At 41.2% G+C, this 60,948-nt stretch overlaps 1 protein-coding gene across 1 annotated transcript; it reads right to left on the bottom strand.

Annotated features, from left to right (window-relative positions):
* Positions 1-863: 863 nt before the first annotated feature.
* Positions 864-37,440, bottom strand: LOC131242861 (uncharacterized). The gene is made up of 7 exons (XM_058241788.1): positions 36,981-37,440; positions 28,159-28,397; positions 26,313-26,997; positions 25,865-26,225; positions 23,769-23,863; positions 4,340-4,534; positions 864-1,799 (listed from the first exon to the last, which is right to left on the bottom strand). Exons 1-7 carry the CDS (start codon positions 37,161-37,163, stop codon positions 1,170-1,172), a joined length of 2,388 nt encoding a protein of 795 aa, XP_058097771.1. The 5' UTR covers positions 37,164-37,440; the 3' UTR covers positions 864-1,169.
* Between the last annotated feature and the right edge of the window lie 23,508 nt (positions 37,441-60,948).

Raw genomic sequence — 60,948 nt, 5'->3', positions numbered from 1 at the left:
CCAGTCTTTCGTTTCATTTCCCATTGTCAACGATTTCTCTGGGAAATATCATGTTGTCGATATTTTGAAATATCGATAAATGGTTGGACTGATAGACTGGATGGTTGGACTGATTCTTATAATAGCACATGCTTTTATGCACCCATTAAAAAAAAGAAAGAAAAAAAAAAAACCTTATAATTTATTCATTCTCTTTGTAAATTTTTTTTAATTTCTAAATAGATAAATATGTATATTTTAGCATCTCCTGAAATTTCACTGGAAAAATCCATCATTTTCTCCATATTTCTTGGCATTTCAAGTGATCAACAGTATCGATATTGTTTTTGTATCCTTAGCCAGTGAAACTTGTAATACTATTGATGCTTCGAACACTAGCTAGGATACTATATTCCACCCATGTTAGGACCCAAACGGAGAGTCCATATGCACTGACTGCGTGATGTTGGGAGGAAATGAATCATGATTCATGACAAGCTTCATCAGGACGAAATGGAAAGCTCCTCTAACAACTTACAAAGTAGATTCCAATGTTTGAATCCATGTAAATGCTACTACAGAATCCAAGCCATAGGAGGACAATAGAAAGACCATAAATCAATCCTGCATAAATCTCCCGCAAGATAAGACCCCAGTCCAAATTAGTGTACATAAGCATGTAGATTTGTAATTCCTAAGAATATTCAATTTAATCCCATCACTCCAAAATTAAAGGCTAGGTAGATTTTAGACTAACCTGATGTTCGGGCCACAGAGCATACACGTTCGGCCCACCAGATGAACGGCCCAGACAAGTGGACGTCCAACACCAGCAATAGTGGAACTACTCTAGCAAGCAGGCAATGTATCCACGCTCAGCTATAAGATCATAGTAAAAATCAAATCACCCCTTTGAATCATCAGTACATGCTTTTAAACCCTGTATGGCCTCTATACAATATCTCATCTCGCCAGACCACACTCAGAAGTCTAAGTCTATATATATATCACAATCTATCCTTCTCAAAAATAGAGAGAGAGAGGAAAGAGAGAGAGAGAGAGGATGAACAGTGATGGTACCCATCAAGACAAGCTCGCCGAACTAATCAAAACCACAAATTTTCAAATCATGGGATTGCTCGTGGCTAGACAGGAAACAGGATGGACCTCTAAGTGTTCGCAGGCTGCCCTCAGATATCATGTCCTCGCATTTTCTCGACAATAGTCCTGCTCTTTTCTTCAATGTTGCGCCTCTTCTCCTCGAGTTTCTCCCCCATCTTCTTCCCTAAATCCAACATCCTCGCTCTCCTCCCTACTCTCTTTGGCTGAACTTGTTCATCTCCCGTTATAGCAATTGCTCCTAATGTGCTCATTGGACTCTCAGGTCTGCTCTGGCCACAGCTCTCTTGCGTTTGGTTGCTTTGTAAGAGCGGTATTGTCAAATCTTCCAAAGATCTTTCACGGATGGATTGATCATTAGCAACCACCATGGAAGGACCGGGTTGAGAGGAAGAGGTTGGCTCTGGAGCAGGCTCGGCACTTGGCGGTTTTGTGCATACCACGCTCTTTGATTTTTCATGATCATCGTCTAGATTATCACCTGGGCCTCCACGTTTACTTCCCTTGTTAGTGTTAAGTTTGGTTTTAGCTTCCGCAGGCTGGCAGTTGGGTGGATCACGTCCTGTTGAGTCACTGGCTTCTTGATGAGCCCAGATGAAGGGGGCATCCTTTCGTGGGACCCAGTCCTCTTTTTCCCCTATCATCCATGGAACGCATATGTTTTCGCAATTTGGAAGTACTAGAGTTTCCCGTATTGCTGCCTGCAAAACAAGTACAAGAGCATCATTCTCTCTCACAACAAAGCTTGGCATCTCTGTGGGTCTGTCAACGGGCCGGGTTGAGGTCTATCCAGCCTTGGCCCCTGATGAGCTAAAAAAATAACCCGGCCCATGATGATTATGCATGGCCCGAGCTCGAACCCTGCCACCCAGTTTTGTGTAAGATGGGCTGTTCATTAGTTGTGCCCCATCATGCATGATCTATGGCAAAAATGCCCTTTAAACCTAAAAAGGGTCGGGCCAAGCATCCCAACATTAAGGATATTACAGTCAAACACCTATATTTAATGCTAAAATTATGATTATCCATCCATGTATCATCTAATTATAGTTATACCCTAAAAATGTTATAATACTATCTTTAATATACTTGGTCCAAGAGTCAACAGAGAGATATGTTTAAATGACAAGATACCCCCATGATAAAACCTACACTTGTTACATTTGAATCTAACCCGCAAAGCAACGGTATTAGTAGTGGCCATTCATCCGTAGGGCCCACCATCAACAAATCCTGGTCCACTCATTAGGAGCACCACATCTATATGGGAAAGGTGACCAGTTAAAAGAAAAAAGACACCAAGTGCTGCACTTGATGTCCTAGTTTTAGTCCACAGCAGGCGGATCCACCTGATGAATTCTCCACTTGTTACACATGTTTCAGATAATTCATCCCAATGGTCCAACCATAGATGGGCCATAGCCCAAATAATGACACATCTATCAAGGTTTTCTCATTGTGTATGCACCAATGTCCATGTCCCGGGTCTCCTGGCTGATTATTTTCTGTTTGCAGGCTACCAATCATATGGTTTTCATTCAATCTATGTGATTTAGGATATGGCCCATAGTGTAAATGGTCTGTATAGATGTAATCATAGATGGCCATGTGTATGGTGGAGATGCGGACAGCTTGTTATCCACCAAAGTTCAACGGAAAACAGAGATGTTATTGGATGCACCATATTATTTAAGAGGTTTCGTCTACCCACCCATGTGTATGACTCAGCCTGCTAGCCCATCTATCCACACGTCAGTAAGCATGGAAAGCTGGCATCCGTTTGCAAGATCATATCTACCCATCAGTCGCAAATCAGGTTCCTTGGCCCAAAATTCCGGCCATTCTGCTAATCGGGTTGGTCACTGTGTCCAAAACAAATGCAACCAAAAAAGACATCGTGCAGTCGTCCATTTAGCCATCCCTTGGTCGAATTAGTCGTTCTTGTTTTAGCCATCCATTTGTTTCATACACAGCAACCACATGATCGAGGGGACAGGAATGCCATTTGGCCAATGTATCTAACAGGAGGCAATCACCCAGGGAAATCATGCAAAAATAGCACCAATGGAATGATCCAATCTATCCTTTACTTGGCCTTATTTCCTATGGCCATCTGCTTTTCAAGGAATGGATGGGCTGGTTAAGATTGCCTAACCAATGTCATTCTTTAGGAACACAAGCAATCCATGATGGGCCCTAACAAGGAGATGGATAATATGGTTAATTGGACTAATATTTGGGTAAACAGTATTGGCTGTCCACATTAAAGGCCATGGATCAAATGGCTAATATGTGTCAAATTGGTGCAACATTGTATGGTAGCCCATGAAATGTGTGTTGGACCCCAAAACAGTTTGGATCAATGTTCTCATGAAGTCTTGTCCCATAGAAGCGGTAGGCATGCCCCTATTTGCCTGCACGTAGTCGCCAGTGTCTTCAATAAACCAAAAAAAAAAAAAAAAAATTATAACATTTTTAAGGTATAACTATATATATATATATATATATATATATATATATATATATATATATATATATATATATGTGGATAACTGTAATAATACCATAAATACATGTTTGACTGTAATTTTCCCTCAATATTAAGCAGGCAGGGTTTAAATTTTAAGACTGGGCCCAGCCCACAAGCCTAGTATTCCAGCCCAAGCCCGGGCCAATGCAGACCAGGCATGAAAGCCAGACGGGCCAGCCCAGCCCATTGACAGCCCTAGATCTACCCATCAACGTATAAAGAAGCAATAATTCTACTAGTTCTCCCAAGCACAAAATATTATTTGATCATGATGCATCAGGAGGTAAACTGTTGCACCTATTACGTACAAGTGGGACCCATGGTTTAGTGATCCAAACTGCTGATCTGGTTGACCTCACAATGTACGGGCGACATGCCAAAAATCTTGCAGATCAGAACATCCTAGAAAACCCAATTTTTGGCCTTTTTACTAGACCGCTTTGTGTGCGTGCACATGTATTTCTTAACTGCCAATTTGTAGGCCACCATCAGAAGTGTACTACTATCTTGCGAGTTGGGAGATTTCTGAGGCATCCTCCTGATCAACAGTAGGGTCCATTAGATCAGCAGTCTGGATCAATGAACCATGGTCCTGCTTGTGAAGACTGTGCGCGTCAAGACACCACACATTCTGATGTCAGGGAATGGCATGTAAAACCGAACCAAAAGTGCCCAAATCAAATACAAGCATGTAGAAACTCATTTTCTGACCTTAAACCGACTGCCGATGAGTGTAGCAACATGTGCATTGGTAATTTTATGCTCTCCCACAGAAGAATCCAGGTTCAAATCAATGTCGGGCATTGCAGTGAAACTAAACCATATCTGATCTGAAGGGGGTGGCTTTATATGTAATCTTATCGTCCCTCGAAACGACGTAACCCTTATTGCCAAAGCGAGAGGTACCTGTTGGATGAAAAAACAGCATTTGCAGTAGCATCAGCTTTGACTGCCAGCAAAATATATCACATCAATTCACATCACAAACATGAAGAGACCAGCCTGCAAATTTTACGAAGGGACGGCCATCATGTGATACCATTTTTCAGAAGTATCAGGAAAGAAAATCACAAGATCAAAGGGAATTGAGATTGACATCTTGAAAAATCAATCAAGAATTCAAAAAACTCAATGACTTGATCCAACTCGATTGAGACTTCAGTTGAGTTTCAGGTGCAATCCAGTTGTAAAAGGAAAAACTAGGAAGTCAACCCTCGACCCTCATCAAATGTTTTTCTTTCTTTCTCTTTAGGGTTTAACAAGCTTACATTCAGTGAACCAAATATTAGTGATATTATTGATAATATCATTGATATTATTGGAATCATCATGTCAGCCATACCGAAACTTCTGGCAATTTAAAATTTTCCAAATATTGCCGATGTTTTCGATATTTGGCGATATTATCAATATTTTGAGAAGAATCCCTTGTAAAAGTTCCTGGTATCGACGAGATACCTGCGATAACATCCCCGTTACCTGCGATAACATCCCCGATACGAGGAAAATATCCGTAACTAGGCAAATATTAAGTGGAAATTGGAAATTTTCCAAAAACCCAAAAGCTCCATTTATTTATTTATTTGAAATTTTATTCCTTGGGTGATTTCAATCACTCTTGAATTTTATTGAATCAAAGTTTGGATTTGAGAAGATCTCTCGACTTGAAACAAAGACGGGTTGGCATTCAAAGGTGACAAAAAATCCTTAGAAACTTCATTTTTGTTTTCAAATGTTAGCATGGATTGCAATGGAAATCCATGTCTATACATGATTCTCATGTATTGATATAGATTTGTGGAGAAAAAATTAACATTTAAGTGAAATTTTGGGAAATTTGGTGACATCCTAAATTTTCCATTTTTTATATTGGAAAATGTGTTTTTCACTGTTAATTAATGTAGAAATTTATATATTAACATGTTGGTTGATCTAGTGATTAGCTACAAATTTTATATTTATTTTCTATTAATTTTTCGACAATACATGGTTAGGCCCAAAATGGAAACTTATCACGTATAGTTGTTTTTTGCAATATTTCGATTCCTACATGTGTAAACATGTGTCTTTTAACATCTACAATTTCACTGAAAACTTCCACACTTTTCCCAATGTTTCCCTCAGCAATATTTTTCCGAGTATCACCAATGCCGTTACATGTTTCCGTATGATCAGTTATCAATACATGTAACAATACCGATATTCTGAATACTACTCTTTTTTTAACAAAAGATGAAGCAATTTATTAGGCAAAAGCCGAAAAAGACAAACAGCAAAGGAAGAAAACAAAACTACATACAAAAAAAAATATAAAAAAAAAAACACACACACACAGCAGCCCATCGGTTGGGAGAACTCGCTACAACTCAAACCCCTAGGGCACCCAATCCCTACTGAACATCCTAACCCAGTTTAGAACCTCGATAGAGGAGACTCTCTAATTAAATAAACAGTTGTTGTTTCTTTCACCCTAAACAGCCCAGAGAATGACTAGAAGAGCTATCCTCCATCTCTTTCTACCAAGCGTCCCCCTATTGCCTATGTGCCAAGAGCAAAACAGGCCCTCAATAAAAGGGGGCATCACCCATGGAACTTCCGCAAGAGCGAGAATACACGACCAAATATCCCTCGAGAATGAACAATGCATAAACATATGATAGACAGGTTCCGCTCCTTTGAGGCACAACAGACAAACATTAGGCAGATCAAACACCTTTTTTGGATATTATCTATCGTCGAGACACAATTTCTTCCTACTAACCACGCGAAGGTTGTATTCTTTTCTTCTTCTTTTCTTTTTTGGAGAGGGGGGGGGGGGGGGGAGACCAGATCGAACCCATATGACAATTGCTACTGGAGCTCACTAACTAGGATAGAATACTGGAGAGGACATGAACCCTTACAAATGAAACAGAAGACTAGTAAGATCATCTATTTCAAAGTCTAATAAAGCTCGCCTGAACGAGGGAAGCCAAACCCCTGCCTCACCTTGGGCAAAGAAACATTTAGCAACATAGATGTCTGCCTCAGGGCAAAGAATGACCAGATCCGGGAAAGAAGATCTAAGGGAGGATTTTCCACACCAAATGTCCTCCCAGAATCTGATTATAAGCCCATCACCTACCAAGAAACCCATGCCTTGGAAAATCATAATAGCCACTTGTGAAATCGCCTTCCAAGGAAGGAGGAACGATAAAGAGAAGACTTTTTAGTCCAACCCATCAGAATAAAACCATATTTAACATCTACGATGGACCTCCATAAGTTAGGTCCCTTCGAACTGAAGCACCAAGCCCATTTGCCCAAAATGGCCGCATTAACAAGATGCAAGTGTTAGGATCTATGGAGTTTGATCATCAGAGGTGTATTGTTCATCTAGCCAACACTTTTCACAAGTTGAGCTCCATGCTAAGCTCGTTGGGGATCACCCGGGGAGGGGGTCCAGGGGCGTGCCCCCGGTCCAGAGGGCAATTTTGTAATTTCACATGGAGTTTAATGCGAACCCTAATTCATTTGGGGTAATATATTCCGTCGTGAGAGAAGAGAGCCGTCATTGTATTGAGAGTTGCTTCTTCATTTTTGGCCTTTGAGCATAGTGGATTGATGTGAATCTGTGGACATACCGAAAGGGAACCACGTAAATCTTTATGTTGTGGTTTGTCTCTTTTTTTCCTGCTTTCTTTTGCTTCCGATATTGTCATGCAAATGGTTGAGAAGGGATATCTTCTCCCAACAACAAGCGTTTAATCCCCACCCTCCCCTCCGAATAAGGGGTACATACCTCCAACAATAGGAATTTTCCCCCGCTAGAGAAACTCCTTCCAAAGTTTGTCAATTCGAAGGAGGGACATAATAAAGATTCCTATAAGAGAAGGAGGCCTTAATTAAGGTGATTCTGCCTCCAAGAGAGAGGAGATTGCTTTTCCAAGGGAAAGTTTCCCCTCCGCCATCTCAATAATTTTATACCACGGGTGCAAGGCTAGTTTCCCTACACACAGAGGAAGGCCAAGATAAGTTGTAGGGAGGTAGCCGACTGGGCAACTAAAAGACTCCGCCAGATGAGAGACTTCCTCCCTAGCCAAATGAATCCCAAAAAAAATAAAAAGTCGCTTTCAGATTTATTAACCTTCAGGCTAAAAACCACTTCAAACCAGCAAACAACCATACCCAAGAAATCCATCATAAATTCATCAGCCATGCAAAAGAGCAAAGTATCATCTGCAAATTGCAAATGATTTATGCATTGAGGGTAGTTCTCAACCAAGAAACCACGGAAAGGGCCAATTTCTTAGCCTCTGGATAGAATCCTAGTCAAAGCTTCCGAGATTAAGACAAATAGGAACGAGGACAAGGGATCATCCTGATAGAGGCCCAGAGAGGCTCTGAATAACCCAAAAGGGGATCCATTAACAAGCACAAAAAATATAGTAGAAAAAACACAAGAATGGACCAGGCTCTCCACTAATCCTCGAAACCCATCCAAACAAGCATATAGTCCAGAAAGGCGTAGTTCACGAAGTCATAGGCTTTCTCGAGGTCAAGTTTAAAAACAACATGTGGCCTTCCCATCCTATGGCAGAAATCAAGACACTTGTGGGCTATCAATGCAGTGTCGAGAATTTGCCTCACGAAGATGAAAGCACTCTAGAAAGGGGAAATGATCTTTAGGAGAACCATCCCCAACCCTTAGATGAGCAACTTAGCCACAATTTTATAAGGACTCCAAATCAAACTGACAGACCGAAAATCCTTCAGACTATCCACACCCCCCAACTTAGGAATAAGGGCAATTAAGGAGCACCATATTTCAAAGGGCAGGCGATCAGATTGAAAGAATTCCTGGATGAAAGCTAGAAGGTCCAACTGAACTAGATCCTAGAAAGACTAAAAAAGGCCAAGGGGAAACCGCCAGGCCCTCGAGATTTGTCCCTCTCAAAATCCATTACGGTTGCCTTGATCTCATCCAAAAGGATCGGCTTCTTAACGGAAGTCGCCTCCTCCTAGGATATGCAATAAAAAACAAGATCATCTAATCTCGGATACTCCTCACCCTTGTCCGAAAAGAGTAGAAACTAACAATGAACTTGTAGATGCGATCTTTATCAATCACCCTCTAGCCATCTACCTTGAAGTAGGAGATACAATTAGCTCACGCTCTAGCATTAACAATCCCATGAAAATATTTAGTATTTCTATCTCCCTCCTTAAGCTAGATCCCCCAAGAGCACTCCCGCCATTTTATCTCTGCCCCGAGGCGAGAACCGTAATCGGAGGATAACTCATCTCTTTATCTTCTTCGAAGAGCCAGCCTCCTTCCTTGATGTCCAATGCTCGGATCACAATAAGTAGAGACGTCATCTCGATTTCCCTTTGGTCAAAGACCTCCCAGTCCCACGTTCTGAGTTTGGATTTTAACATCTGCAAGTTTTTAAATAGTTTGAAACTAGGGTGCCATTTGGTAAACTAAAAAATAAGGTATGAAAATTAATTTAAATGTTGAAAACTTAAAGTGTTGAATTTAAGTACTCACAAGTACTGGAAAATCTGTTTGGTAATTTGTTTAAAAAAAAAAAAAAAAAAATCATGATATCTGAAAATAAGCAATTTTTTTCACAAAAACCTGTTTGACAAAAACAAACCACAAATGTCTGAAAATTGGCAATTTGTCATATTTGCCCCTGTTGTCTCAATTTCTACCTTTTGTAAAATATGAAACGAAACATGTTATTGTCATGCACCAAATTTGGTACACCTGTCTCATCCACATACATCTCTCAAACATAACCCTTCAATCAATGGACCATGTGCTATACTCTTCTTGATAGAATAATCATAATCCTTTTATTGGTGGACCACGACATCTCACACTAGCACGATATTAGGCCATTTATCCATAGGGCCCCACCTACAACATGCTTTTGGCCTGATGACCTTGCATAAAAAATAATAATTTGGCTAAAAAAATTTCATGTCCCGTCGAATAAATGGGCTGCACATGTAAAAAAAAAAAAAAAAAATTATAGGTGTGCATGCCACCAAATATTTATCATCCATCATTCAACAAACAAAATAGTTTCAATTGTATATCCGCGCCGTCCATCTATTTTTCCAGCCTATTTTAGGGCATGGCCCCAAAAATGAAACAGATACAAATTTCAGGTGGACCACGCCATAGGAAACAGTGGTCATCAAATGCCCACCATTTTATTAACCATCCAACCTGTTGATAAGGTCACAAAGACCTGGATGAAAGGAAAAGACAAATATCGGATTGATCCAAAACTTTTGTTGCCCCCAAAAGGTTTTTAATGGTCAATAATCATTGTTTCCTCTTAGTGTGATCCGCCTGAAATTTACATCTACTTCATTTTTAGGGCCATGCCTTAAAATAATCTGGAAAAACAATGGATGGCATGGATATACAATGTATACATTGAGGTGGGCCCTACAGTCAGGGTCCCACCCACATCATTGGTTCTGGGGTCACAAGCAAGTCGTGCTCCCTGGTGGGGGTCATGGTGTTCCTTATCCGTTACAATACGCCCATAAACGCCGATACGTATAGGTAACGGCCATGACCAACGGGGCAGTTGGTTTTTTTGGACCATATCGGCCGTTACAGTGACCATAAGGCCGTTACGGGGCATAACAACCGTTACCCCCATAACGGTCGAAAAACGATACTTTTTTTTCTATTTAATTTCATTTTTCTCCTCATTTTTTTACTTTTCTCATTCCAAAAACTATCTTAGATCATTTTACAACAGATTTCGACCACTCTTACTATAGTTTTTAATATTAAAACCATAGATTGAAGTGCTTTGAGCAAATAGAAGCTCTGAGGGCCATCTTTCAAAAAATTGAAAAATTAGTATTTATGCCTTTTTTTCTAATTTTTCTAATGCTTGATTGTGATTTGTAAACATTAGAGACATAATCATGTTCACAAATCCACTAGACGGCCCGATACAACACTCTCACCAAAGAGTGGACCGTTACACTACCATAACCATGTTCAAAACAAAAAATGAATACATATTTGGAATATTTACATTATTCTATATTTTCTAAATATTTTTTCACAATTTTTCGGGCAAAAGAAAATTTTCAAGCATTATGGGGTTCGTAACGTTCATCACAGCCCCGTATTGGCCGTTATGGCCGATACTCGTATCGGTAATGGTGGTGACCGTTATGGTCACCGTTACCGATACGAAATACCTTGGTGGGGGTAGTCCCCAATGGACACAGATTTCCTATGAAACTGGATGGGGCCCACTATGATGTTTGTGAGAAATCTGCCCCGACCATCCGTTTTTCTAGATCTCATTAAGACGTGGGACCAAAAATGAGGTAGAACCAAAACTCAAGTGGACCACACGACACGAAACGGTGGGTAGGGAAATGCCTACCATTGAAACCTCCATGGGGTGCACCATGATGTTTATATTTTATTCATACTGCTCATAAGGTCATTCCTACTGGGATGAACTGAAAACACAAATATTAGCCTGATCCAAAACATCTATGGTCACATGAACATTTCAACGATGGACTAAAATCCTCATTGTTTTTGGTCATGGGGCCCACTTGAGTTTTGAATCTACCTCATTTTGGGTTCCATGATCTAATGTGATCTAAAAAAACGGATGGACGGGGTGGATTTCTCACAAAGATCATAGTGGGCCCCACCTAGTTTCCCTAAGGCTTTCACAAGCAATATGCACTCCAGTGTGGCTTTCACAGGCAATCTACAATCCATTGATGCACCACCAACCTCCGTTTTGGGTTAATGTCACCAAGTTTTGTGGGCCCTACCATGATTTATGTGTTATATCGAAACCGCCCATCGATTTGGCAAGATCATTTTAGGGCATGTGATGGAGACATCACGCGCGCATGCCGCCCCCCCTACGCACGTACGCAAGGAGGGCCCCACCGTCGATTTGGATTGATGACGATGTCTAGAGAGGGCCTCCTAGCTAGAAGACAGAGTTTTGGTTCGCTGGAGTGGGCCTGATAGTCAAGTAAAGCCCATCATGGGATCTCATGATCGTGGCCCACTAGTCTGATTAATCTCATATTTTAGGTTTTGCTTATTAATGTTATTTAAAATATCATGGACGGTTTAAATTTCTTTGATTAATTTTTATTTTTGTTTACTTCATCGCCAAGTAATAAGTTGCGAACATGGCGCGAGTTTTGGGGTATAGGGTTTTCCTATAAATAGGCATCCCTTGGTAGGTTTTTTTTCTCATTGAAGCGTAATAAAAATTCTGCGTTTTTCTACTTCTCTGAGTTCGCGAGTTGTGGAAATCCAATTGGGTGCGAAGCCCTCCCTTTATCGAAGGGCTAACTACTGTGGAGCGAAGCCACGTCGACCCCAATTCGCCCCCATCCTCTACCATCTCTATTTCTCATCTCCTACCACCATCTGCGCTTCAAATATATCCTTTATTGCAACAGTTTTCCTCTTTACAACAGAATTCCAAATTCTGGTCCCACAGGGGAGCTGAAACTTCGGCGGAGCACCACGCACAGACCGTGCATCCGATCGACACGCAACTTGGGGGTTTTGAAGCCCTCCTTTGACCAACCAGAGCCAAGAGGCGCTTTCTGCGTTCGTCATCCCCTCGCACGTGCGGCCAGACCCCTACACACGTGCGACAGGCCTGGCCTGCTGTCCGCGCGTGGGGACTATCTCCAGGTTCAGATTTTCGTCTATTTTACTCCTCTCATACTCCCTAATCCTAGCCCTAGATTGCATTACTTTCAATTTATTTGCCCCTTTTCTTACCCTAGGGTTCTCTAAATTGGAATTAGTGAATCTCTTGGATTAGGGACTGATTGTTGTGCATGTGTGGATGATTTTTATTTCCCTTTGAGTATCATTTGGTCCATAATTTTACTGATCCAGCCCTAGCCTGTGTAGGCCTGGACCCGCACACATTCCCCTGGCTTGAATGTTTGAACTTTTGTGTGGGATGTGGAATTTTATGTGATTGTTTCTGAATTAGTATAATCTAAAGCCTGAGATCTTGCATATCATATTTAATTTTCATGTCCTGTACCAAATTTGGTATCAGAGCCTAGGGTTCTTATAGGGGAATGCATTACATGTTTAGGGTAGTTTGTTTAAGTCCATCATGCATCCAGTCTGTTTAGAAGTCCGTAGTTACTGATATTAGTTGCTGAAATTTCTGTTATCAGGAAGCTAGCAATTCACATTGCTGTAACTTTCTGTTATTCCCTTATTTTAACAACTATATTGTTCGATTTTAGTAGCACTGCGTAGTTTCCCTTATATAGAATCTCATAGGATCATTTAGTCTCATTTAGTTGCATATAGTCGTAGTAGAAAGTCCTTAGGTGGAGTTAACAGTTGTATGTCCACATGTACAGGTCGTGGTTTTGGTTTGCACCCTACACTAAACATGGAGCAACTGCAAGAATCAATGAACAAGTTAACCCAGCAGGTTGATTCTTTGAGTAAGCGCTTGGAAAAACGCATAGATCAACGCCTTGACCAATTTAATGATCGCGTTACCCAACTAGAGGCCTCCCTCGGGGCAAATCCCACCATTGGGGAAGATGTCCAATCTCAAGCAGGTGATTGCGAGGTTAGTCCAAGGAATGGAGGCGGCCAAGGAGTTAGCCATGGGCGCGCGCCTGTGCACCCACCCCGCGAGGGACATCATGACCAATATGACCCAAACACGCAACTCCTCAAGGGAGTTAGAGTAGATGCCCCTACGTTTAATGGTCACTTAGACCCTAAAGCTTTTTTAGATTAGTTAGTGGATATGGACCACTATTTTGAGTGGTATGACATGTTGGATGCTCGACGAGTCTGGTTCGCCGAGATGAAGCTTGTGGGCCAAGCAAAGAGGTTTTGGTCGACGTTAGAGCGAAAGAAAAAAAGAGCGAGGGAACTCCAAATAGTCCATTGGGGGAAGTAATGAAAGAAACACTTAAAGAGAAGTACCTCCCTTTCTCTTATCACTTGCGGTTGGTTGAGGAGTGGCATTCTCTTTGACAGGGTTCAATGAGTATTGCTGACTACATTGAGAAGTTCGAAGAGTACTTGACCCGCTGCGAGGTTGATGAGGACCCCATACTCAACCTTGCTCGTTTTAAAACAGGCCTCCGTCCTGACATTAAGAGAGAATTGCTCGCTAAAGATATAGACACTATTGAGCAGTTGTATCAAGTAGTGTTAGACGTCGAGCAATACCTCAAGGCATCTATGGGAAGGCGATTTGACTTTCGCGATTCTAGTGCTAAGGCCAACCCCTCTGGGGCTAAACCTAACACTGGGTACCAGAACAAACCTTCCAACAGTTTTCAACCCTAGGCATGCCAAGTGGGTTCAATTCCTTTAAGAGTACACTTTTGTTCATAAGCACAAGGCCAGCGTAGAGAATAAGTCTGTCAACACGTTGAGTCATCGAGTCGCATTACTCAACTCCACAAGCATCGAACTTACGGGCCTCGAACGCATTAAAGAAGATTATTTTGAGTGTCCAGATTTTGGAGTTGTGTACGCGTCGTTATTAGAGTCCGTCAAGAGCTAGCAGTGAGTATTTGATTTTAGACGGATATTTGTTTAGGAGTGACTGCTTGTGCATACCACGCACATCCCTCCGCGATTTTCTTGTCTGGGAGTTACATTCAGGAGGAGTCGCGGGCCATTTCGGTCGAGACAAGACCATTGCCCTAGTGGAGGATAGGTTTCATTGGCCAAGCCTCAAGCGAGACGTGGCCAAAATTATATGGCAATGTCGTACTTGTCAACTGGCAAAGCAAAAGAAACAAAATACAAGATTATACACATCTTTGTCAGTCTCATTCATCCCTTGGCAAGACATCAGTATAGACTTTGTGCTTGGACTTCCCAAGACTATTCGGAAACACGATTCCATATTTGTTGTCGTGAACCGTTTTTCTAAAATGGCCTACTTCATTCCTTGTTCTAAGACCTCCGATGCATATCATGTTGCCAAATTATTCTTTAGTGAGGTCGTTAAACTGCATGGGTTACCAAAAACTGTAGTGTCTAACCGTGACGTGCGATTCATGAGTTATTTTTGAAAGACACTATGGCACATGATGAATACTAGGCTCCAATTTTCTTCTGCCTACCACCTTCAGACCGATGGTCAGACTGAAGTGGTTAATAGGAGCCTAAGTAGTTTGCTTAGATGTTTAGTGGGGGAGCATACCAGGACATGGGACGCCGTACTACCTATAGCTGAGTTTACATTCAATAGTTTTGTCAATAGGTCCACAGGTCTAAGTCCTTTTAAAGTCGTTACTGGTTACAAGCCTAGGAAGCCTATTAATCTTGTCCCTATGTCATTGTCCCATAGGCCATTAGAGTCTGCGGAGTCTTTTGTGCGTCACATCCATTCATTGCATCAAAAAATCAGGCGAAAGATCACTACTAGTAATGAACGTTACAAATTTTCTGCAGACCAACATAAACGTTTCAAGGAATTCAATGTAATGGACTCTGTGATGGTCCGCATTAGGCCCGAGCGGTATCCCCGAGAGGGCCGTTCGTAAATTACACGCGGGAAGCATTAGACCCTTCAAAATTATAAAACGAAACGGTCTCAATGCGTATGTGGTAGATCTTCCACCTTCCATGGGAATTAGTTTCACATTCAATGTGGAGGATCTAGTTGTTTTTCAGGGGACCGCTGATACTTTGTCAGCCCTTCGCCTACCCATCCTGATTCCCCGGATCTGTCCCTTGATACATGGCCTCTTTCCGGCATTTCTTCCCAACCTCTACCTCCCATACCTAACCTTCACACACCCAAAGAAGAAATAGAAGATATTCTGGACCATCAGATGGTTTCAAGGTCGGACGGCGGGTTTCAGAAGTACCTGGTTAAAAAGAAGTCACGTCCAGCTTCAGACAGCACGTGGTTCACTGAAGAGGAGCTTAAGAGACTTGATCCTGATATCTTGGAGCGGTTCAGGAGTTTCGTTTCGCCAGTAGCGAAATCTTCGCAGTCAGGAAGAGTTGATGGGGACATCACACCCACACGCACGCCTCCCCCCTTACGCACGTACGCAAGGAGGGCCCTATCGTCGATCTAAATTGATGACGATGTCCAGGGAGGGCCTCCTAGCTAGAAGACGGAGTTTTGATTTGTTGGAGTGGGCCCGATAGTCAAGTAAAGCCCATCATGGGATCTCATGATCGTGGCCCACTAGTTTGATTAATCTCATATTTTAGGTTTTACTTATTAATGTTATTTAGAGTATCATGGACGGTTTAGATTTATTTGATTAGTTTTTATTTTTGTTTACTTCATCGCTAAGTAATAGGTTGCGCACATGGCGCAGGTTTTGGGGTATAGAGTTTTCCTATAAATAGGTACCCCTTGTAGGTTTTTTTCCTCATTAAACCTTAATAAAAATTCTACGTTTTTCTACTCCTCTAAGTTCTCGAGTTGTGGAAATCCAATTGGGTGCGAAGCCCTCCCTTCATTGAAGGGCTAACTACCGTGGTGCGAAGTCACATCAACCCCGATTCACCTCCATCTTCTACCATCTCTATTTCTCATCTCCTACCACCATCCGCGCTTCAAATTTGTCCTTCATTGAAACAGTTTTCCTCTTTACAGCAGAATTCCATATTCTAGCCCTATAGGAGGGCTGAAACTTCGGTAGAGTACACCACGCACAGACCGCACATCCGATTAACACAAAACTTGGGAGTTTTGAAGCCCTCCCCTGGCCGACCAGAGGTCCAGAGCCAAGGAGGTGCTTTCCGCATTCAGCGCCCCCTTGCACGTGCGGCCAGACCCCTGCGCACGTATGACAGGCCTAGCCCGCTGTCCGCGCGTGGGGACTATCTCCAGATTCAGATTTTCATCTATTTTACTCATCTCATACCTATTCTCCCTAACCTTAACCCTAGATTACACTACTTTCAATTTATTTGCCCATTTGCTTACCCTAGGGTTCTCTGAATTGGAATTGGTGAATCCCTTGGATTAGGGACTGATTGTTGTGCATGCGTGAATGATTTTTATTTCCCTTTGAGTATCGTTTGGTCCATAATTTTACTAATCCAGCCCTAGCCTATGTAGGCCTGGACCCGCACTGATTCCCCTAGCTTGAATGTTTGAACTTTTGTGTGGGATGTGGAATTTTATGTGATTGTTTCTGAATTAGTATATTCTAAAGCCGGAGATCTTGCATATCATATTTAATTTTCATGTCCTACATCAGCATGAGCCTAAAAATGAGGCAGATCCAAAGCTCAAGTGGACCACACTACAGAAAGAAATGGGGATTAAACGTCTACTCTAGAAAACTTTTTAAGGGCCACGGAAGTTTTGGATCAAGCTAATATTTGTGTTTGCCCTTCATCTAGGTCTATGCAACCTTATGAACAGGTTGGATGGCAAATAAACATCCTGGTGGACCCTAAGAAGGTTTCAATGGTGGGCATCATTGTCCCCATCGCTTTCTGTGGTGTGGTCCGCATGAGCTTTGGATCTGCCTCATTTTTTTGCTCATGCCATAAAATGATCTCGCCGAATGGATGGACAGTGTGGATATAACACATACATTATGGTGGGCCCCAAGGAACTTGGTGACGTCAGGTTCTTGCAGGAGAAGACGGAACAGATGGGGAGAGAATGAATAAGGTTTTGAAACTCTCGAAGGATAATCTTGTCATTTTTAAATGTTGGTAGGGATATTTCGTCAACATTTGTGTTAAGTGTAAAGTGAAGTGGCAAACGCTGAAAAAAAAAACACAATTTAAGTGATTTAAAATTAAGTACTTAATTTTATCCATTTACCAAACAGCCTGAATTACGAAAATCACTGAAAATGGCATTTTTTTAGTAATAAAGCCATCAAATTAAGTTTTACTAAATACATCCTAGGTCTACCCTTGACCTCAAACGAGGACCACCAACCAATTCTCAGAGAATGAAATCCCTTCACTTTGAGCAGGCCAGCTCAAACCTAAAGGGTTTCGGGCCCTAATTAATTTCATCCACTTCCAGCAAAACAAGGCAATCGTCTAACACTAGTTCAGGGAGACCTCGCTAACGAGTTATCCAGCCAGGGGATGCTAGGAATCTATCCAGCATAAACATAATAAGGGAGGAACAACCTTTACACCAGGTGAATCTCACGTCTCCCATGGGCAAGTCCAACAGAATGTGCTTCCCAACCCATTCAGAGAAACTATGCATACTGGAAATCACACGATCCCTCGATGACTTCTCAAACGCAAAACGGAACACATTGAAATCACCTCTCCAACACACTAAGGCAAATGCCATTTGTCCTAGACAGAAGAAGATTCTTCCCAAAAAGCACTACGAAGAGACGGACAAAACATACCATAAACTCCAAGGAAAAACCCATTTAAACCCAGAAGACAATATCCATGGAGAAGAGACCCAACTAGCTATCCTATTTACACCACAAGGTGGAGTCCCACATCACAAGGATAGCACCTGCAGACTCCACGACATCAAAAGCCACCCACTTTATACCTTTTCGACCCCAAACAGAACACACCAAGCCCCTATCAACTGCTTAGTTTGGATGACAATCAGATGAGCTTTAGACTGAGAACAAATTTCCTTAACTTGGGACCGCTTATGGGGGCATCCCAATCCTTGAACATTCCAGGATAGAATCTTCATTGGGGAATTCTCTTCCTCTCACTATGAGGAATGGCTTCAATCTAACCATCCAAAGCCACCCCTAGATTTTTCAGTTCTTGATGCCCTTAATTGATCTAGGGGAGAGTATAGGGGAAACTAGGGTAAAAGATTGAAGACCCCTCTCAGCAACCAGTTGAAATAAAGCAATGTAATCTTCGTCTCGGTTCCCAAACACTACCCCCAATAACCTACCCACATGGTAAATGGTAGGGGAAGAACACTTTCTAAAAGGGTTCCAAAATTCTTCCAAAAAAAAAAGAGGATAAACGTCCAAGGCATCCACCAAGATACCCTGATCGAGACAACCTGAGAACACCTTCGATCCTTCCTCTTCTAAGAAAGGGACCGAAGGAGAAACATCAAGTGAAAAAGCAACCATTGTCGAAGGGTCAATGTCCTTCAGAAACCAACCACTAATAAACTCGATGTGGCCAACTCAAGACCGAAGGTAATCTAAAAAAGCAGCAAAAGAGGGAAGACTTTGAAAATTTTCTGAACAAGGACGAGGGGAAGGACCAAGATTGAGAGAGAGAAAAGAACACCCCCAGAGGGAGGGAGACCCAAGGCACTCACCTGAACAAAAGAGCCAGAGCAAAGGTCTTTCTTAAAAGAGGGGGAGAGGTCAGAAGACAAGTCTCCCTTAGAGCTCTCGTCGAAAGATACGTCCATCAAACGGTGAGAACACGTGTCCAAATCCAAGATCAAACATATGTATCTCTCTTGATATGAAAAGCCAACATCGACAGGGCTTTTAGATGTGATGATGTCATCCATCTCCCACATGTTGTTGTCGACAAAAGACAGGCCCTTACATGGAAAACTGTCGCAATCCTCTACCCTGAGAAGAGGACACATGTCCTCTCTAATTAAATAAGATTGGTCCACTGGCATTGAAGAAACGTCGAGAAGAGCGACACAAAGTACTAAGATGTCGAGGCTATTAATAGAGCTAACGTCATCCACCTTTGAAGCGCCAGTCATATCAGAGCAAAGGACGACACCAAGTTGTCTCTAGACTCTTGCAGACCACTACCCTGGAAAGCGGGCACCTGTCCTCAGAAATTAAATAAAACCAACCCACCACCTCAAGCAAAACATCAAGAGGATTGCACATAGAAAAAATTAGACACGTCTCTTACCAAGCAGGCACAAGAGCTATCTCCCCCCTACACATGGCCATAGCAGTTAGCATTGCACAAAGTGGGCCTTAAGAGATACGGCCCACTGAGAACAATTGATGGCAAGACAAACGGAGATGGCAAGATGTAGGGATGAGAAATTGGAATGGCCTCGCTCGCCTTAATCAAGGACCCTACAACCTCCAGCCCCACTTGTTGGGGGGGGGGATTTCCACCATCCATGTTGACTTATTGATGCCTAAGGACGGAGAATCACGAGGACAAAGACGAAAGTCAGTATCAACGGGTAGGACAAGTAGCTACTGAGATGGTGAGGTATCGGGATGAGAGATCGGAATGGCCCTGCTAGCCTTAAACATGGACCATATAGCCCTCGGGCCCACCTGTGGGGGGATTTCCACCCTCCACGTTGACTCATCGATACCCAAGGATGGAGAACATGAGGTCGAGGACGAGAGTCTGTATTAGTAGGGAGGACAGGTGGCTACTGAGAGAAGGCCGACTAGCCCGTGTCCGAAACACATGTATGCACAGGCACCTCAGGGGATACTACACACGTCGGGATAGGAAGACTCACCTCGCATGTGGGACTCTCCCTGGAGGGAGGACCACAAGAGTATGGCTTTAGAGAACCGCCAACCACTGCACAAGAGGACGATGAGGGGGTCAGTTGAAGGCCGCCATTAACGCCAGCTACAAACTCCCCAAACTGAGCAGACACACCATGACCAGCTTCCTAGATCACCATAAGCGAAAGAGAATCATCACTGACTTTAACTGTAATGATTTCCAGCACCAACACCGTCTTCTTCACTTGGATGTAGAGCCTTACTGAGCTGAGCTCTTCCCACCTCTTAGTGACTTGGTCCACTATGACCGCTTCCCCTATACAAGAACCCAAAAGTTAGAAAGACTCCTCAAACCAGAGCTCTAATGGCAGATCCAGGAAAAGAAACCATACATCTGACGTACCAAACAACAATCACTCTACCCATTTGCAAATGGACCACACCGGACCAACATGTTGAATTTGGCTTGTAAAGACCACCTTATCGATGTTTTCCAATGAATGAAGGGAGGCCCAAACTAAGGACTAAGGTCACGAAGAAGAATATCACCTAGACCCAGACTACAGTAGAACTCAAACCATATTACAAGATCATGTAAAGAATAACCCGGACGTAGAGACACCACCAGACTCCATTAAAGAGCATCCCATGCCTTTGATAAGACACCTGAAGGAATGAGAATTAGAGGACAACCGTCTACCGACTTGGAGACTAAGATTGAGGGTGCTACCTGCGAGGAAGGAGAAGACTTAGGAATGGTCTCAAGATCTCCTAACGAAGAAGATGGAGGAATCCTAGAAGAGCCTCCATGTAAGAGACTGGATCACCCTTAAGAACCTATCCCCCCTCTACCACAATTAGCAAAGGCGGATTGGAGATAGGAGAATGTGAAGCCCTCGAAGAAGGCTCCTTCGTTGAGTGATATCCCCCTTCCACCTTCTATTCCTTATTTACTTGCTTAGGCCCAAAATAAGCAATCTAAACTCTAATTTATCTGTCGTTGAAGTTTTGGCTGTTAAGGCCTTGAATGGCCTTAGCGAGATCTTCTTCCTTGTCCATCCTCACAAAGGTGAAGCTCCTGATGGAAGCCAAGCCCTTAACCCTAGGGATAACTACTTCCCTAACTTTCCCAAATCTTCTAAAAACTCAGGAGAAATGCAACTCCATCCATTCTACTGGGAAGCGATCCACAAATAGAGTAGGAAGCCCCCTCAACGGATCAATCGCTTTCCTCCGATTATTCTTTCTTCCCCTCTTTCTACCTTTACCGGCTGGAATCCAAACTCTCGAATTGTCGTCTTGGTCGTACTCCGTGGCCACTTCCTAACGATGAAGTTCCAAGTCCTTCCCTTTTGATGGTCTTGTTCTAGTAGAAGCATCAAATTGGCATTGTCCACAACTCAAGTCTCCTCTGCTATTTGGATGATAGGATCTAGCCGCCTTAACTTCCCTAGAGAAAGAAGAGAAACCTCTCTACAAATCTCCCCCAACGCCCCTGAAAAGGATCGCGGCCCTTTCTGAATGATTCCTTCCTACGAAAAGCGTGATCTCTCTCTCTCCAACATTTATTCTACATCGTTTGCTTTCACCGAGAAACATCTTTTCTCAAATTCATTATTTACAAAATACTCTCTTAAATGCCAGCAATCATGAAGAAAGACAGCTTCTATTCGAAACACCTTTTGGGGCACTTCCTAACCTTCAAGTCCCCACATCAGATGATCTATGTTCTTCTTTCTTTTTTTTGTTGAGGGGTGGAAGGGGAAAAAATCCTTAAGGGTTACCTACCATTCCTTACATGGTGGTAAAGATTGTCATTGTTTTACTTATTTAAATTCAATGCATAATTTGTTAAATTTTGAACTGCAACTCATTGATAGAGTGATCATTTGTAAATTCTGATGAGTGATGATTAACACGAGTTATATGATAGTTCTAAGAGGACGCAAATGCTTCTAAAAATTGTGCCATGTTGCATGTTCGACACTATTGGATATGACTTAAATAAACAAAACTACTTTCTTTCCTTTTTTTCTTTTTTTCTTTTTTTTTTTGAGAGAGAGAGAGAGAGACAACAAAACTACTTTCTATGCTTAATTATGATTATCTTCCATTTTTTTGAACTGCTTCTTTACATTCAAAATTTTGATTTTAGGTTTACTATTATTAGTTTTTATTTATGGGTTGTTACATATAAAATAATTCTACTGAGGAAAGAATGCAGTAAAAACAGGGTTAGTTTCAGAATTATTATTTTTTAAAGTTCCTTAAACACCTATTGCCACAGTGAGGTCATCAAGCTCCCCTAAAATGAATTTACCCTTCCAGTCTATTTATGTTGTTTTTGAGATCCTAGGATCAGTGCCGAATAAATCAGAAATTATTCAAACAATTTACTCTTGGAAGGAAGAGAACAGCCACCAGCACCACTTAATCTAATGGGCAGGAGTGTAGAAAGAGAGAATACAAGGAGATGAGTGTTACTCACCTTGGGAAAGAGTTATGGGCATCTGGGTTGGAAGAACAAGTGCATCGTAGACAGTAAGTGCCGACACATATAGTCTGATGATAGGTGGATGACTCGCTATAGCAGTGTGTAGGTCCCTGACATAGGGGGTCAGGAATATGGAGGTCTATTTACAAAAGTTGCATATGAGTTTAGGAAAGGTATCAGTTTTAGTGCAGGATTAGCTGATAGAATTAGGTTATGGGAGGAACCTGTGTCCAGGCCTCTGTAAATTAGTTTAAATGGAGGTCTTGATACGAGTGTTATAAAAGAGTGGGGGTAGAATAGTATGGGAATGTATATGAGGAAGGTTTTGCACAAGTGTTATGAGCAAGTGGCTGCAGGATAATATGGGAACTTGTGCGTATAAGTGAAATCTTGAGGATACAGATTCATTATTAGAACTGAGGTATTTAATAGGCAGACATCTCTTAGTGCAGTTGGAACTGAAGAATATGGAACTGGGACCCTCAAGATCCCTTCTCAAGCAAGTCTTTCTTCAAGGATCTATCCTAGAGGGGACCTCCCATCGGTTTAGCGCAGAGGTTAGGTTGTTTCAGTTCATCTAAGGAGGCACTTTGTGAGGCAGCAAGGATTGACAAACCGTCCCACTCCAGAACACGGTAGTAGAAAGATTCAATTCACCTACATCAGCTCTTAGTATAGAGCGACTTTTTCCCTTAATTCCATCTCTATTTCTCCCCCAAAAAAAAAAGAAAAAAAGAAAAAAGCAACTCAATTATTTTTGTTTTATTACTCAAACCAATTTACTTATTAATGTACAAACATTCATTACAAGAATATAATGAATTATACTAAAGGAACTTTAGATTTTCAATAAAAGGAAGAACGCTGATCTATATAGAGATTTAATTTTTCAGATCAAACGACTGGATACTCTTCTAATCATCATATAAACTTCTTTTTTGAATGGTCTAATCCTTACATAAGCTAATACTTCATAAAAATAGAAAATTGGAAATTTTTAATGTTTCACATGGAAAAAGACGTTATAGTAGAGAACATTGCATAAACTAAGATATACTTACAAATTGCCAAAAGAGGCCAATTCATAGAACATAGTTGTATATAACATACATTGTATATAAACTGAGGAAAACGTTGTGCAACACATTGGATCATTAGTCCCATCACGACTGTCATTTTGTACTACAAATAAGTGATTCTACATCTACAATAGAATAAATAGGTACTGACCTGTGAAACTTGATCAGCAAGAGAATTTAGAATAGACTTCCACTTTGATACATATGTTGAGGTCCAACTAGTGCTCTTTGAGGTTTTCAACCCATCTGCAGGTAATGACATTGAATTCCCAAATTAGCATCTATAGCTATGGAATATTTGTGAACACCACTTGAGTGTACAATACTTAATTGTTTAAAAGCTACTAAACAAGTAACTCTGGCCCCTAGAGCTGAGATTCCAGAGAATAACCCATACCGGTTCATCAAATCACTGTTGGCTTTGTCAATACTATAAGTGGCAGAAAGCGGACCAGCAATGGAAGGTAATATATATAAGCTACTTTAAGACCCAAAAAGCTACTTTAATATATATCCCTAACATGTGGGCGATGTGATCCAGTCAGTGGATCATCTTTTCATGCATTGCCCATTTAAACACAAAGTGTGGAGTAGCCTCTTTAGGATGTTCAATATACCATGGATGATTTTGGAATCAATAGGTGACTTATTTCCGGCTTGGCAGGGAGCTGGACTTAGGAAGCATGAAAGAATTCATTAGAGGTTCTCTTTGGTGGCTAACCCTTGGGTGCTATGGGTGGAAAGAAATGGTAGATGTTTCTGCAATAGTAGCAATTCAGAGGAGGAGGTTTTTAGTAGGGTGAAGCTCCTTTTTGTGGAGTGGACCTCTTGTATTATTTCTCTTAAGGATTTTAAATGCTCCCTTTTGTTTGGGCTGTAGTTTTGTGCGCCATCTCGGCACCCTCTTTTAATAAAAGCATTGTTAATTCTCAAGAGAAAAAAATTGTGAGCCTCTTCCATGGCCGGTCCAGAAGAACCCAGGTAAAAGAGCAAGGTTGATGTCTAGTGAGCAGCCAATTGAGAGAGAGAGAGAGAGAGAGAGAGAGAGAGAGAGAGAGAGAGAGAACTTTTTTGATTGGTTACTCAAAAACCAAGCAAAAGATTAAAAAGAAAGTAAGAGGGGGAAGAGATGGGGATCATCCCTCAAACCTGCATCGAGGGGTCCGATTGCAAAACTTTTGCAAATTTACATCTAAAAAGCATACCCCCAACCCTGAATTGCTGGAAGAAGGCTACAATGATAGTTGTGATAGTGGTGGTGGTGGTGGTGATGGTGATAATGATTAGCTCTTCAAGGAAGTTTCTATCTGTATAGAGCTATTCCTATCCAAGCTTTAGCAGTTTTTCAGGATCTGGACAAGAGGGAATGCTCCAATGATACCAGTGCCACAGTAAGCTTATATCAGTACTGGGCATGTGGGGCCCACATAATGTATTCACACCATCCAACCCAGCTATCTGATGCATCAATTCAGAAAACTCCAAGCACCCAAAACTCATCCCGAGCCCAAAGTAATGTGGGCCCCAGGAAAGGGAACAAGCTAGGACGGAACGTCAACCCTTGGATTTCACAAGGGCCCACCTGAGTCGTAAAACAGCCTAACTCCTGTCCTCACCCTTCATCTGGACTGGATGAAGGGTATGGATGGCCTTGATTACATATACATAACATGGCGGGCCACCCACACTAATCAACAGCCTCTCAATATGTTACTTCTGCTGTGGCTCATCTGAGTTTTGGATTGGGCTGAATTTTTTGGGCTCTTGAGGTTTTCTCAGGTGATGCATCTTATGGACGGGTTAGATTCCATGAATACATCACAGGGTCTCACATCTTCCAAGTAGCATCATAAGCTTATAGTGGTACCGGTACCACTAGAGTGTGCCCCTTGGAAAAATACCTAAGAAATATTTTGTAATCATTTAAAGGGGAAGAAATGAGATCTGTCATCCAAATTGCAATCTGTAGTAAGGCCGCATTCACTCATTAATTTAGGACAATTCTGTATCGGCTTCATAAAGACAATCATAATGTAATCAGTGGACAAGAAAAGCAAATATTCAAACGTCCTAAATTAGTGCAAACTACAAATGCATGAATGGAAGGACATCAAGATCCATAGTGACTTGGACATATAGATTCAAACATAAACTGTTATTTGCAATCAAGCCTCATGAAACTAGTAGATATTATCTAATTTACCCCTTTAGAATGAAAATTATAAAGTATATGGCTTGCATTCAAACCTAATTTATCTCCCTGATCGCTCTTCTCCATTCTATTCACTGAATCTCTTGAGAGTTTCAATTGATCCTTATACCGTTCAATGCCCTCAAAAAGATCCGCAGCAGCTTCTCCAGCACCTTCGTCCATGCTCGTATTAGCTAAGCCCTTTTGGAAGTCAGGTTCACGTACTTCAAGCCTCATTTCGATATACATTATCGCAGCACCAGAATATTCGATGTCAGCTTCCATAGCCCACACCTCATTCATGTCCATGGGAAGAACCCTTATGTTATGAATATAAGGAGGAAGATTCCCAATATCCAGGTTGGTGCATGTGATTCCACCAACATAATTCGGGGTCCGCATATTAGACAGCATCCTCTGTCATATTGAAATAAAGCAAAATAAAGATTAAATTCCTCATACAAGTCTGAAAATGCAATAGAAAATCTCTGTCACATTGACAACCTGAATGTGTATGTGTAAGAAACTGTTGATCTCTGAACTTCTTTTGGCATCGAAAAAGAGCCGCGAAAACAACAAATTCCAACAAAGGGTCCCCTCATCATTACCAAACTTTTCATCAAAATCTGCCTCAGAAAGGACAGAGCCATGGCTATCTGAATGATCCAATGTCGATGGCAATGGTAGCACCACATCATCTTCTTCCAAGGCATTGTTTGCAGTTTTCTCTGACGAAGAAGACTTTACTGAGGCAGAGGGCGAGTATCTGTCCTGAGCAGAACGGAACTTGTCAATGATCTTTCTCTCTTCACGAGCCGTTGGTGACATTGTACTTGTTTTGCATTCAGCACCACCCTTAGAAGCCTTCTTGGCAAGCTTTTTCAGAAAAACGCGAACCTTTGAAGAAGACCCGTCAAGCCTAATCTCTCTTTCTGTTGGCTCACCAAGCCCTGCAGCAGGCTTCATAAATGAAGGGTATTCCACATTTAAGGCTTGCACATAATTGTGGAACTCCGCATTCAGCTTGACGTGCCAGTTTATTCTCTCCTTGTCTACACAGGAGGCAAGACGGAGGGCTTTGCACCAGGATTCCTTCTCCCAAGAAGTCTCGAGATATATGTAACAAGTGTTGCTTCCATTATAAACTACTGATTTACGGTTTTCGATTTTAAGAGGGTACTTTTTGGCCCTACAATACAAACCAGAAAGCAAAGCTTGATTGCTATAACAGAAGCAAGAAAAACAGCATATAATTGTATTACTTTCTACCAGCATGACTGAGATGCGGGAACACCTGATGTCGATGTCAGATGAGGAAGTGATGTGTACAAAATGGTGACCCAAGAAAACCCAGCATATGCTTATAATTCCACATAATTATATCACAATGTTGGAATGCATTGAAACGATGCATTTTATAATACTAATAACGCTGAAAACAAGAAAAAAGATGCACATCATGTGCCTGACATGCATGGTTCAGAAAATCAGTATCATATCAGCCGATGCAATTGTATCGAATCCATATCCGCCTGATACAATATGCGATACAGGAGCCGAATCAGCCGGCCTCAAAAAAAATGGCCTGTATCGAATCCATATCTGACTGATATAATATGAGATACAGGAGCCGAATCAGCCCGCTTCAAAAAAAAATTGGCCAGTATCAGCGGATACAGGCATATCGGTTCCAATACAGACTGAAACAGCCACAAAAGCCCAAACTTGAAGAAAAAAAATCACTCTCATTTTCTTTTCCTAATCTTTTTTTCATTTCAACAATGGAGGAAGCTTTGAAAGTCATTTTAGACTTAGATCAAGGCCTACTTTTGGGATCAAAACAAAATATTTGAGCAGGATTGGACATATGAAAGTTGAATGAACCATTATGGGAAAAAATGGGGAAAATGGTAAACCATTACTTTTCTTCATATCTTCATCTTCTTTTTATTGTATTTCAATGAAATGAACCTAATTCACCAAATCATGCTTGGTTAATGTTCAATTTGGGCCCACTTGGTTAACTTCCAGCAGGCCAAGTGAACACACAACATTCTTATCAAAGAATGGTCTGATAAAGCATTATACATGTTTCCAATATTTCCAATATAAAAATAAGGTTTGATAGTTGAACTTCTCCTTTTCACTTTTCTAATATTTTCACACTAATTTTTTTCTTTAAAAAAAAAAAAAAATGATCCTATACTTGCCGATACAGATATGATACACCCGTGTCATATCGGTTTTCAACCAAGCCAATACACCCCTGGATACCGATATTCAGAACCATGACAACATGTTCATCAGGCGCAATATTTTTTATAAACAGTGTCATTGTAACATAGATTACCACTTTCTTGAAGATAAGCTTGAGGCAGAAACAGCAACTATTACGCAACCCACAAGGTGGATTTTTGCTTGAGAACCACTGGAATCTGTCAGGATAAGCAATTGATCTTTAATCTTCGCATACTTTTTGACAGGGAAAACCTCCACAATTTCCTTCTTGCTATTCTGTTCCTTGGTTGCTTTCGTTGATGATTCTTTTGGTAACACTTTTGGGACCGAATCTAATACCCATATTGCTCCCTGATATTAACTTAGAGAAATTTCAATCAATCAAAGGAAAACCTTGGAAACAGGCAAAAGAAATCTTCAATTTTTTAACGTACATGTTGTGTGCATACAGTGAAGTAAAATAAGTGCAGGTCTGTCACGGCTGACATCTAGACCAGATTTTGGGAGAGGCTCAATCAAGCACCATTCTCATATAAAATAGACCAAGCATTAACAAATACAGCGGCGACTTTAAGGTTGAAGCAACCTGATTGTCTCACTGCATGGTAAGTCTATCAGAGTTCTTTTCAGTGGAAGAAACTGTTCAGAAAAGAGCTAAGATAATACATGTGAATAAGACCATATATAGACAAGCTTAATCAACAACCATTGAGAACATAAGCATGTGTATGTATCTTCAAGTGAAGTCCATAAATAATATTGAAATATGAAACCGTGTGGATTATAAACAAATTATCTGGGAAAGAATGGAAGTTAAATTTTCAAAGAACCTCCAAACTCATGCCCCTCTAGGATGTATAATAATAAAACTAAGCCAAAACCCATCAACCCAAAGCACATAGGAATAGGATTTGGGACTAATATGAAGATATCAACTACAAAACTCTAGAACTGCTTGCTCCCGAAGAGAATATGGCTGTGATATTCCTATTTCCAGAGCTGGATAGCCCCAGTGATCGGGCTAAAATTCCAAAATTTGAATGCATTATCCCTTGCGCGCAGTAGGAGTTGGAGCAAGAGTGGATTCCAGAGTGGGAGGTGGAAGAAGCGGTTCTAAGAAAAAGTAAAAGAATGGGAGGATCTAGAAAGCATCTTGTACTTGCATCCAATAAAATTAAAAATAAATAAATAAATACTTTGTTAGAACTTTTGTATTCAAACAATGCCAAAAGCTACAAGTAGTACAAATTTGATCAAGCTAAAGGTGGTCGTGCATGACCGTTGTAGTTGGTTGTAGAAGTAAGAGGGTGTGTCATGGAGTATTGGAGTAGCATCATCTTGGGTAGAAAATTTTAGCTTCTGAGAATAACCTTCGTATCTAGCAATGTCATAGCATAACAACATCACCCAAGTTTACCTAAAGGCTACTTACAGAGGCACACTCCAGTGGTAGCAGGCAGATGTGAGGCCACGGGATGCAAGCATAAAATCCAACCCATCCATTATATGCTTCAGTGCGTGTTACCCCCAGATTGCGTGTTACCCCCAGATACCTACAACCATGCTAATACATGAACCAGGTGGGCCACACTTGATGGGAACATGTTGGGAGGGTACGCCTACCCTTCTATTGCATAAAGGGCCTGCCGCGTTTTCTTTTCTTTCTTTTTTTTGAGAATTAACGCAGGAGATTGTATTGATAAAACAAAAGAAAAAAGGACAGGAAAGAAAAAAAAGCAACTCTGTTGAGATAGCAGAACCACTAAACAGCTAGGAAATCAAAGTTGCAATCTAAAGCCTTAATAGAGTAAGTTGCCCATTCAACCAGGAACTGGATTGCCCTAAACATGGTGGCCTCCGCAGAGTTGGCTTTATCGTTGAAACAATGGTCGTTCCTTTCGACCCAAACAGCCCACCAAACCATAAGAAGGGTCATTCACCATAAAGGGGTCCGGTGTTTCCCGTATTTGACCCCATGCCAAGAGAGAAGGAGACTATTAGTCGAAGCCGGAAAACACCAATGCACGTTGAAGTGGAGGAGAAAAGCCGACCAAATCTTGTGGGTGTAAGGACAATGAATGAAGAGATGATTCACCATCTCTTCATTGGCCATGCAACAAACGCATATATTGGTAATCATCATTCCCCACTTCCGCAAGTTGTCAACAGTGAGAACCCTCTGTTTACCCACCAACCAACCGAAAACCGCGATTTTAGGAGGGACAATATTTCCAGCCATAGTACCGCAATAGACCAGCAGGAGGGGGAAGTTTGCCGAGCAAGAACCCATAGAGGGATTTAACAGAAAATCTGCCCTGTTTATCCGGACACCAGGACAGACTGTCAGGCACGTTGAGATGAGGCGATAGGCTGTAGATGCAATTGAGGAGGGCGGCAAATTCGTCTATCTCCCATTCCCGAAGATTCCTTCTACATTCAATGTTCCAAACAAAAGTTCCTCCTACTGATGATAAACAGTCAACTACCTTACTGAGGGGGAATTTGGCGATGCGAAAGATATTCGGGAAGGCTGTACAGAGCGTATTGTTCCCCGACCAGGGGTCCAACCAAAACCGAGTAAGGGAGCCATTGCCGATCACTATAGAGATACCGCTGAGGACATCCGGCTTGATAGAGAGGATGTCTCTCCACATGACAGACATCTTGTATTTACAGCTGCTATTAGTCCACCAACCCCCGTCAGGCTTGCCATATTTACTCTTTATCAGCTCATTCCATAAGGACCCATCTTCATTCCCGAGTCTCCACAACCTTTTCCCAAGGAGGGCGCGATTCATGAGTTTTAGATCCTTGATACCTGCCCCACCATCTTGCATCGAACAATAGACCACCTACCAGTTAACCAGATTAAATTTTTCCTTTTCGGCCTTGCCTTGCTAGAGGAAATCTCTTCTAAACTTATCCAAAGCATTCACAACTGACACCGGGCACTTGAACAGCGACATGAAGTAGATAGGAAGGTTTGAAAGCACTGAATTTATCAGAGTTAGACGAACCCCCAATGATAAATACCTGCTCTTCCAGTTGGCTAAATAAGACTTGACTCTATCAATGATCTTCTCCCAAGTCTTCTTAGGAGGCTTCCCGACACACAGCGGGAGAGCCACGAAAGAGGTAGGGAAGGAATCTACCACGTAGCGGAAGAAATCGGCGTGCTCCTTAGTTTCAGCTTCCTCCATATTCACCCCCAGCATTGTGGACTTGGACATGTTAACCCGAAGGCCCAATACAACTTCAAAACAGCGGATTATAGTGCATAGGTTACTAACTTTAGCTTGCTCGGCATCACTGAACAGGAGAATGTCATCGGCGAACTGAATGTCGGATATCGGAGTGGGCATCCCCTTCACTTTCAAACCTCTAATAAGGCCAGCTTCCTGACCCCTACTTAGCATTCAGGAAAAGGCCTCGCCCACGATCAGGAACAGAAAGGGGGAGAGCGGGTCACCTTGGCGAAGGCCCCTCGAGCTAGGGAAAAACCCTTTAGGCGATCCATTGACGAGGACAGAGAAGACTGCCGAGCCCACGCATTCTTTGATCCATTTGCACCACCTCTCACTGAAGCTCATCCTTTGAAGCATATACATGAGGAAGTCCCGGTCGACATGATCGTATGCCTTCTGAATATCCAATTTGCATATGAGGCCCTTGGTTTTGGATATGGATCTGGAATGAAGACATTCATTAGCTATTAGTGCGCAATCGATGATCTGCTAACCGAGAATGAAGGCACTTTGGTGATGAGAGATAACGGAGCCTATAACCCCAACCAGACGGGAGGCCAGGACCTTGGCTAGAATCTTGTATGGGCCCCCGATCAGGCCAATCAGTCAAAAGATTGGCTCCCTGACACTTGGGGATGAGGGCGATGAAAAAGGCCCCTAGCCCTCTGGACAACCTGCCTCTCGCGTGGAACTCGGAGAAGAAATCCATAACATCTCCTTGGATAAGCTCCCAGAAGCGTTGGAAGAACACAATTGGGAAGCCATCGGGCCCTGGTGCCCTGTCCCTTTCCAGATCCTCAATGGCCTTCTTTACCTCAAGGGTAGAGAAGGGAGCTTCAAGAATGGCTGCTGCTTCTTCGGATATTCGGTCAAAGTGGAGATCGTCGAGGGTAGGTCTGATCCACCCTTCATTCCTCAAAAGGTTGATGTAGAACCGAACTACTTCAGAGATAAGATCCTTGTCGTCAGTGCGAGTACCCCCTATCGTTAGACTGCTAACCGCATTTGTTCTGGATCGTTCACTATCCATACAATGAAAGAACTTGGTGTTTTTATCGCCTTCACGGATCCACTTGCACCTGGACTTCTGACGCCATGATGTTTCTTCCTCCTTTAGCCGAGCAGCGAGGGATTAAATCAGATGGATCCTCCTTAGAAAGGACTGAGAAGAATTTTGTCCTGCCTCAACGTCCCGGTCGATCTTCTTCAGCTCAGCGATGATGCCCGCAAGCTCAGCTTCTCTTTTTCTCGCCTCAGATGGATCCTCCATAGAAAGGGCCTGCCGTGTTGTATGTATAAAATCTAAGCCATTCCACCCTTCATCTGATCTAGATGAAGTGTCAGGCCGAAAATCAAGCTGATCTTATATTCCGGTGGGCCCCTGCATAAATCAAAGGGTAGGCGTACCCTCTCACATTTTCTCCTACGTTGTGGCCCAGTTGAGGGTTGGATCAAGCTGATTTTTGACACCTATGAGTACTATGAAGTGATGCATCTGATGGATAGATTAAATGACCTTCATCAATCACATGGGCCCCACATCTACCACTGGAAGCTTACAGTAGTACTGGTACCACTCGAGTGCACCCCTTGTCTATATGCACCATCCCCTCTGTGCAAGTGACAATAACCATTTGGAAAAATCTTGAGTGAGTACCACCATGACTAAAGAGAGCAAGACTAAAAGGACAACATTATCAGTCACTTGTTCTCAAATGAACATCAGATATATATATATATATATATATATATATATATATATATCTTAAAGAACAAAATGTAGAATGAACAATTGAACTCGTCATCACCATCTAAGCCTTATCCCAACTAATTGAGAATGAAGAATTGAACTAGAAACCTAAAACAGACAAACCAAGCACCCAAGATGATCCCAGCCATGCATGTCCTCCTTCCACTCACAATCAAAATATGACTTAGACAGGGAGTCCCTTAATGATTCAGGTGTAAAGATAAATCTATTGCTATGGGCATAGTCCTACCTAAAACAACAAACATAAACACAGAACTCCCAATGGAATTCGGGCTCCCTTGGAGTATTGTTGAGTCCTTTGCGGTAATTCCGAATCTAAATGAGGAGTTCGGGCTGCATCTGGACGCACCATTTAATTGAATTGCAATCAATAGGTCCAAAAAAATCCACCTTGTTTGGATGCATCATTGAATTGAATGAATCGTAGTAATTAGGTCCAACACAAATTCAAGCCCCAGGAATGCAATCACCCCACATCCCACGTGTGCAGGCTCCACACATGCGCATAAGAAAAGGCCCACTTTCCCTTTTTACCCCATTCCTACTTTCCTTTTCTTTCAAATCTCTACATTAGGAAATATCCCTCCTTTCCTTTTCTTTCAAATCTCTACATTAGGAATTTCCTTTTCTTTCATATCTCTATATTAGGCAAGAAGTAATCTTAGATGTTCTTATTTAAGTGCTTTCCTATTTAGGTAGTTTCATATTTTTCAGATATTTGCTAGCTAAGAATTTTATTTTTAGATTCCATAGATTTTATCATAGATTGTAGGGACTCGTTATAAATAAGGCTTATTAGACCTATGGAATAAGATAGTTGAATGATATTCTCTTTTGTGAAAATTCTCTTATTTTCTCTAAGGTAGTTGTTGAAGAAGAAGTGATCTCTAGCTCAAGACTAGAAGATTGTTGAGCTTGTTCACAATCTTGCATTCTTTTCTTTTTTATGGTTTGAACTTTAATCCGGTACATTAATTCTTATTGCAATTAACTTCTCCCATGATCTGGTTGCATCACCCAAGGAGCTCAATTGCCCAATGTCCTAAACTTCCGTCAGTGTGAGTTTGGATGCACTATTGAATTGCCATTAGTAAAACAAGTGGAAACATCATAGCTTTTTTTTTACACATGCACTCACACCATACACGCGTTCACACCACAGTGGGATTTCACCACAATGGGTACTCGAACCCATGGCCTCATGTTGAAACTCTTGTGAGTTTATCACTGAGGCATGAGTAAGGACCCTGGAAACGACATAGCTTGAGTTTGTAGAATTTTGGGAAATTGGGCGATTGAGCTCCCCAAATTTGCATTTGGGAGGGACATGGCACTTTGTACTTATTCATTTTCATATCATCCCAAATCAATTCTATAAATCATCAAAAAGAAAGAAAATTCCAAATACTGAATCAGCCCGAATTCTACAACTTCATGCTTTTATCATTATCATCATTACTCCCAATTAAGTAATCAAGACCGGAACTTGGAATTCTACAATTCTATTAGTAGCATAAATACAATCTTGGTGAAAATGGAGAAACCCAAAAAAGCAAATTTGATGCAAACCTGAATGGGGAAGCAAAAGGATTAATAAGAAAAGAAAGAGATTGCGGGAAAAAACCCAACAATCCTCTAGCCAAATGCTAGATATCACGCATGCAAGACTATGAGCAAGCTCAATAGTCCTCTAGTCTAAAACTAGAGATCACTTCACCCCCCCCCCCAATAGCTACCGTAGAGAATAAGAAATTTTCATAAAGAGAATATTAATCAGCATGTCTTATTCCATAAGCCATAGGCCCTATTTATAATCAAACCTTACAATCAGTAATAAAAGCTATAGAATCTAAAAATCTACAAAAATAACAAAGCACCTAAATAACAAAGCATTCTAATTAAGAAAATGCCTAAAATAAGAAGATACTTAGATAAGAAAATATCTAAAATTATTTCCCTACCTGATATAAAGATATGAAAGAAAGAAATTTCATAATATAGAGATTTGAAAGAAAAGGAAAGTAGAGATGAGCTAAAAAAGGAATGTGTATATTTTCTTGTGCACACGTGCGGAGTGTGCTCACGTGAGATGCGGGCCTTTTCTTCAAATCTTGATCAATCAGCATGTGTGGTCATTTGGTTGCATCAATTCCACTCGTCTTCGAAAACAACTCGTCATCGAGTTTAAATTGGTAGTCATAATCTCCTGGGAAGATCCTCATTTGTAGTGCGTCTTCTTCGACTTCGCTGGTAGTTGATGGTGGAGACCTACACACCTAACGGGTAGCTAGTGCATAATATGGTGTTGAAACATGAACCATCTTTTCTTTTGCTTCTTGTTGGTCCTCCACATTCTAGACGTCGATTGTGGCCCCTTCGTCACAATCCGCTTTCGATTTGCATACACGAACCATCTTTTCTTTTGCTTCTTGTTGGTCCTCCACGTTTTAAAGTCGATTGTGGCCCCTTCGTCACAATCCGCTTTCGATTTGCATACCTTAATTGATGTTAAGATGGTACTATTGTGTTGACCTATATGGAGTTTGCAACTATGTTTGTAGCACTATCCATCTCTTTGACCATCAGATCGTCCATATATGTTAAACTTTCAATCTCCTCAATTGGATCAACCATCAACTGATCTTTTGGTTTTACTTGAATTTCATCCATTCTAACCATTAATCCATCAACCAATCCAAAGGAGGATTCCTTTTGGGTTGCCACACTATCTATAACCATGTCATTCCTTGGAATGCTAGATAAAACATATTGAAGCCCATAAAGCTTTTCCTATTCAATCAAGGGCTCAAAGCAAGCTCTCACGAACTCCTTGAGTTCCTTGAATTCAGTTGCAATATCTTCCTTGGATGCTTTAAGCTCCCTCTTGACCTCCTGCAAGTTCTCATTCCACATCTTTTGAATATTCGTAGGCGTCACTGACATTTCCATGCAATAGGATTCTTTGGATAACCGACATGTGGGGATGGGTGTTGAAAGGAATCGCTATAAGGCAAATATGAAAATGGGTATGACTCAAGGTGATATGAATGGCGATCTTGATCATTGAAGTAACTCGGATGAGAATAGCGCGATGGATATGGAAAGGCATTGGAGTCCAAATAGGGATAATTGCATGACACATGAGAACATCTTCCTATCCGTGACATCTTTTTTTTTCAGTTTCCCAAGAGCAGAACTTGCTCTGATACCAATTTGATGCAAACCCGAAAAGGAAAGCAAATAAATCAATAAGAAAAGAAAGAGATTGCAGGAAAAGACACAACAATCCTCTAGCCAAATGCTAGAGATCACGAATGCAAGGCTGTAAGCAAGCTCAGCAGTACTCTAGTCTTAAACTAGAGATCACTTCCCAGCGCCCCCTCTCTTCAACAGCTACTGTAGAGAATAATAAATTTTCATAAAGAGAATATTAATTAGCATGTCTTATTCCATAGGCCTGTTTATAATCAAACCTTACAATATGTAATAAAGGCTATAGAATCTAAAAGTCTACGAAAATAAGAAATCACCTAAATAACAAAGCATTCTAACTAAGAAAATGCCTAAAATAAGAAGATACTTGGATAGGAAAATATCTAAATTATTCCCCCTCCTAATATAAAGATATGAAAGAAATAGGAACTTTTCTAATCTAGAGATTTGAAAGAAAACTAAAGTTGAGATGAGCGAAGTGGGCATTTTCTTGTGCACACGTGCAGAGGGTGCTCGCGTGAGATGCAGGCCTTTTCTTCAAATCTTGATCGATCGGCATGTGTGGCCATTTGGTTGCATCAAAATTGAACTATAAACACTCCACAAGCAAAAAAAAAAAAATCTCAAAAATCCAAGAATGAGATTGGAGCTAGCAATGCATCAGAAGGGAATGAAAACTGCAACCCAATTCGTTCCTGAGCTAACCTGCTTATTGAAAGAGAACGAGATCGATTCTTCAGCATTGAGGTCGCAGCCCGCTTGAGAATCGGAAGCTTTGGGCTCTTTGCTCTTCCGGCTCAATCGATCAAGAAGGTAAACGAGAAGCCATAACTCGGCAACCACGATGGCAACGGCGCCGAGGAGAAAACCCAGAAAGAGAGAGAGCATGGTGGGGCAGAATCAACAGCTCGGGTGAGCGAAGAAAGGCTAGGATCGGACGGGGAAGAGAGATTGGAGAAAGGGATTGAGATTTGTGGAAATGGGTATCGTTTCAGTGAGTCTGGAGAAGAGGAAAGAATCGAAATTTTGGGATTGGAGGTGAGGAATCTAAGAATATGAGAATCGAATGGGAATAAAGAAAGAAGTTGAAGAGAGAGAGAGAGAGAGAGAGACCGTTATGTATGCGGTAAGTCAATCACAGCTTTTAACGTCTGTGGAATCGTGTCTCCGAGAAGAGGCGTTTCCTCTCCTTGCACGCTTCCACACGTTGCCGGGTTGAATCGAGCGAGTCGACTCGATCGTGGAAAATACCCGTTAGGCTCTTGTATGAATTTCTTATTTTCTTTCTTTTTCACACCCGCGGCTGTGTGGGTCCCACGGAGATGTCCGTTAAAAATCCACTCCGTCCATCTACTTTTTAAAGACCACAGTGCGATAGCATTCAATAAATCAGGCAGATCCAAAACTCAGGTGGGCCACCAAAAATGAAACAGTGGAAATAGAAACATCTATCGTTGAAACCTTCTCTGAGTTGACCATGATACTTATATGCCGTCCAAACTGTTCATACGGTGATTACCATATCAGATAAACTATAGAAACAAATATCATCCACCAAATTTTTGTTTTCTTGCATCTTAATTTGCCTAGGTTATCAATGACGATGTGAGCACTTGTGCTTGAAATACAGACCATATTGATATAGTCCAATCACATTGCAACACAGGAGAATTTTTTTCTTATGGTAAGCAGAGGATATGGACTTTGAATGAAGGCTTCCCACTTCACCTGGAAAAATGTTAACCACCGTGCCAATACACATTATATTTTGTTGGTCTATGGTGTCCTGATGAACATATATTACACTAATTCAATCTATCTTTAATGACGGAGGTCCAATAAAGCTTCCTTTCTTGCTGCCAACACATTATAGCACGAAGGCCGGTGTGGGAGCAGCAACACAAATACCCCTCCCTCTACTGCTGAAAAAAGGAAACAAAAAAAATAAAAATAAACAATTTTAGTAATGTTTATAATTGAGATGTTTATGAGTTAATTATATTAAAAATTGGACTAGATTAGCTAGCATTGTTGATAGTTGTACACGAGTTGAGCTGAGTCGAGCTTGGCATAGCTAGGCTCGGCCAGCGCCAAACCCAACTCGAATTCAGCTCAGCTCAGTTCAATCAGTACCTCAGGCCAGTTTGAGTCAAGTTCAACCTTGTGTGCATTTTGTAAAACGTATAGAATGCGCCTTCAAAATTTCACTGTATGCAAAATAGTAACATTACTTTGTAGACATTTCATCAAATACTCAACGAGTAGTATCAAGATCAATCTGCGAGGGTAGTCTTACAATGTAAAGTTTTATCTTATGATAACTTGTTTCTTTAATCTTCCGTTAAATGCTCATTTAGAAAATACCTTGATATGAGGACAATATAAGAAACAACACTTCGTTGAATCATTTTATCAAATAGCGAGCATCATCAACATCAAAATAATCGAGTCACCAAGCCAATTCAATATGAGTCAATTGAAGTTGGGGCTTGAACTTGGGCAAGGTTGAACTCAGCTTGAATTTTTTCGAGCTCCAAAAAACAACTTGGCTAAGTCCCAATACAATTTTGAGATGAGGCTAGTCAAGCTTTTACGAGGCCGAATGGAGCAAGCTGACCGTCTCATGTATAGCTCTAGCATTGCCAACATGACCCCAATTATGGTGTTATGATGTGTTTGGCGCAATAAGGCTGATCATAATATATGTGTTTTATTTCGACATCATCCATCCATTCTACCTGTTCATTCCAAGGCATGAACTTAAAAATAGAAAAAATCAAAAGCTCAAGTGAACCACACTATCAGAAATAGGAGTCATTGATTGCTCATCATTTCACGATCAAGCCTTAAAATGATTAGTAAATATGGATAAACAATATAAATAAAACACGTATACCATGGTGGGGACCATAGAGTACCAACCATTGGCCACCTAGCTACTAGTAGTGTCATTGGCCAAACTGCATCCTTACTGATATCTCAGTGGAAAACTCACAAGAGTTTCATCACAGGGGTCATGGGTCTGAAGGGTACCCATTGTGGTGTGTGGGTGTGAGTGTGCACGTGGAAAAAAAATAAAAAATCAGGCTGTTCCTCCGGCTAGATGGGTCACATGGTATAAATTACTATATTGTTTTTGGCCCACCCAATCAATGGATGGGTCTGATTTCCATACCAGTGTAACACCATATATGGTGTGACTCGACTTCTGAATGGATCAGATATTCTACAAATATAACACGTGGCACGGATTTAAAATGAATGATATCAAACAGTTTTTTATTTTTTTTGTTAGCTTGGGGTTCATACTTCACTGTTAGCCACCCCACTGGGGATTGATACCAAGACCTCAGTGTTCAAACCAGGTATCTTTCACTCCGTCTGCCACTTTCGCTGCGAACAGGGTGTATGATATTGAAACAGTTCTGCGTTTTGTATTGTACGCATGTAGACATAACTGGGGATGTGACTCACATGTATTCAATCCAAACTGTGAAAAATAGAAGTTCCACTGATGATCAGTCATGTCCTAACAATAGCACTTTTGATGATCTTAACAGTCTGATTTGGTGTCCATAAGGATGGTTTAAATGAGAATAATTCAATGGCCCTTGTTTAAAAAATTACATTGATTAAAGTCCAGGATTAAACCGGACATGATCTGCACCTGCAGCTGTGCCTACGATTTTGACGGCTTGGATTGTTGTAGAAAAGTGCCATATTCACAATTCGTGGTTGCATGCGTATTGACTTCCATAGCCCGCGTAAGTATCAATTCTTTTTCTTTATTTCCAACGGTTAGGAGAGTGGGTGGGGTCTGGGGATTAAGCTTCTTACAATGCACGGAAATCATGGACGGTTCCGATCATTAGGCCTTCTGTGCATGTCGGCCCAGTGAGGTAGTGTTCATGATCCTACGTCGCAACTAGACAAAACAAACTAAGGTAGGAAACACAAGTAAAATGCCCGGTTGGACGTTCTAACAACGTACACGTGGCCATGTTATTTAAACCACTAAATTTGCTGGGCCCACCAACGTAGATGGCCCAGGTCAGGTGCACATAACAACAAAAGCCCACCATTTTCTAAAAAAATTGGACAAGGATTGCCGACCGAACGCTGCCGGTGGCAAGGTCGCTCCTTGACAGTATTCTGTGGGCCCCATTATAACATATGTGTTATATCCATGCCGTTCATTTATTTTTTCAGATCATTTTAGGATATAATTGAAAAAAATGAGACAGATCCAATTCTCAGTTGGACCACACCACAAGAAAACAGTGGTGATTGAGCGCCCACCATTAAAAACTTCCTATGGCCCACTGTAATGTTCATTTACCATCCAACTGTTGGTTAGGTCACATAGACATGGATGATTGGAAAACACAAATATCAGCTTCACCCAAAACTTTTATAGCCCCCAAGAAATTTTCAACGGTGGGTATTTAATCACTACTATTTCCTACGGTGTGATCCACATACGACTTTAATCTAACTAATTTTTAGGCTCATTACATGATCTGGAAAAAATGATAGACGGTATGGATGAAAGACACATATGATGGTGGAGCCCACATAGCACCATCATTAGCATGAGGCAATCCGCGTCCCCAAATATATCCAGATAATTAGACGACACGGATTGTGTCCTACCCCGCCCGGACGGCAATCCTTCCTGCTAGGGCTCTGTGTGGTACATCATGATGTAAGCTGGTTTATCTACACTGTTCATCATTTTTATAAGATCATTTTAGGAAATAATTCAAAAAATGAGACAGATCTAAGTATTAAGTGGACCACAAAGTGGGGATTGAACTTCCGCCATTAAAAAGTTATTGGGAGCTGGAGAAGTCTCAAATCAACCTGATATTTGTGTTTTTACTTAATCCACGTTTACATGTCCTTATGAATGGATTGGATGGTAAAAAAACATGTGGCCCTTAGAAAGGTTTCAATGGTGGGTGTCATTATCCAGCTTCCTTTACTGTAGTCCACTGGATATGTTGACCTGCCTCATTTCTGAATTATACTTTAAAATGATACGAGAAAAGCTACGAACGGCGTGGATGAAACACTTGCATAACAGTGGGCCCACATATCCCGGGCGGTGATAGGACGCAATCGGCGTCCGTAATTAGATGTCCTTTTGGTGCCAAATTCATGGCCCACCAGATTGGCTGCTTGTACTTTTGGACGGTAGGAAACGAATGTGACAGGTCACCCAAACTATTCATTTCTCCTTTTTGTCTGCTAATTTTACAAACTACCATATTTGGAGGAAATGTTTTGGAAAAGGCGCGAAAGAGAGGATGAGAGGCTGAGAAAGGGATTTTAATTTCAAGAGTCGAGACCGTTGCTACAGAAGGACCCACCTCACGTTGCGAGTACATCAATCAACGTTGGAGCGGGCGTGAGAGTCGGTTACTTCGGGTTTTCGAAAAGGACAATTGAAACGACTTCAAAAGGCGCGTTTTTGGGACTGGGATTCGGTCGGCCGCGGCTTCGGTCGTCACGGATCCACCGATCCTTGATTGGCAACCCACCGTTATGTCGGTACCTTGTATCCACACCGTCCATCCATTTTGAATGTGTATTTTAGAGCTTGGATCCAAATATGAAGTTGATTCAAATGTAAGTGGACAACCATAGAAACCAACGGTGATTGAATACCCACCATTAAAATAAATAAAGCTACGTCCAAAAGGCTACTAGAGTGACGTGGCAAAATGTTATTGGTTGATTATCAATGGACTCTTTCTCGCAACGAATTATCTGCAGTTTTGATAACCTCCGTCTTGGCTACAAATGAGTAAACTAGTAGAGTATGAGGATGAGTATGTAGAAATTGTTATCACAAGTCGCAAAAGTAGCTTATCAAAAATCATCTAATTAGTAGGTCTTACATTAGATGAGCCATAACCCAAATCGGATACTAAATAAAGGATTGGTGTGAATTCAAAAAGATAGTTAAAAAATAAAAATAATCAATTTTCCACGTGTAAAATGGGTCCCACAATCCGGGGTTTAATTCGAGAAATAGGTATGGCACGTGCACCATGTCTCATTGTTTATCACAAACTCACATCCTATCGCTTCCATGTGAAGCCTTGTCAGGGTTAGAATTCGTTGCATGTAGTCAGTTAACTGGAAAGGGATTGGCTACTCCCCTTGCCACCACCCAATGGCTGGTGTTGGGTACTCTATGGGCCCCACCATGATGTATATGTTTCATCCATGCTGTCCATCTATTTTTATAGATCATTTTACGGTATTACACAAAAAATGAGGTATATCCAAATCTCAATTGGACCACATTACAGGAAATAGTGTTGAATAAATGTTGACCATTAAAAACTTTTTGAGGGCCATAAAAGTATTGGATCAAGCTAATCTTTGTTTTTTCCCTTCATCTGGGTATTTATGACCTAATCAATATAGTGGGCCTTAGGAGGATTTAAATGATGAATATCCAATCACAATTGTTTTCCCGTGGTGTGGTCCACCAAAGATTTATATCCCTCTTATTTTTAGGATAAAGCCCTAAAATAATCTTTAAAAATAGACGAACGGAATGAATGAAATACATACATCATGGAGGAGCCCACAGAGCACCAACCACCAGCCACATGGATGGTGTGAGAGGGAGTAGCCAATCTAACGGAATGGCAGTGAAGGAGCATTCATTGCAACAAGTAGTTCATTGGTATTCAACCAATGACATTTTGACACGTCACTTCAGTAGCCTTTTAGCTATTGAAACCTTTAGTATCCAATCCGCTCCCCATCTACCATGTTAATAAGGATACAAAAATCTAGATGAAGGGACTACACAAATATTAATTTGATCCAAAACTTTTGTCACACATAAGTTTTTAATAGCCAATCACCGTTCTTTTCCTTTGTGTGACTATGATCCATAGGAGATTTAGATTACTTCATTTTTTTGTTCATGCATTAAAATGAGCTTGGTCCATCCATTTAAGGCATGTACATCATGGTGGGCCCTACAGGGATCCACCCAAGCCGGCCACTGTTGGGTAGTAACACCTCCAATATTGAAATATGGGTGACGAGGGGTGCTAGTCATTGCTCCATGGGCCCACCATGATGCTTGGGTTTTATCAACACCGTCCATCTACTTTTTCAGTGCATTTTAATGCATGGGAGTAAAAAATGAGGCAAAACCAAATCTCATGAAATAGCGTTGATCCAACATCCACCATTAAAAACTTCTCGTGGGACATAAAAGTTTTAGATCAAATTGATATTTATGTCTTCCCACCATGTAGATCGGTGCGACCCAGTCAACAAGTTTGGTGGTAAATGGATGTTACAGTGGGTGCTATTAAATTTCCAATACTGATTATTTAATCACCACTATTTCCTGTAGTGTGATCCACTTGAGTTTTTTTTATCCCCTCATTTTTAGGCTCATCCCATAAAATGAGCTAGCAAAATGAATGGACCACATGGATAAAAACACACCCATTATGGTGGCGCTCATAGAGAGCGGACTAATATGACCTCAGTTTTGGAGGGGTCATTTAATATCCAATAATGGACCATTGATAAGGCACAACCCACCACGTGCCTCTCCATCCGTGATGAAAGTCAAAGGTTTTCGTGGAAGAAATCATGATTTGAATATCTCACCATACCCTAATCACAAGAGCACGCAATGCATTATCATTGGGCCACATCAAGGCTTACAAAGATTATTGAAGTTACACACCGTGTATATTTGATTTCCTACCCATAAGAGGACAATCACTTAATTTGTCTTTTAATACTCTTCAACCGACATTTCAAAATTTACCCACTGTCTGAAATATTAATGATATATATAGGTGGTTGATATAAAAACCTAACAATAATTATGATATAGGTAAGTGCATTTCATGCTATTTAATCACGTCCATCCATCTATCATTATTAAATTTTAATATTTTAGCGAAAAATGTTATAAATTGGGTAAATTACAAAAATGCCCACACACGACATAGTTTCTTAGCTGGTAGTGCATGCTCTCTCCTAATGCAGTGGAGGCCTGGGATCAACCAGCTTAGAAGTGAATAGCTGCTCAGAATCTGACATCCATTACCAGCCCTGCATTTCGGGCTCTCTTGGGCCTCACCATTAATCTGAGGAATAACTGGACCGTTCAATTATTTAAATATGGACTATCCATAAGTATTATTTTGTTGGCCATTTATTATTAGTTTTGTATCTTCCAATCCTGAAATTTTCCAAGCAACCACCATCAACCATATATCTCTTAGATTAATTTGTTGGATCACCAAACACAAACCAACCATATATCTTTTTAGATCAATGGTTTGGATCACCAAACAAAATCCAAGATCCAAATTGTCTTTGTTTGATTTTGTATGGATGTGGGCAAAAGATCAGATATAACTCATTTAAAGGCTCAAAGGCCTGCTGAGTTTGGCCCACCTACTCCGGCCGTTAAGCTAAAATTCCTTTCTAATGTAGCCCAATGTGGCAAAGCCTTGTTCACCAGCCTGCATGTTAGGCCCTGTTGTGGGGCTGTTAGTCTACATGAACCAGGCCCATGCCCGTTGTCAGCTACTCAGGGTCGAACCCAAACGTAATTCATGTTGTAGGCCCAAGCTCATGATTAGGCTCTAGTCCAACTAAAGCCCATTTCATATAATATGTGATGGCCATGTTTAGCTGGAGCTATGGCTTGACCTACCTCAATACCTAAACTCAAGCCCTGAACATTGACCTGCTGCATTAAATGCAATGTGTGATGATGTGGTCCAATCATATTGCAACAAATAGAATTTTCCTACTTGAGGCAAGCAGATGATCCGGATTCACTAAGTAATGAAGAAGCCTCTCCCATCAGCCCCCAGTGCTAGCCATTTGGCTCACCTTCGCTTTTCGTGGTTCAAACTAATGAAGAGGGCTCAATTGGCTTTTATGGTACTGAGTAAACTCTGTCAGGACCACAGTGAATGCATGTGGCTTATCCACGCTGTCCATCCAATTTTTCAGCTCATTTTAGAGATTGACCTCAAAATCGAAGCGTTGAAAAAGCTTAAGTGGACCACGACATAGGAAACATAGGAAATAGTGAGGATAATGACATACACCATTGAAACCTTCCTGAGGCTCATAGTGATGTTTATCTGTTCATAAGGTTGCAAAGATATGGATGAAGGGAAAACACAAATATCAGCTTCATCCAAAAGTTCTATGGACCCAAGAAGTTTTCAAGGTATAAGTTCAATTCACATTGTTTTTGTTTCCTGTAGTGTGATCCACTTGAGCTTTGAATATATTCTTGAATTTGGAAACATGGCCTCAATTAGTGATCTGAAAAAATGGATAAATAGCATGGATATGACATATAAATCATGGTGAGCCCGCAAAGTTTTTTGATTTCCTCTCCCTCTAGTTGAAGGTAAAAGAATTATCCAATATATATATATACACATATAGACACGTGTTATGTGGATACAACATCACACTCATTCAAAAGATTGGCCCATCACGAAGAAAACCTTAAGAAAAAATAGGTAGATCCATTCATCGTGTGGGCCCATCATAGAAGACAAACGGCAACCATTGATATCCCTTGCAAAGTACACCCGTTGCCTGCCTGATTAGTGGATTGGCCTAGTTTTTGCAATAGGAGGTCTTCTTTATGGAGGGCCATTGAATGGATCATACATTGTTGACACATGGCACCTCGCTGATTATGTGGCATTTGGACGAACAACCTTCTTAACACTAAAAAAATATAATGCAGGCCAGTCCAGTTTGAGGCATGTCTACAAAAAATTATCATTAGAAAGGAGTGTCCTATGGGCTGAAGTCATGTGAATCTTACCAGATACACCAGAATTTAGAGAGATAAGGTGGTAGGGATAGTGCATTGTGTCCAATATAGTAGTGGATGCACTTCTAACATTAATGAAAAAGCACCATATGCGAGTATCATGCATGAACCTATATTTAAGAAGTAACAAAGATAAAAAAAACTCTTTGCATAAAATGAAAATTTTACTCTTTTTAATATAGGTACGGTATTTGTACATACATATATGCTGCTTTTATATTGGTGCTGGATGGAGTAAGACCACTTCCTTGTAGGAGAGCTAGAAGATCCTAAACATGGCAGAGCTATCTCTCCACATGGCACATGGTAGGTTGATGTGCCAATTAGGTCCATTGGTATACTGGAATGAAACCGAAAGTGATTGCCAAGTGACATGGCAAGGCCCTTGTGACCCAACAAGATTTGAGTGAATCACGTATTGTTGTGAGAGATAGGGCCCAATCGGCCAACAGAATAACTTTCAAACATGCTTTGCGTAAACCCATCTCTTATTGTGTAGTGTGGTCCAATCAAATTGTTGTCACTTAAATGATGATAGATCATATGAGTAGGATTGTCTAATGGGTGTGAATTTTGAGGCGAACCATCCTTGCTAGAGCCTTACACATGGGTGGACCAGATCACAAATCACTCCACTGCATGTGATGCAAAGAGATGGCTCTATTAGATTTTGATTCTTCTATCTACGCTACGTCATTTTCCCTTGGATTTTATTTTATTTGTGTAAAGGAATTACTAAAATTAAGAAAAAACAACCAAACATTAAAGCCTAAGAGTTCAAAGGCAAACTATTTATAATGCAGTTTGTGATTGTGCCCCATCATTCTTTATAAGAGCTCTTGCCGCTTTAGGAAACATGTCTGCCAGGGAAACCCGACTTACATACAACCTCTGAAAGAGTAATGTGTGTGGGACCCTAACCGTGGGACCCACCTGAATGTATGCATTGTATATACACGATGTCCATTAGTTTTGCCAGCTTATATTTTGGGCATGGTCACAAAAATGAAGCTCATAGAATCTCAAGTGGACCACACCAAAGGAAGCAGTGGTCATTGAACGCCCACTATTAAAAACTTTCTAAAGTCCTGCGTAATGTTTATTTGCCATCCAACTTGTTGGTAAGGTCACACGGATATGGTTACAGGGAAAACACAAATATCAACTTGGTCTAAAACTTTTGTGATTCACAAAAAGATTTTAATAGTCAATGACCATTGTTTCCTGTGATGTGGTCCACTTGAAATGTGTATCTACCTTGACTTTGGGACCATGACCTAAAAAAGCTAGAAAATTGGATAGACGGATTGGATATACAATGCATAAATTTAGTTGGGCCCCACCGTCAAGGTCCCACCCACATCATTAGTTTCAAGTCGCAACTAAGTATGTTGCTATTTGCCTCTCTTCATGAATGAAAATGCCAGATGCTCTAGTTGCATCAGGATATTTGAACACTCCAATTAGTTGATCAATCGAGGTCATCCATTAAGTTCATAACTACTATCAAGAATGTTATGCCTCAAAAATTGACACCAAAGTACAGAAACTCTGATCCCAAGTTCTCGAGGGTGAACCTAACAAAAATGCATATGAGAAAGTTTCCATATGCTCGCGCAGTCCGGTTAACATTCACGCATGATTAATAATTAGAGTAGCTTTAAATCAGCGGCATCAAAAGTTAAGTAAGGATAACTAAATCCATAAATAGATGTCTATTATTCAAAATATACAATTTCAAAAGTGGTGTCCGCCCAAATGGAGACTATACAAGCTACAATAAAATTTAACAATATCAAATCATATATTCCACCAAGCTAGGGACTCCAATATATAAATAACAAAAAATGAATAAAATGTAAAGTCATCTGTTTTCACCCAACACTCCTAAAACATTACAGCAATGGTGTAAGCTGGTCTAAGTCTACCTGTTTGAGACCTCGGTGGCAACTACATCCACAAATCACCTAATTAGTATTTTAAAACACTATCCTAGGTGGGAGTGAGTAGCTAAATCAATCGTTCTATTTTCTAAATTACGCATGTTATCAACACAATCAAATATAGGCAATGATAACATTACAAAACAAACAATTCATAAATTAATTATTTAAGTGCATGGATGATATGATAATATGCGCAATGGTTGGCCCCCAGCATAGCCCAACTATGTTTAGCATGATGATGCCTAGGAACATAACAGTCGTAAACTTTCCACATCAACATTATTGCTAGCGAGGAAGTGAACATATACGCAATGGTTGGCCCATAATACAACCCAATAATGTAATAATATGCATGATTAGACAGGTAGTTATTATTTTCAGTTTAAATAGTAGGTTGGCGAAGGTAGGATACCGCCATTGTATCGCGGGTCTCTACATGGATCACATGGCTCATTGTGGCACTAGACAACTCCTCACCAATGTCCCCTGATACAAATTTGGGTTTATTATCCAATAGTCCATATAACTTAATCAGATTGATATAGGGCTCGTTGCCTAGAGACATTTATAATCAGGGCAAAGGTCACCACCCACGCCTCAAATGTGAAGAATGCACGCCACCCAAACTATTAATAACACAGTAGGATTACGACATTCATTGGTGCTCAATGATCACTACAGGAAGGGTAGTCATTCAATGTCTTACTAACATGGCAGGCTCGTCACCTAATATTTTGCCTATGTGGCAGGCATGTCATCCCAATATAGGCCGACAACTCAGACACGGGATCCCATACCACCATGTCTAGCCCTCAAGTCTTGTCGGATCATAACGCAGTAACAGTTATAAATGAACCTCATACGTTAGTAACATAGTATCCCAGATTTTGTATTGTGCCATACAATCACTGTTTGGCATTAATGTAAGTGCTAATGTTTTAAGCACACAAGTAATTTGTCAAATTTCGTAGACAAAATGTATATGGTATGGAACTTCAATACACTTTAGCTCTCTTTAACACTTCAAGACTGGAGCGTGACTCAACATCTCAAGAGTAGAAGGTTCGTAATGATTTCAAGTGAATGATCAATTATATGCCAACCTACAGATAAAGATGACCTTAGAAAAGATCTTAAGATAAAGTGCAATATTATGGTTTTCCACACTTTAACTAATGACTCTTTGTTTTTTTTTTTTTTGAAAAATCAAGGGTGTTCATCCAACCCAACCACACATTTGGCCAACCGAACCATCTCAGGTGAGCTAAAGATCAGCCTAGGTCAAGTTCCCATCAACTAAAATTCTTATAACTTATGGAGCTTTGGCCAACCCTGCTCGGGTCAGCCTGAGGTCGACCCAAGTCAAGTTTACAACAATGTACATTTTTCCGATTTGTGGAAGCTTAGGCCAACCGAACCATGTCTTCAGCCAACTGAAGCTTGCCCGAGCCAGTCGAAGATTTATTCGGGCCAGCTGAAGTTTTGATAAAATCAAATCCCGTGAAATTTGATAACAAACTCACGCTATAGTGGAATTTCACCACCTATGGGTACTCGAAACCTTAATCAGGTGTTGAAACTCATAAGAGTCTACCACCGGAGCAAGAGTAAGGACCCTTTTCAAGTTATTTTTTTAGTCATTCTTATATTTCTTTTATAGCTTATTCAATTCTCTTCTTAAGTAGAATTAAATTCAATTAGAGAGTGTTTTATACTCAACTTGAGATTAGAGAATTGAATCTACGACTTTGTAAACACCCCATCCAGGCTAATATCTTGAGAAAGCTAAGACAATCCGGGAACTATGATCATATCTTAAACCAAACCCTAATCCCAGTTTAAACCCTAATCTGAATCGTAAACCAAAAAATCAGCCTGACCCTAACCCAAACCTCAACCTAAACCCTAAACTCGGCATAACTCCAGCTTAAACCCTAATCCTAACCTGAGCCATCACGAGCCATCATTCAAGTCAAAGCATACCTAAACCTTCAGCCACAATTAATCCATTTTTCAAGCCACTTCGAGTCATGATCGAGCCAATTTTGAGCCATTTCAAGCTAAATATCCAAAACGGACTTTGTTCCGCTCTCAAGACCCAAAAAAGGGCCCATCGACCAAAATTCAGGAGAAACTGTACCCGAGCGGTAATCCGACTATCGCCGGCTCTCAAAAATTTACGCAGCTCTAGCTGGACGAGCTTCGGACCAAATCCAACCCAGGCAGTAGTCTGACTACCGTCGGCGGTACTCCGATTACCACCGCTCGCGGGGCGCGTGTGTCCTCCGAGCAACAGCTGTCACAACGCCCGAAAGTCAACTTTCATATTGATTTACCCCCCCCCCCCCCAACCCACCTTATTTACCGTTTACCAACATCCAAGAGCCAATGATAGCATGCCACATGAAATTCCTCTCTCCTCAACCAATCCCAAGCTATCATGTCAGCTTTTACCACTCTCAAACTCAGCAATTACATCAATGCCATTGGAGAAGGCTATAAATAGCCATCTCCTCTTCACATTTCAAAAACAACTTCTCATTTCCAATGCTAAGTGAGAGAGAGAGAGAGGGAGAGAGGGAGGAAGAGAGTGAGGGTGAGGAGGAGCTCCCAAGCCTTAAAGTCTAGATTTTTCAGCTATCCCCTTAGCCTACTCCCTACCTTTCCAACCATCTCAATCCTCAAGTCTAGCCCGGATTGATCATGGTTCAGTCCATGTCTTAGCCTACTCAAGATCAAGCCAAAGATCCATTCATTTTACATATAAACATTCATCATGACATCTATTCCCTTCTCAACCCCCCTGCTTCTCTAGATCTCTAGTGAACGTATGTTCTGTGACTTGGCGTACATCGAATCCGGTCACATCAGAAATTCCTAGCAATCTAGTCCATTTTTCTTTACCTTTTGGCATAAGCATTATTACATCCGCTTTCTAAACACATTCCCAAACATATGCTTTGTAGCTAGCCAAAATTTCGAATATTTCTACATCAGAAATCCATATGTGCCTAGTCCTATCCCGACCATAGCATCCATCCCTTGAGATTTTCTTACCACACCAAATAGAGACTGTACATTCGTACGGGCAGAGAGGGTGCCCAACACCTTCTCTCTTTGTAACCGAGGTCCCTTACTCGGAATCCCGGATCGCAGACCAAGAGTCAATCTAAGGTAGGAGAGTCTTCAGATTTTTCCAACCTTACATATTTCGCGGTTTCTAGCCGACTACAGGATTCTAAAATTAATTGGCTAGTGGCGACTCCAACATCCACAAATCAGCCTAATCACCCCCACAAATCGAACCCAAAACACGCCAACCTGCGTGGGCACCGATTTTCAACGTTCACAGAATGACGACTCCACTGGAGAGATGCTAGAGTACACTAGCTGAGACCCGACTCGAAAGTGTGTGGTATTCTAAGCTCAAGGAACATTCATCATTGCATTCATATAAAATAAAAAAATACATAAAAGTCATAAGACAAATAAACAAACTAACTAAATTTTTGGCTTACACTTGTTTGGGCATCAATCCTAGCCACGACTACTCGATCCCATGTAGCTATGGTTACCCATGCGAAGAGCCGGTAGCTCTGCCAGCTCCTGAAGCATCAGCATCGGCACCGGTACTGGCACCGGCACCGACACCTCCAGCAGCTCCAATAGATTTGTCAGTTACTGCAGCCTTAAGTGAGATGTCTCAAAACTTTAAAGCCTTGCAGGAGCTACTACTTCGCCTGGTACCAGGCGCCATACCGAGCATGCAGGCAACACAGCCTAGTGTGCAAAACAGCTCAATCTTGCAAACTCCTTTTGCTTCCTCCCTTCCTCCTCCAGCAAATCTCATTCTACCTTTTCCTACAGAATCAGCACAAGATCACCAACATCCTCTTCCTAGTAGGAGATCTGGTCAAATCCAAGGGGCAAAATCCCTCTCATATAGTCCTTCTGAACTGTTAGAACTCCGAGAGCAATTGTGTAATATGCAGAGGAAGCTATAGAAGCAATAAGGGGTAGATTTTCCATCCACCAAGTTCAAGGATCTTTGCCCCTTCCCTGATGCAAAGGTATCTCAAGACTTCGAGGTACCAAAATTCAACAAATATGATGGTATAGGGTGTCCTATGGACCACGGGAGCATTTTGTAGAGAGCTTAATACTTTGGTAGGTAATAACGGAGCATTGATCCATTTGTTTCAAAAATCCTTGAAAGGTGATGCATTAGATTGGTACACGTCATTAGACTACCATCGAATTAAAACTTGAGAACAACTTTCTTAAGCTTTCATTGATCGTTTTGTGTACAATCTTAATGTAGCGCCCAAAAGGGCAGATCTTATTGCCTTAAGACAGAGGAATGATGAGTCATTGTCAGCTTATGTTGGACGATGGCAGGCCATGGCCGCCAGAATGAAAACACCCATTGATGACGAGGAGCAAATCTACAAGATCATCCACTTGGCAAACCCGATTATCTCCGGATAGCTCGTATCGTATCCATATGCCAACTTTACCCAACTCATCCGTGCTGGGGAACGAGTCCAAGTCGGAATAAGGGCTGGGACAATCTCCCTTTAGTGGCCTCATTAGGCCTCCCCAGTATAACGAAAGTGGAAGGAAGGCCTACTGAATACGAGAACGGTAACGGAAGTGTTCTTGACCTCCATCCAATACAAGAAGACAATTATGTCGCCTCTACCCAACGTGCTCAATTCGCCCCTCAAGAGGGACAATGGCAACAACAACATCAAAGAGAGATTCCTCAGTATCCCAATCATGGTCAGCAAATGAGGATGGCCCGGGAACCTAGGCAGTTTACACCGATAGCCCAAACTTACAATGAGATACTATCCATGCTAGTCTAAAGGCAAATACTTACACCACTATTACCTAGGCTCCCACCAAACCCTCTGCCACCAAATTATAATTAGAATGAGCACTATGCATACCACCAACCCCGAGGCCACATAATGGATCATTATTTCACCCTGAAGCATGCGGTCCAAGATCTAATTGACAATGAAACGATTGTGGTTACCTCTCCTGCTGTTGCCACCACCAATTACATCCTCCAGAATTCTCTACCACTGTATCAAGTATGCCCCAGCTCATCAGGAACCCCCACTAACAATATCAGTCAAGGAGAACTACCCCCGGTCAATCCAGTCCAATGCATCTATTCAATCACTGCCAGCCCAACAACAATACCCCCAAGTTTACAAGGGGCACACCTTACTAGTCCAATCTCCTCTCTTAAATATGCAAGGGGCATCTCCAGCACAGTCCAATCTTCGTGCCCCTAAGTCTACAAGGGGCACACCCTACCAGTCCAATCTCTTCGCTCTTAAATATACAACAGGTATCTCCATCCAGTCCAATCTTCGTGCCCCCAAGTCCACAAGGGTCACACCCATCCAGTCCAATCTCTATGGCCCCAAGTCTACAAGAGGCATGCCCAGTCAATTCAGTCTATACATCTTCCGTCTTGCAAGGGGCACCACCTGCTTATCCGCCCCCTACTTCAACCTTCATGCTCCAAGAAAATGCCCCTTCCTCGATTAACATACCACATGCCCTAAAAGAATCAGGGCCCACCTTTAATCATGCGGTGACTTTCTAGGAAGGACATTCTGCTGCTCAAAGGGATTTACCTAGCTCTACTCAATCTTCAATCCTTCAAGAGAAGAGTCTAGGACGAATGGTTCCCACCTCTAGGAGAAAGATCGAGGAAGAGATTAACGTCGAGATCTTGATTAGTTCCAAAGCATCAACCATCACTTTTCAGGTCTTTGACATCACAGCTTCATTTCATCTCCTCCCTGATCGGTCTTGGATCAATAGAGTCAAGGCTCTTTCTTCAATTCTTCACCAAAAGGCCAAGTACATTTTCATAGATAAGCGCTGACCATTCTGAATGATCCTGAACAAATCTTTCCAATAGAAGCAGTCAACCGTCAAGAGCTAGATATCCCGATCATAGACATATAATGCTCTGATGAGGATATCCCATACCATAGTCTCGAGTTCGAGACTATGAATTGCATGCCTCTTGCGTGTTCCATCGGATCAAACTATGTCTTCCCTTCAGTTGGGCACCAATATTTTTATTATCAGCTCAAATATCAAGAAAATGTAAGCATGACAGGACTGAGATAGCAGCCTCCTAAGGGTGAGGTACCAAAGCACAAATGGACCGAAGGAGGGCAAAGTCGGCAAAGGGAGGATAATCCCTTCATCCACACATCAATTAGATCCATCAAGGAGGGGATCATCTATCCAGTGGGCGCGCCAAAATCCACCGTGGAGGATCAAATGAGCAAAATGAGCCTAACTGGGCTGTTTGGAAATGACTTAAGTAAGGGCAAGAATTGCCTCTGATTGACTAGACCATAGTCTGGATCTCACATGAGCAGGAAGAATTCAAAGACTCACAATGCATTGGGGACGAGCTAAGGTAAGCGACATCCAACACTAACTCAGAGCCTAATCTCAAACTCATCACGACATTTAGGCATGACAATAAGGGCCCACCTACTGATCCGTTTGGCCCTGCCTCATAAGGAGAGGGAGTGCAGGGCATTAGCTAGTTCGCAGTCCCTAAGACGGCATAATAAAAGAAAACAATGTTTGACTCCTCGAACGGAATCAGGCAATCCCTAGTTCACATTGTCGTCTTTCTCAAAAAAAATTTAAAAAAATCAGAAAATTCCCAAAAGCCAAAAACATTAGATATTTTCGAAAAGCCAAAAAAATTCAAATACTTGTCAAAATGCCAAAAAACATATATTTGTCAAAATCCAAAAAATCAAAAATTCTCAAAACATGAAAACAATAGAAAATCTTTCAAAACTCACAAGCAATAATGTGTCAAATGCATTTGTTACTAAGTTTAAAGTCAACTCATATGATTTCGATCTAGAGTTAGACTTCAAGCTCATGGATTTGGACGAAGCCCAGGATATGGAAAATGATGATCCAACTCTCGAGTTAGAGGATTCCCTTCGAAAGCTCGAAACAAAGGCCAATGTCGTCACAGATGATTTTGAAATTGCGAACTTGGGATCCCTTGAGCTCCCTAGAACAGTACCCATCAAGAGATTCTCACCTCCTGAATACAAGCAGACAATGACAGAATTCCTAAGACCCGGGGCTATCTAACTTTGGGTTCTCCTATGAAGCCTTACCCAGATCGAATGAAGAGCTAGTCATACACCATCTGCTATGAAGCCTGAAGTCAAGCCCACCAAAGCTGTCAAGATCATGTCTGAAGTCTACGATGGAATCCTACTAATGAATAATGAAGATAAGTATTGCAGCATGTCAGGAAGTGCTTCAAGTATTCAAAGCTTGCATAACGGATCCATGTACATGCTTCGAGTCTTTATAACCTGACAACACTCTAGCCCCTCTTCATTATGGGGTGTGGACATCATCGAAAGAATGAGCCCAAAGGCATCCAATGGTCATGAGTAAATTCTCGTGGTAAGCAAAAGCGGGCGTTGACACCATCCTACATCATCGGTACGAACAAAAAAAAAAGAAGTTAAGGAAGAGGATTGGTGGTAATCTCAATACAACCAACTACATCGTGCAGACATAAAGCGCACAACGATCGCAATGACCAATGACAAGCAGGTCTGAAAGAATGGTTAGCAACATGGTAACAATGAACATCTTATCATTACGCCTACTAGATCCAGTGGGCAACTCCAGGCCATCCTGAGACGGTCCGTTGATTATCCGTGAGGTTCTTCCGGGAGGTGCCCTTCGTCTCACCATCATTAGGGGCAAAGATCTTCCAGAGCTCATCAACGCCGACAACGTGAATATCTATCATTGGTAATCCTACCTGACTATTCAACAAGCACAATCGTAAAGTTAAAGTCAAACGACAAGAGGTTAGCATCCTGAGGTACATTCCATCATCATTCCTTCCCTTCAATAAGTGTTCCAAAAAACTAAAGGGTTCAACAAAAGATTAAAAAACGGACGAATAAAGTGCACAGTAAAAAAAATTTTAAAAAGAAGAAAAAAAGACGAATAAAGCGCGCAGTCCAAAAAGAAAAAGAAAAAAATAGACGAATAAAGTCAGGATAGTTTAAACTAATGTCAACAACTTTACGGTCATAATTGAAGATAAAGTCAGGTAGCTCACCAATCTATCGGCAATGAATGGAGTCTAGCCTCCCACCTCTATTACTTTAAAAGAAAAAGAAAAGTCAAAAGAAAAGTAGCATGCTTAAGCAAAACGGGCAAGGTGAAAACCCGAAAGGCCGCCTCGAGTAAAAACATCGAGCATGTAGCAGACTTGGTGAAAACCTAAAAAGGCACCAAGGGTAAAAAGAGCACAGCTACCAAGGGACAGCCAAGAACAAAAACTCGGGATGTGGTGAAAATCTGAAAGGGTGCCACAGGCAAAAATGACGAGAAAGCCGGTAGTGGTGAAAACCTGAAAAGGCGCCACGGGCAAAAATGGCTAGAAAAGAAAAGGAAAACAAAAGGTACAGGTACAAAGGAAGCCAAGGCAACGAGCTAAGAGAAGAAACACAAGGAAAAGATAGGTCCCGAATTAAAATTCTATCAAACTCTACCCAAATCCAAGGGGCATGATCCTAGTATGCGTTACTTTCAGGGAATCAGAATCCCTAGTAAACAATTCAGAATACTGGATCTGATGTGAGCTAGGTTCAATATTCTGATTCCATCATCCAGGCACAAGTTCAGACACAACCACACATATACATACATGACACAAAAATTTTCATTTCATTTTCATTTTTCATGAATAATCTCATCCCTTTAAAAAATAAAAAATAAAAAAAATAAAAAAAAATTACAAAAAATGCATCCTTAGTGAATCCAATCTTGATCGCAACCATTAGGTGCGAAACGACAAATCAGATCCTTTCAAAACAAAATCACAAAAATATATCTTTGATACAGTTCCAAGAAAAACCAGATTAGTCAAAAGTCCCACGAGTCCACCAATAGAGGCAACAGAACTATCTGGACTTATTCCAAAAAAATCATGAGAAGCCCCATTAATTCATCAGTGGAGGCCATCTGGCTATTCGATCTAGATCACTACACAATAAAACCGGACAACAACGCCCTCCCACGAGAATGGACGGATCTTTCAAAAATCCAAAAATATTTCAAACCATTAGCCCCACTAGCTCATCAGTAGAGGCAACATAACTGTTTACTTAACTTACACAATAAAAGTTAGACGATGACACCCCCCACGAGATCGGACGGATGTTTCAAAAAATCGCAAAAAATATCACTAATAAACACCGTTAGCCCCATTAATTTATTAGTGGAGGCCATCTGGCTTTTCGACCTAGACCGTACAGTAAAAACCAGTTGACGATGCCCTCTCGCGAGATCGGATGGATATTCTTAAATCTAAAAAAAAAAAACATTTCGAATAAAAACCGCTAGCCCCACCAGTTCATCAGTGGAGGCAACACGACTGTTAATTTTCACAAATAAAAACCGAACGACGACACCCACCCGTGAGATTGAACAGATATTTTCTAAAATCCAAAAATACTTTCGTATAAAATCCCCAAGGAGTCTAGTTCCAAAGGGAATACCTTTCAAAAAAAAACGCACGCAACGCGCAGTATATTGAGGAATCTTCCATATTCTCCAGTTGCGGTCAGTGCAAACAGAATAATAAGATTCGATTCCTTCCGGTTTCCTCGGAGGATGATCGAATCCATACATGATACATGTACGATTCGCCCGATCTCTATATCTAGATAGTCATACAAATGCTAGGAGAAATGAGTAGATCTATCTCTAAAAAGAATAATCAAACTTAAAGTGAAGACAATCCATTATAACTAAAGTATCACAATTAGCAGACTACATGGGAAAAGATTACTTGCACATATCTAGTCCGGGATGTTCGTAAAATTTGATCGAATCCAAGTCAGCGTAGTGAGTTCCCCGTAAGGCCACACCAACGCGTAGAGCAGCTAACCACTTTAACGATCAAATGGATCAAATACTCCTAGGGTGATTATGTAGCAAAGGAATGACAGACCAAACAGTACGGGAATCAATTCTCGAAAAGCCGCACCAACGCTCAGAGACCCTACTTTTCAGACTTACCCTCCAATGCTATAAACAATTTGATGTGAAAGGGTTGTGATTGGTAACCCGTAATGCTGCACCAACGCGTAGGGACAATCAACACGCTTTCCTTAGCCCTCATGATTTGTGCAAGTCATCTCTTTTCCAAACAGTCAACTGACAATAATACAATGATAGACAACAGATTCGAACCACTACCCTTTCTGACCAGAAGGGTGGGGTGTCCACTCGCTTTAGCGCTCGGTTACTTACAACCTCGGCCAAAGAGGACATCTGTAAACACGCCACCCAGGCTAATATCTTGAGAAAGCTAAGACAATCCAGGAACCATGATCATATCCTAAACCAAACCCTAATCCCAGCTTAAACCCTAATCCGAACCGTAAAGTAAAAAACCAGCCTAACCCTAACCCAAATCTCATCTTAAACCCTAAACCCAACATAACTCCAGTTTAAACCCTAATCCTAACCTGAGCCATCACGAGCCATCATTCAAGCCAAGGTATACCCAAACCTTCACCCACAATTAATCCATTTTTCGAGCTACTTCAGGTCATGATCGAGCCAATTTTGAGCCATTGCAAGCCAAATATCCAAAACGGACTTTGTTCCGCTCTCAGGACCCAAAAAAGGGCCCACCGGCCAAAATTCAGGAGAAACTGTACCCGAGCGGTAATCCGACTACCGCCTGCTCTCAAAAATTTATGCGGCTCTAGCTGGATGAGCTTCGGACCAAACCCAGGTGGGCGGTAGTCTGACTACTGCGAGCGGTAGTCTAACTATAGCTGGCGGTACTCGGATTACTGTCGCTCGCGGGGCGCGTGTGTCCTCCGACCAACAGCTATCACAGCGCTCGAAAGTTAACTTTCATATGGATTTACCCCCCTAGCCTACCTTATTTACCGTTTTATCAACATCCAAGAGCCAATGAGAGCATGCCACATGACATTCCTCTCTCCTCAACCATTCCCAAGCTGCCATGTCAGCTTTTACCCCTCTCAAACTCAACAATTACATCAATGCCATTGGAGAAGGCTATAAATAGCCCTCTCCTCTTCACATTTCAAACAACAACTTCTCATTTCCAAAGCTAAGTGAGAGAGAGAGAGAGAGAGGGAGGAAGAGAGTGAGGGTGAGGAGGAGCTCCCAAGCCTCCAAGTCCAGATTTTTCAGCTATCCCCTTAGCCTACTCCCTACCTTCCCAACCATCCCAATCCCCAAGTCTAGCCCAGATTGATCATGGCTCAGTCCATGTCTTAGCCTACTCAAGATCAAGCCAAAGATCCATTCATTTTACATACAAGCATTCATCATGACATCTATTCCCTTCTCAACCCCCCTGCTTCTCTATATCTCTAGTGAATGTATGCTCTATGACTTACCGTACATCGGATCCTATCACATCAAAAATTTCTATCAATCTAGTCCATTTTTCTTCACATTTTGGCATAAGCATCATTACATCCGCTTTCTAAACACATTCCTAGATGTATGCTCTGTAGCATACCGAAATTTCAGATCTTTCTACATTAGAAATCTGTATGTGCCTAGTCCTATCCCGACCATAGCATCCATCCCTTAAGATTTTCTTACCACACCAAGTAAAGACCGTACATTCGTACTAGCAAATAGGGTGCCTAACACCTTCCATCTTTGTAATCGAGGTCCCTTACTCGGAATCCCGGATCGCAGACCAGGAGTCAATCTAAGGTAAGAGAGTCTTAGGATTTCTCTAACCTTACGTATTCCGCGGTTTCTAGCTAACTACGGGATTCTGAAATTAATTGGCTAGTGGCAAATCCAACATCCATAAATCAGCCTAACCACCCCCACAAATCAAACCCAAAACACGCCAACCTCCGTGGTTGCCGATTTCCAACGTTCACAGACTTTTAGTGTTTTATTCTTTGAAAAATCATATATCTCTAGATCCATCTTAGTTGAGCATACATTGGTTCTTCATCATCTAAGAAAAAGGATTGTTGTATATATTGAAGCATCTACTTCAAAAAGGCTTCATCAGTATCTTCGCATCAACATTTGTCTACGATAAGATAAGTGTTTGCTTTCAGTATATTACATTCATTTTAGGTATGTTGAGATTGCCTGGAAATCTCATCAGTTTGTGGAGTGGTTAGCCTATGAAAATCACTTAAGGTTTTACCATGGTAAACCTGTGAAAATCACAAGAACTGTAAGAGATTATTAAGGTGATCCTATGAAAACCTTGAAAATAATAGAAAATCAAATTTACATAGAGTGGTAATTTTGGGAGTGGAGTATGTATGTGTTAAACACCGAACCACTATAATTATCCATGTATTGTGGTGATTGATAATTTTATTCTCTATTTTATTATCTTGAAATATTAGATTCAATGACGTCATGAAATAAGGTTGTCCTATGTAAGATTTTAGGGTGAAGGTTGTCCTGCGACTCAATTGAAATCAAGATTTTAATATTTATTGCTATAGTGAATTTATTTTCCACGATTGATTATGAAAAATTGCCCCCCCCCCCTCCCCCCCGAGACACATGTAGCTCATCTTGTAGTCAACAATCACCATCATTAACTGTAACAAAACTCCAACAAGATAAACATTTTATTAAGTAAGCATTTCATCAAATATGTTAGCTAGCAACTTCAAATAACATTATGGATGTAATAATAAAGCAATTTGAACAGTAATAACATATTAAATCCTAAGTATAACAAATATATATATATTATCTAACCCTATTGAGGGTTGAT

This window comes from Magnolia sinica, chromosome 4 (genome assembly GCF_029962835.1).
Source record: "Magnolia sinica isolate HGM2019 chromosome 4, MsV1, whole genome shotgun sequence".
Lineage (NCBI taxonomy): Eukaryota > Viridiplantae > Streptophyta > Magnoliopsida > Magnoliales > Magnoliaceae > Magnolia > Magnolia sinica.
The sequence above is the reverse complement of the archived record's forward strand: the minus strand, read 5'-3'. Positions and strand labels throughout refer to the sequence as shown.

Bases quoted from the DNA above. Each gene is read 5' to 3' on its own strand.
- LOC131242861 (XM_058241788.1), bottom strand. From the start codon at position 37,163: ATGCTCTCTCTCTTTCTGGGTTTTCTCCTCGGCGCCGTTGCCATCGTG. The intron at 26,998-28,158 runs GTAATCTATGTT...TTTGTATTGTAG, and splicing joins AGCTTATCTTCAAGAAAGTG to GGCCAAAAAGTACCCTCTTA. The intron at 1,800-4,339 runs GTCAGAAAATGA...CTTGTTTTGCAG, and splicing joins TCATCGGCAGTCGGTTTAAG to GCAGCAATACGGGAAACTCT.